The sequence below is a fragment of the Silene latifolia genome, chromosome 10, assembly GCF_048544455.1.
Source record: "Silene latifolia isolate original U9 population chromosome 10, ASM4854445v1, whole genome shotgun sequence".
Taxonomy (NCBI): Eukaryota; Viridiplantae; Streptophyta; class Magnoliopsida; order Caryophyllales; family Caryophyllaceae; genus Silene; species Silene latifolia.
The window spans coordinates 155550161-155622249 of record NC_133535.1 but is presented as its reverse complement, the minus strand read 5'-3'; the positions used below and the strand labels follow the sequence as shown (position 1 = coordinate 155622249).

The 72089-nt window shown below is 35.2% G+C and overlaps 7 protein-coding genes across 7 annotated transcripts; 1 reads left to right on the top strand and 6 right to left on the bottom strand.

The window, feature by feature from the left end:
- Nucleotides 1–3261: 3261 nt before the first annotated feature.
- LOC141608692 (receptor-like protein EIX2) lies at nt 3262–4905 on the bottom strand. The gene has a single exon (XM_074428035.1). It carries the CDS (start codon nt 4903–4905, stop codon nt 3262–3264), a length of 1644 nt encoding a protein of 547 aa, XP_074284136.1.
- Nucleotides 4906–25148: 20243 nt separating this feature from the next.
- Nucleotides 25149–28455, bottom strand: LOC141606493 (receptor-like protein EIX2). Its single transcript, XM_074425640.1, has 2 exons — nt 27865–28455; nt 25149–27023 (listed from the first exon to the last, which is right to left on the bottom strand). Exons 1-2 carry the CDS (start codon nt 28178–28180, stop codon nt 25246–25248), a joined length of 2094 nt encoding a protein of 697 aa, XP_074281741.1. The 5' UTR covers nt 28181–28455; the 3' UTR covers nt 25149–25245.
- An 8770-nt stretch (nt 28456–37225) lies between these two features.
- Nucleotides 37226–38389, top strand: LOC141608690 (uncharacterized). Its single transcript, XM_074428034.1, has 2 exons — nt 37226–37906; nt 38042–38389. The coding sequence occupies exons 1-2, from the start codon at nt 37226–37228 to the stop codon at nt 38387–38389; spliced, it is 1029 nt and encodes a 342-aa protein (XP_074284135.1).
- Nucleotides 38390–46983: 8594 nt separating this feature from the next.
- On the bottom strand, nt 46984–47715 carry LOC141608689 (NDR1/HIN1-like protein 13). The gene has a single exon (XM_074428033.1). It carries the CDS (start codon nt 47713–47715, stop codon nt 46984–46986), a length of 732 nt encoding a protein of 243 aa, XP_074284134.1.
- A 6958-nt stretch (nt 47716–54673) lies between these two features.
- On the bottom strand, nt 54674–57875 carry LOC141606491 (receptor-like protein EIX2). Its single transcript, XM_074425639.1, has 2 exons — nt 57280–57875; nt 54674–56571 (listed from the first exon to the last, which is right to left on the bottom strand). Exons 1-2 carry the CDS (start codon nt 57593–57595, stop codon nt 54839–54841), a joined length of 2049 nt encoding a protein of 682 aa, XP_074281740.1. The 5' UTR covers nt 57596–57875; the 3' UTR covers nt 54674–54838.
- Nucleotides 57876–66601: 8726 nt separating this feature from the next.
- On the bottom strand, nt 66602–67846 carry LOC141608688 (receptor-like protein EIX2). The gene is made up of 2 exons (XM_074428032.1): nt 67204–67846; nt 66602–67098 (listed from the first exon to the last, which is right to left on the bottom strand). The coding sequence occupies exons 1-2, from the start codon at nt 67844–67846 to the stop codon at nt 66602–66604; spliced, it is 1140 nt and encodes a 379-aa protein (XP_074284133.1).
- A 1227-nt stretch (nt 67847–69073) lies between these two features.
- Nucleotides 69074–71773, bottom strand: LOC141608687 (receptor-like protein EIX2). The gene has a single exon (XM_074428031.1). It carries the CDS (start codon nt 71771–71773, stop codon nt 69074–69076), a length of 2700 nt encoding a protein of 899 aa, XP_074284132.1.
- Between the last annotated feature and the right edge of the window lie 316 nt (nt 71774–72089).

Genomic DNA, 72089 nt, shown 5'->3' with positions numbered 1-72089 from the left:
TGAAAGACTCGTAAACATACACAATTCAAGTCCACGGCTTAAGAATTACGTCGAAAGACAAAGACTTAAACAGCTCTTTCATAGACAAGTCTTCAATTCCTTGCCACTAAGAGCCTAAATACTAAAATCTAAATGTGAATTGTTTTTTTTTCCTCCAACTGGCCAAAGAATCAAGCGTTTTCGCCACCTTTATCAGTCATTGGAGGATCATGAGTACATAACTTAAATTTTCACGTAATTGCAACATGATAAAATCAGAATACCTCTGTATTAATTTTGTTGATGGGTTCTTTAGTTTATAAAGTTACTAATATTTGATTATTGAGATTTACAGTTACTTTTAGCAAATAATAAAACCCTAATTTGTCTTATTTTTTATCCAGTTTCCGATCATTGGTGGCTTGTATTGACGTCATTATTATTGTTCCTTCATTTTCGTAGATACAAATTATCTCCCTTTTTCCATGATCCAGTAATTAGGTGTTAGATGTATCATTTTAGTGGATTGTTATGTGAATGTTTAAGCTTTCTGGGGCTGTCTTTGATTTTTAAATGAAATGTGGGTTCTTTTGCATTAATTTGGGAAATTTAGTATATAATGTTGTGTATGGGGGTCAGTTTTAGGTGAAAAAGTTTCAAATTTGTTATGCTTCAGTTAATGTGATTGATTAATTGTGAGGTTTGACATGTGAATCAACAATATCTGGTGACTTGTTTTGTATTTGCCATTTTCCATTTTTGATAATTGCAAGGAGAGAGCTAGGGGAAGACTTGATTTAGTTGTTTAGTGGCTTCGTTTGAATTTTTCCTTATCAGTTTATCGTCTTATTATTGATAAGATCCTCACTCAAACTAGATTTCTTAGTAAAGTTTATGCCTTTTTGTTTTCCTTAAGTTATTTTTCTCGAGATCTTATTCAACTCTTCAAAGACTACACTAAGTTTACTGATTTGATAGAATTCGGTTTTGAACTGGTTATTATGGGTAATTTTCAATACTCTTGACAAATGATAAACCACAATATTTTTCTATAGCCTATGCTATATTCAAATAAAACGGCAATTGTCTCGACACCTAGTGATGGCAGATACATTATGAACAAATAGTAAACTAGCTAGTGCAAAGCTGTTGTACACAAGTAGTTTGATGAAATATGTCTACTATATTATCCATAGATAGATAGTTTGAGTGTCTGATTATTAGTAACGGATGAACTGCCTTGGGTACTCCATGGGTTCTATTGTTTTTGAATGTCAAAAATTAATTTTGATGTAAAAGTTTTCAATTATGTTGGTTGCTTATAGCTGAGTGTTTGAATTTTATCATACCACATTTCGCCTTTGAGATGGTTTCTAAGAACATATTTTCATATGATGCTCACTTTGCAAACCTGAATTTTCTTTGATTCACATGACTTCAATTTAGATCATACTTTTTCACTGATTTATTCAAGCTTAACTTTTCAAGGCAAAACTCTTATTTTGTATTTTACCCTATGGGCTGTTTGACATGCTGGCCATCATAATTTTCGCTTTCAAAAACAAGTTGGTTTGTCTTCTTTTATGGCAATTTGTTATTATAATTTGACATTCATCCTCTAAATTTGAGCACATCAAATTTTTTAATGTCTGAGTTTTGTACTGAATATATTCTTCGAATATTTTGTGTACTTTAAACGTACATTTCTTTGGGGTTGCTATCGGATCTGCTAATCAAATTTCAATGTTTGTGATGATTATTGAGCTTAATCTTAAGTATAACCTGAATTCTTCATCTAGACCAACCTTTACTTATTCACACAATCTCAAATAAGATCGTTGTATAACATGCAACGGCCTTATCACATGTTCTGAATCTCATTTTATTCTTTTATTGTCAGTACAGCTCTAGAATTATCAAAGGTATGAAATCATGGCTTGGCATTAAGACGGCAAGAGCAGAATCCTTGACATGACTACAAAATTGCAGGAGAACAAAAGTGCAGCTTAAGTACATTAGAGCCATTTCTAGTGCAAGTGTATACTATGTATGGCAGCAAAGAAATAGAGCTAGGATGGAGGATGTCATTTATAGCCCAAATATTATTCTACAGCAAACTAAGGAGGAGATTCAGCTAAGATGCAACCAGTTGATTAAGCCCCCTTTAAAAGGAAAAGATGCAAGATGTGTTGAGCGTATTAGCATGAATTAGAGACATTGTGGATGTGGAACTAATCTTTGACAATATTAGTTTTGGAAAGATAGGAGTCTCTTCCTATTTTCCATGAGATACAATCCTTGTATATTCATTCTTTATCAATACATCACTTACATTCTAGCAAAAAAGAAAAAAGAAACCCATCCTTTTTACCAAAATGAATTCACTAGAGCTCGAAAGAAAACACGAACGATAATGAGACGTGCACTGCATTTTTTATGTGATTAACGTCTCAGAGGTAGGAAAGCAAATAATTATTGTCGTCAGCCAACTAAACATGGGCAACGAAAATGTTGACGCACATTATTCCCTCTTTCAACAACGATTTATCAATTTGTTGCCTTAAAAATGATTAAGGGCCACAAAATCACTCGACGCCCATAGTAGCCTTATTGGCAACAAGCATAGTTCGTTGCACAAAATATATATTGGGCGACGATACTAACTCGTTGCACAAAGTTTCCAATGGGCAATGAAATTCATTGTCGTTGCACATATGGGAAAGGGCGTCGAGCCTTGGGCGACGAAGACACGCCAAAATTATTTTCGTTGCACAAGCGTATGGGCGACGAAATCAGCCCCATTTTGTCGCTCAAAACAGTTTTTCTTGTAGTGATGTCATGTTTTCAATGAGAATTTGTGATTTCGAAAACGTATTCTAAAGCCAATTAATAGATTACACCACTAGTTGTAATATAATTGGTGGTTTAGAATCCGAGCTTTGTATTGGAGATTTCGAGTTTTGTTTTAAAGAATAATCTGAGCTATACGGTAAAGTTTTTGAATTCACACACTTAATAATAAAACAAAAAAAATACTTTTACAAAGTCCAGAAAAATTATATACACATAAGCTCGGATAAATGTATAGTAATTGTATAATGCTTATTATACACAACTGGAGGTATAGTAGTATACTAGTATTTGTGTTCTAAAGCTAACACACTCGTAGTGTTTTTCATTATTAATCGCATTATTCATTATTTGACGAAAAATATCGTCAAACGTAAAATATAAGAATAATTCCTGACACCTAGCTATGATTTTCATAACTTATTCAGGACATCATGTCTTTAATGTTGTCAACCCAAGGAGCCGGAAATAGGAATGTCTCCAGGATGTTTTGATAATTAAAGTGCCACAAACTCCCCAAAATCCTACGATAAACCCAAGCACCACACTTATGTACAGTCCAAGGAAAAAACCAAAGTCGACATCCTTGTCTTGCACACCAATATTATCTCCACTGGGTACATTGGAGGGCGCTCGATCTTTCGAACAACTTGAGAGTGGCGCGCCACAAAGCCCCGGGTTTCCTGCATACGATGACACATCAAAGCTCTGCAACTGAGTGCTAACAGGAATTTCCCCGGATAAGTTATTGTTCCACACATTGACAATTCCAAGAGTAGTCACTTTGGCGAGGCTTGTAGGAATTTTTCCAGTAAGATGGTTATTTGACAGATCAAGAAGCTCCAAAGCCGTAAGGTTTCCAATTTCAAATGGAATGTTACCGCTCAATTTGTTGTTTGATAAGTCGAGTGATTCTAATCCATTAAGAATTGATATTCCATCTGGAATTTCACCTCTCAACTCATTATCTGAAAGATCAATATATTTAACCAACTTAATTGTTTCTTTGAATCTCTGCTCTTCTCTTTTCCATGAAACAATGACAGTTTCACTTTTCCCTTCAGCTCTGTAATCATAGCCAAGATATAGTGCATCTTTGAAATCAAACCCTAGATTTTTTATCCTCTCCATCGCCTTAAAAGTACCTATGCAATTGGGGATTACACCTGAGAGATGATTAATTGCAAGGTCTAATATTTGGAGATGGCGGAATTGGCAGACGCTCTCAGGTATCTCCCCAATAAAATGGTTTTCCCGAAGAATAAGAGCGCCTAGACTTTGAAAAGCATTACCAATCCATGGAGGTATGTTCCCACTAAATAAATTGTATCCTAGATTTAGGATCCTCAAGGATGTCAAACTCTCAAATGCAATTGGGAATGGTTCTGAAAGGCTATTGTTATATAGGTGTAAGTACCGAAGTTTCATTAGCGTACCTACAGAATTTGGTATTTTGTCGGAAAATATATTATTCTCTAAGTGTAAGCTTCTTAGTGAAATAAAATTCTTCCAACAATCTGGAAGCTGCCCGTAAAATAAGTTATTTGACAAGTCAAGCTCTTCTAAAATACTTGCAGTTTTGGGACACAAGATATAAGAGCAATTAGAAAACTGATTATCATTAAGGTATAAATAGCTTGTGTTCGTAAAGCCTAATGATACAACACCTTCAAACAAATTTGAACTCAAGTCTATTGCAAAAGCATTTGATATATTTGGAAGATTTGGGAGAATTCCGTAAAACTGATTATAAGACATATTCAAGTATTGTGTATTGGATGACAATGAGTTCCAGAAGGAAACGGAAATGTTGTCATAAATGCCTGTGTTTGAAACATCAAGGTGTGAGAAATTTGTTTGCAACTGAAGCCACTTTGGAAATAGTGGGCCTAACTTGCAGGATCGTAACTGGATTACATCTAGCTTAAAGGGAGGAATCCAATCCTCCTCAATGCTTATCACCAATCGCAAGTTATCTGACAAGCTTAGATGACGTAAGCTCACAAGGCTTGAAAAAAGAGTACGATTAAGAGTGCCTTCTAAAGTATTGGAAGAAACATCCAATACCTCGAGCATGGTAAGTTGTCTTATACCTAGACTAATCTCACCTTGAAGTTGGTTACCGCTAAGGTATAATTCCCTCAAAGAGGGTAATGAGCTGATATCATCGGGAATTCCACCCCAAAAACGATTAAAACTCAAATCAAGTATTGATAGTGTTTTGTTATTACACTTAACTAAAGAATGAATAACATTACTTAGCTCATCAGTGAAGTTATTATTCCCCAAGTTGAGTAGTTCCAAGTTGCATAACTTAGTAACGATTTCTAATACACTCCCTTGAAATGCATTATGAGAAAGGGAGAGATACGAAAGAGAGTGAAAATTCCCAAACTCGCTTGGGATGGGGAGTTCAAAGGCATTATAGGCTAGATCAAGATGTACTAGTTGGGTAGTGATTTTAGGCAAGTTGAACAACCATTGAATTATAATTGAACCGTGAAGAGTTAAGAACGATAAACACCTAAGAGGGGGAGGGGGTGAATTAGGTGTACCTTTTAAAAAATTTCTCGTTTACTTGGTTAATGACTAACTTAAGTAAGATCTATTAGGTACGAGTTTGAGAAACTTAATGGATTGTAAGTTCACAAACGGTACAGCAGGTCTATGCAACAGTATGAGAGACTGTTGCACAGCACTGAGAGCGAGATTAACGTGTAAAAGAAGAATGATAAGAGAACGTGAAAGTAAATAAACAAACAAGACGATGCTTTAAAAATTGGTTCAGCTCCTACTCCGGAGCCTACATCCAACCGTTATTTTATTGCTTGTTTAGAAATTTACTCAAACTTAACTAAACCATTACAATGAAAACAACTCGCCAACCTACTCCGGTTGCAATTGCTTAAAGCTACTCCTCTTCAAGACTTTCTCTTGCTCAAAGCTACTCCGCTTCAAGACTTAAAGTTCTATCTCAACGGTTTACAGAGTCAGAATCTCAGTGGTTCACTTAAGAAAATGGAGATTACAATTAAGACCTAAACACGAGAATCATTGAACATATTCTTTATGCAATGATTAAGCGTTTAACCGATACTTGGAGATTTTACAGCTTTGAAAAACAATTGAAGACTTTTGAAAAACAGAAAACGGTTTTGCAAATGATTGAAGAACAAAGCTTTAAATGCTGAAAAGATTTGCAAAGTGTTTACAATGAATGCTCTTTCAAAGTCTTGCAATAAATGAAAAATGAAGTGGCTATTTATAGAGAAAGGTAGTGTGTAAGCGGAATGCACAATATAAGAAATGCTCACCATTATTCAAATTAATAAGCCGAATGAATATTAGCGCACTCTACGCCCTTTCAACTCACGTAGTTGTGCTTATGAGGTAAAGCATGACTCGTGAGGCAAGTAGGGTCTTGCAAGAAAATGCAATGCAACCATTCATTTATGAACATGAAACTTTTTAAAAATTGGAAGCATCTTTCAAAAGGTGACTCGCCTTCCTCATCTAAGCGGTCAAGTCCACAATTTAGACAAGAATTTGAAAATGAGAAATACCGTCTCAAAGTAATAACAAGATGCTAATTCCCTAGATCAAGCTCAAGCCAAACAATGTGACATAAAAAAGATTGCCGAAGAAACAAGTTCTAAGGCGGGAAAGGGGGAGAAACTAGCCAAATTCTCCAAATTCTATATGACACTACGCAAGATTCAACCATAAAACCAAGCCGCCGACCATGGAGAGACCTAAATACCAACTTTCTCACGGTTTTCACTCGTTGCTCATGAGAATTTCGGGTGATAATTGTGCAAAATTTAAACACCACTCTCCTACTACGACTCGCGAAAATGCGCCCGCAATCTAATGTGGTATCTCATCCTATAATCGCGTTAGAAATGCAAAAATAGAAAATGTACAAGCAAGATGCACCAAAACATCAACATTATTGCCGTCCAATTGTCCATGAAAGTGACATTTAAGTCTTGGTCTTTGAATAAGAATTTGTGTATTTAAATTGTGGTTTTTAATTGTTGGCGTACAATTCTTGTTAATGCAGTCCACAATGGCGTGCGCACTAAGTCCAGGCCAATTTTTTGGTCACCAAAATTTTGAGAAACGGTACCTTATTAAATTATTATTTGTGTTTTTAATGACGCTTATTGTCATTCGTTGTGGCCTAAAGTTGTCTTTTTTACTTTTTGTACTCCGTCCGGCCTTACCTACCTTATTCATTTTATTTTTAACCGTAATTTGTACCTGTGTTCGTGTTTCGTAGGCTTTTTACGTAGATCACATCATAATGTGGGTCCAAATGTTAGCAATCAAAGAGCAATTTGAAAACTAATGTCATTAATCGTAGTATATACATACTCTGTCTCTAGTTTTGAAAAATCAGAACTAATACATCAACTACAAAATGAAACCATTCTATATCCTTCTCCTCATTGTACTTTCATGGCTTGTACTGTCCCCTTGTTCATGTCACCCTATCCTCGGTCGTAACCGTAGTAATAACATCCAATGTATTGACACTGAGAGGGATGCCCTCCTCCAATTCAAACTTGGCATCACAACCGATGATTGTGGACTGCTCACTACATGGGAACCCCATACTGACTGCTGCCAATGGACCGGGGTCGTCTGTAGTAACTTGACCGGTCACGTCATCAGTATCCGTTTACCAGGTGCTAATCCCAACTCTCCGTGTCTAGAAGGTGAAGTGAGTCCTTCCCTAGGCGAGTTAAAGCATTTGAAATATCTGAACCTAAGCTATAATTATCTTTATGGAGATATACCTCATCAACTAGGTAATCTTTCTAAGTTAACAACTTTGGATCTACAATTTGCTTATATGGGTGTTCCCGGGCAAACTTTGTCTTGGATTTCCCGTCTAACTTTGTTGAGATATCTTGATTTGAGTTATGTGAATCTTAGTTCAGTTACGAATTGGATGACGATTGTTAACAGTTTACCTTCATTACGTATTCTTCGTATGAATTCGTGTCAACTTCCTACGAAAACTCTAACGCCAATTTTATACATTAATTCCTCTACTAATTTCCATACGATCAGCCTTTCTCGTAATAATTTCAATGGAAGTTCAATATTACACTGGTTGTTCAACTTTCCCAAAATCACTAACCAACTCGTATATCTTGATCTTTCCGAGAATGTATTTGACGTCCCTATCCCAAGCGAGTTTGAGAAATTTCAATTGCTTTCATATCTCTCCCTTCGAGAAAATGCGTTTCAGGGGAGTGTATTCAAAATCATTAGTAAGTTATGTTACTTGGAACAACTCGACTTGAGTTTTAATAACTTCACTGATGAACTAAGTAATGTCATCGATTCTTTAATTAATTGCAATAACAATGGACTAATAACATTGGATTTGAGGATGAATGGTTTTTGGGGTGCAGTTCCCGATGGTATAGGACAATTTACTATGCTTGAGAGTTTGTATGTTTCTTCCAACTCTTTGGAAGGTACTCTTACTCATATGCACTTTCTAAATCTCCTACATTTACGCGAACTAGACTTGTCAGATAACCCGAAATTGGTGGTAAACATTTATGAGAATTGGATTCCTCCATTTCAACTAGATGTTATCAGTTTGAGATCCTGCAAGTTAAGCCCTCGGTTTCCAAAGTGGCTTCAGGTACAAAAAAATTTCTCGTACTTTGATGTTTCAAATTTGGGCATTTCTGACAGCATTCCTGTTTCTTTCTGGAACTCACTGCCATCTAATCTTCAATACTTGAATATGTCTAATAATCAGTTTTACGGAATTCTCCCAAATCTGCCAAATATATCAAATGCTTTTGCAATAGACTTGAGTTCAAATCTCTTTGAAGGTGTCGTACCATCGGCCTTTGCAAACACAAGCTATTTATATCTAAACGATAATAGGTTTTCGAACTGTTCTCATATCTTGTGTCCCAAAACTGAGAGTATTTTAAATAAACTAGACTTGTCAAATAATTTATTTTATGGGGAGCTTCCAGATTGTTGGATGAATTTTAGTCAACTAACAAGCCTACACTTAGAAAATAATGAATTATCGGGACATATTCCGAACTCCATTGGTACCTTGCTCAATCTTCAGACCCTACACCTGCATAACAATAGCTTTTCGGGACCATTTCCGGCTGCATTTGAGAGCTGTACATCCTTGGTGATCCTAAATCTAGGATACAATTTATTTAGTGGGAATATACCTCCATGGATAGGTAATGCGTTTCAAAGTCTAGGTGCTTTTATTCTTCGGAAAAACAATTTTAATGGAGAGATACCTGAAAGCATTTGTCGCCTCAACAAGCTCCAAATATTAGACCTTGCCATTAATCACATCTCAGGAGTAATACCCAATTGCATTCGGAATTTTACAGCGATGGAAGGGATAAAAAATCTAGGGCTGCAGTTTGCACCTGATATACTATTTCTCGACACTGTTCCCGGAGTTATAACTAAAAGTGAAACTGCGATTATTTCTTGGAAAGGAGAGGAGCAGAGATTCAAAGAAACGATTAAGTTTGTTAAATATATTGATCTTTCAGGTAACGAGTTGAGTGGAGAAATTCCCGATGGAATATCGGGACTTACTGCACTAGGAGCTCTAGACTTGTCCGGAAACAACTTGAGTGGTTACATTCCTTTTGAAATCGGAAACCTGGCAGCTTTAGAACTTCTTGATTTGTCAAACAACCACCTTAGTGGAAAAATCCCAATAAGTCTAGCCAAAGTAACTACTCTTGATGTCATGGATGTGTCCAACAACAACCTGTCCGGGGAAATTCCAGTTAGCACTCAATTGCAGAGCTTTGATGCGTCATTGTATGTAGGAAACCCGGGACTTTGTGGAGCACCACTTCCAAGTTGTTCGAACAATCAAAAGCCCTCGAATGTACCCAACATCGATAATACTAGTATTAAAGGCAAGGATGAGGACTTCAATTTTTTCCTTGGACTTTACATAAGTGTGGCCCTTGGATTTATTGTTGGGTTTTGGGGAGTTTGTGGTACTTTAGTTATAAAGACATCTTGGACCCCAATGACCCAAACACCAACTCCTCAAACGATGACATCCTCTTCAACGCCATAGCGGACCCCAATGACCCAAACACCACCCTCATTTTCAAAGACCAATATCTTCAATTATACTCCACACTCCCCGCTAACCGGTCCCACATATATGGGCTTGGTGAGCACACCAAGCCCACATTTCAATTAACCCCTAACCAAGTTCTCACTATGTGGAATGCCGATATTCCTAGTGCTAATAAGGACCTTAACTTGTACGGTTCACACCCGTTTTATATGGACGTGAGATCAGGTCCAATAAACGGGACGACCCATGGAGTATTGTTGCTGAATAGCAATGGGATGGATGTTGAGTATACGGGTGATCGAATTACGTATAAGGTGATTGGTGGGATTATCGATCTTTATATCTTTGGTGGGCCCACGCCCGTGAAGGTTATGGATCAGTATACCAAGCTTATCGGTCGCCCTGCATCCATGCCATATTGGTCTTTTGGTAACCTTTTTTGCTCTTTCTTATTCTTCTTTGGACAATATTTAAACTCGAAAATAAACAGCTTTGGCTTATTAGAAAAATAATCCAAAATGACCTGAATAATTATCACTAGATTAAAACTTTTTTCTTATTTTATTTAATTGTCTATCATTTGATGTATGATACTTTAATTTTTAGGTTTTCATCAATGTCGATATGGATATAAGAATGTGACCGAGCTTCAGTACGTCGTAGACAACTACGCAAAATCGAAAATCCCATTGGACGTAATGTGGACCGATATTGATTACATGGATGCCTATAAAGACTTCACTTTGGATCCTGTTAACTTCCCTCTTGACAAGATGCAACAATTTGTTAATAATCTTCACAACAACGGCCAACGATACGTGCCCATTGTCGATCCTGGTAATTAAGTTGTCACATGCTTCAGTTTTTCAAACCTGGCTCGTTTGATAGGTCTAATCATGATTTAATTCATCTTTATAGGTATCAGTACAAACAGTTCATATGATTCGTTCAGCAGGGGAATAAAAGATGACATCTTTATTAAAAACCACAATGGTTCGGAATACTTGGGTTCTGTTTGGCCAGGACCGGTTTATTTCCCTGATTTCCTAAACCCGGCAGCTCAAAATTACTGGACCGATGAAATAAAGCGATTTCGAGACGATCTCAAGTTCGATGGACTATGGATCGACATGAATGAAGCAGCAAACTTTATAACTTCACAAGCTCTACCAAACTCCACTCTCGATGACCCGCCTTATAAAATCAATGACGGCGGAGGTCGTCAGCCGATATTAAGCAGGACTATTCCGGGATCCGCTTTGCATTACGGTAATGTGACCGAATACAATGTACATAACTTGTTTGGACACCTTGAAGCTCGAGCTACTCATGAAGCTCTTGTTAATGTTACAAATAAAAGACCGTTTGTGCTTTCGAGGTCGACATTTGTGGGGTCAGGGAAGTATGCAGCACATTGGACAGGGGATAATGCAGCAAGATGGGATGATCTTGCGTATTCGATTCCGTCAATGTTGAATTCTGGTCTTTTTGGGTTGCCTATGGTTGGTGCTGATATTTGTGGTTTTATGGATAATACTAATGAAGAGCTTTGTCGTCGATGGATCCAGGTAAAATCTGTTCAATCTCGATTTTATTTGAAATTAGACTAATCAAAACTAGAGTGAAACAAATAAAATCGTGAAAATGACTCGAAACCCAAATTGATCGGATACGATGGTAGTTGACCTGGACTACTTGACTTGTAGGTGGACCTTGTAAACGGGTTAATTGGGTCGGGTTTGGAACGGGACAATTCGGGCTTGGTTTATTCGGGTTTACAATAGTTCGGGTCGGGTTGGGTTGGGTTATTTTTGGGTTCGGATCATTTTCGGATGTGTTGTTATCACATTATTTGGGGGGAAATATAGCAAATCACCCCCATAAGTTTGATATTATGTGCAATCAAACCTAGACCTGGCAAACAGATCGGGTCGTGTCGGGTTCGTGTTCATGTCACATGTAAACGGGTCACAAACCCTTCAACCCAAACCCAACCCGTTTAAATCTCGTGTCGTGTTCGTGTCGACCCACTTACATAAATGGGTCATCAAGCCTCAACCCTAACCCGCTAATATCGTGTCGGGTTCGGGTCGTGTTTTCGTGTCATGTCAATATTTGGAAAGTTTTAAGTATATTTATGTGATGAAAGATAAAAAAAATTAGGATTAAGTTGTTAAACAGGTCATTCGTGTCGTGTTCGTGTTTAGAGAGCTCAACCCAAACCCGACCCAATTAAATATCGTGTCGTGTTCGTGTCGACCCACTTACATAAATGGGTCATTGAGCCTCAACCCAAACCCGTTAATTTCGTGTCGGGTTCGTGTCGTGTTTTCGTGTCGTGTCATTATTTGCCAGCTCTAATCAAACCCCTAAATGTAGCAAATCAACCTCATAAGTTTCTCTTAATGTGCAATTAACCACATATCTTGTTTTTAAAAATAAAATTTGTTAATTAAATATTTTACTATTATTGAAAATTAAAATTATTGATTAAATTTTAAACCTAAAATTCTTGCTTATTAAAAAACATGTTCAAATTTTTTTTTTTTTATTTTGGCGAAAAATGTTCGTGATATGAGAATTATTAATGATGTTACAATGAAAAGTTACATGACCGAATTTTTGTTTATACTAAAATTGGTTCACATTTTCCGTTGAATATGTAAATATTATATTTAATTATTTAAGAAATATATTTATAATAGTTTTTACAATAGCAAAAAATATGTTTAAGTTAAAAACTAGTATAGAGCCCGTGAAAATGCACGGTATTTTAGATTGTTGTGTGTAGAGAACTTAATAATTAGAGCTAATAATAATATACTCCCTCCCATCCACTCTTTTGTTCCTCTTTGAAGTGGGCACGGAGATTAAGGGTGGAGAGTATAATATTGATAAAAATATGAGTGGGGTTTGGTAATTGGAGAGATGTATGAATAATTAGGATTTTTTTTTTTTTTTGAAAGGAGACCCGAAGTCTCTACTGCATTAATAATAAATCCGAAACAACCGCATCGTTCGCGATCAAAGGCAAACCCTCTGACCACAAATACTTGCCAACTACTCTAAAAAACGGATGCGCTAACGCATGAGCCACTCCATTGTTCAAGCGACTCGTAAAAGACCAAATAACAGAATTGAAAGAGGAACATAAAGAACGAATGTCATCTAAAACTAAATCAAAAATACTTCTGCCCGAACTAGATTTCCGCAAAGCTTCAATAACTTGTAGACAATCGCTTTCGACGATAATGTTCTCGTGGCCTCTTCGCCGTGCTTCCTTAATCCCTTCCAGAACCGCCACCGCCTCCGCAATGTGACTCTCCCACAGCTGCTCCAACACATGCGTCGCTCCCCAAAGCACCCGGCCCCTTCCATCTCGGCACACCATACCCAGATTCACACCCGCCCCTTCTTGAACACCTGCATCCGCGTTAACTTTCACATACCCTTCGGTAGGTGCCACCCAACCTCCCCGATGGTTCTCCCTCCTCCCACCTCCTTCTTCATCCCTTGTACCACGCCACACATATCCCCCACCTTCTATCTCCTCCATGACTCCTCTTACCCGCTTCACCACACTGTCTGGGTCGACCTCCCGAGCCTCAAAAATAACCTTGTTGCGATGCTCCCACAAAGCCCAACAACCCACCATAAACCAACCGCATTCCCTCCCTCCAAACTCCTTCCACTTCGCCTCAATCGAATCCCGCACACTCCCCTCCCCCGCATCCATCTCTTCCCCTGCCAAGCCGAGTCCCTCCCAAACCCTTTGAGCCACCCCGCAGTCTCGGAAAACATGTAAGCTTGACTCAAAACAAGAATTGCAAAAAGAACAGAAAGAAGACTCACCTCGAACTCGAGTGGCGATGTTTGCTCTTGTTGCTAAAGCTTCGCTGCACAGTTGCCAAAAGAAAAGCTTCACTCGAGGCCACACCGGGATTTTCCAGAGCCTAGTCCACAACCATTTCTCCCTCTCCCAATTCGACGCTCCCCCCGCTTCCAAGAAAGCACTTCCTCCCGCTAGCAGTCGATAGGCCGACCTCACTGAGAACACTCCGTCCTTTTCCGCGCACCAAAACCACTCGTCATTAATAGCATTCTCACTAAGACGGATATTCTTAATCCGAGCTCCTTCGAACCCCAAGAAAATATCGTCAATCAGCTGCCCATTCCAAGCCTTACCACCGTCAATAAGCAGGTCCGCGACCCTCATATCCGCGTGCCCCGTGGGTTGAGGTGTAATAACCCTTCCCATTTGATTCGACACCACCCATGCATCACCCCATACCCGAGTAGATAACCCATCTCCTATCCGCCTTCGCAGACCCAAGCCGAGCACCCCTTTAGCCTCCCATATACCCCGCCAAGTGTAGCTAGGGTGATTGCCAATGTTTGACGACAAGAACTCACCATTCGGGTAATATATAGCCTTCATAACACGAGCCCATAAGCTCTCCGTCTCCGTCATGAGTCTCCACGCCTGTTTACTCAACAAAGCAAGGTTAAACAGCTTGAAATCACGGAAGCCCATCCCTCCCATTCCCTTGGGCTGACAGAGCTTTTTCCACGAAACCCACGAGATACCCCTCTTTCCTTCCTCATGTCCCCACCAAAATCTCGACATCATACCTCATAACATAGGTAGGGAGTGAATTGGCAACAGCCTTTAAAAGAACCTCATTACCAGCCCTAGACAAAATCTTCCCACGCCAACCTTCCAACCTTTTGCTCAGTTTGTCTCGCAGAATGTTAGTAAGCACCTTCTTAGAACGTCCCACCACCGTAGGAAGCCCCAAATATCGCTCCTGCTCTTCGACCTCAATAATACCCAACCTTGTCGCTAAATTACTCCTCTTCGTTAGGGGCACCCCCTTGCTAAAAGAAACGGTAGTCTTATCAAGATTTACCAGCTGACCAGAGGCATATTCATACCTTCTCAAAATATCACACACAGCTGCAACTTCCTCCTCTGTGGCTCTAGTAAAGAAAATACTATCGTCTGCAAAGAGTAAATGGGAAATTTCGGGTGCCCCATTCGAAATCCTGACCCCGTGGAGAACTCCATCAGCTACAGCTTTACGCATCAAACTCGACAAAACTTCCGCACAAAGAATGAACAGATAAGGGGATAGAGGGTCGCCCTGTCGTAATCCCCTAGTTGGTCGAAAGGTACGGGATGGGTTCCCATTTACCAAAACCGAGAAGGAGACCGAGGTCACACAAGCCATAACCCGATCAATCCAATTTCTGTCCAAACCCATAACGCAATGGACCCTATGAAGGAACCGCCACTCAACCCTGTCATATGCTTTTGCCATATCCAATTTGATCGCCATATTTCCTTCCACCTGTCGCGAGCTCTTCATAGCATGAAACACCTCAAAAGCTATAAGAACGTTGTCCGATATTGTTCTCCCAGGCGTAAAAGCCCCTTGGTTCTCCGAGACGATGTCCCCCAAGAACTGCTTCATACGATTCGCAAGGACCTTCGAGACAAGCTTGTATACAACGTTGCAAAGGCTAATCGGTCGAAAGTCTCGAATTTTATCCGGGGCCTTCTTCTTTGGGATGAGAACAATGTTTGTTTTATTAATATCTCTCGGAGACCGTTCACCTCGAAGGATAGCAAGGACAGCTCGAACCACTTCCGGCCCAACCAAACCCCAATAAGTTTGATAGAAAAGGCCATTCATCCCATCCGGACCCGGCGCCTTTAAGGGGTGCATTTGATTCAAGGCTTCAAGCACCTCTTCCTCCCTGTATTCTCTTCGCAGGCCTTCGTTCATTACCTCAGAGACACGACCCCCAATTCCCGTCAAGACATCATCGAAGTTGGTGGGATTCGAAGAAGTAAAGAGAGCTTGAAAGTATTCCATCGCCACATTGGTAACAGCCTCTGTACCCACTCTTTCGGCCCCTTCATCATCAATTAGCTTTGCAATATAATTTTTCCTTTTCCGTTCTCCTGCTCGAGTGTGAAAAAACTTGGTATTTCGGTCCCCATCTTTAAGCCACAGCGCTCTTGACCTTTGTCTCCAATATTGTTCTTCCTAGCGACGAAGAGTGGAAATTTTCGCCACCAGTTGTCTTCTTCGCTGCACATTTTCCTCAGAACGATCCCCTTCATTAAAACGTGCCAGCTGCTTCCTCTTCTTCTCTATCTCTTTGCCTATTTTGTTTATATTGATCTTCTGCCACCCTCTTAACTCCCGCGCACATTCATCAAGGACCGCCACCAAGTCACCTCTTCCCCTCGCCACCCCTCTCTCCACGGCATCCTCACTCCCATCCTCTCCAACCCAAATTTGTTCAAAACGAAACGGTCGCACTCTAGCCGCCTCCAACTCCTTCGCATTTAGACAAAGCTTGATCGGGGCATGGTCCGACCACTCACGGTCCATGTAGAAAAGACGAGCGTGAGGGTAGAAATCAAGCCACTGAGATGTGCAAAGAGCTCTATCTAGCATACATTGTCTATTAGCTTCTCCTGCTTGTCCGTTATCAAAAGAAAAGTTATACCCAACCCACGGAACATCTCGCAACTGACAATCATCCACAGCTGATCGGAAATTATTCATCTGCCATTGCGATCGACTACCCCCTTTCATCTCAGTAGAAAACAGGATCTCGTTGTAATCACCAATACACACCCACGGCAACGTCGACTGCCCCTCAAGCAGCCGAAGCAGCTCCCAAGATAAGTGACGGTCTGAGACCGCCGACCATCCATAAAACCCCGTAAGCCTCCACTCCTTCCCGTCATAACAGATTGTAAAATCCATATGGTGAACTGAAGCAGACATGAACCGACAATCAATATCCTTTTGCCACAACATAGCAAGACCCCCTGACCTCCCCATACTATCCACCTCCATCCCGAAGTATCCCTCCAGTCTCTCCCTCACCCTCCTCATCTCACGACCACAGAGTTTGGTCTCACAAAGAAACACTATGGTCGGGGCCTCCCTTCGTACCAGGGCACGAAGGGCACTAACCGTGTCGGGGTTGCCCAAGCCCCGACAGTTGATGCTTAGGATATTCATTGGGCCTGGCGGGGTTGACCACCGTCAACCTCCGCCTCAGGTATCATGACGCCCCCGTCAGCACCGTGTTTTAACCTCTTTTGTCCACTCCCACAACTGCTATCCTCCCTTCCCCTTTTCCCCGAATCATTTACATTCATTTTCGGATCAAGGGTATATCGTGCCCCCTTATTCTCGATGACTTGCCTCGCCATTCTTGTCCATTTCCCCCCCTGACCTCCTGCTGGACCCCCCTGCACTCCTCTCAACTCCCCTTCCTGCAACGTCATCTCCCCCTCACTCTCCACCCTTTTGTCGACTTCCATAATATGTTGTAATTGCACCTCAGAGTCTCCATTATTTTGTGCTTCCTCCCGCCCTCCTATCAGCTGCTTGTGCGTCACCCCTGATCCTACACCCACTTCACGATCAAGAGCCACGCCACCCTCCCCCCTCTGCGTCTGTCCCCCAATCCTACTCGCCTGACTTGCAGTAACTCCTCCCTCCTCTACCCCATTTATAACCTTCCCCCCCCCCCCCCCCACGATTCTCCTCCACGATGCTTACACTTTTCTTCATGCGCAGATTAATGGCAATAGCTTTTAATTTTTCGATCATAGTAGATATAGCCTCCTCAGACTCTTGAGCTTTAGCAGCTTCGAAGCTCGAGTTCAGATTTCGGGCAGCCTTCCCTGGTCCATCCTTCACGGTTTTAACAACTTTCCACGGTGATGCTCGTAACCAATCCCCAAACTTAAGTTCATCTTCCTCGTACGGGCCGTCTTCACAATCTTTCTCCCCGTGTCCTATGATTCCACACCCGTAACAATACGTGGGGAGACGTTCATACTTGACATTAAAATTCACTGTTCGATCTCCCTTCATACGAATAGGAATATACGCTTTTAGGGGTCGTCGAACATCAAACAGCACACGAACCCTAATAGCCCTCTCCAGTTCTACATTTGGACCATACTCCACGCTAATAAACGATCCCAAAGAATCCCCTAGGCGCCTAGCATTCGTCTCACTGGTTCTCCCCGCAATTGGCAAATCATAAATTCTTGCCCAAATCGGGAAATGAAAAAGCGGTACATCAGTAAGCTTACCCGTACAATTTGGCTCCGCAAAACACCATAAGAACTTGTCAAAGTGCCACGGTTGCCCTTCAAAAACCCTAGCCTTATCTCGATCAGAGTCGAAGCGAAAGATAAAGGTTTTCTCCTTCGCGTCAACCACATTCCCCATAATAGGTTTCGTCGGATTCCATAGATTTATCATAGTCTCGATGGCGGCTTTGACATTGATTGATCTTGATGCCCATAATTTCCCAACCAACAACGAAGAAGGCTTCCCCTCCGTTTCATTAATCCCCTCCTCCCATTCAAACGAAATCTCCTCCTCCCCCATAGGCTCTTTCCCATCTCGGTGTTGGCCAAATGTGACGCTCATCTTTGACACCTGCACAAACAAAACAAAGAAACAAAGAAAGAAAACAAACAAAACACAAGCCCTATCTCACGAAGTTGTGAGATGAAGCCTCGAGCAAGAGGATGAAAGACGAAGATTGATAAGACGGAGCCCTAGAGATTTCGTGAGAAAACCCTAGGAGAAAATTTTAAGGGGAATGGTCGAGGGGACATAATGTTGTTGTTGATTTTGATTTTGGAGTTGTATGAATAATTAGGATTAAATATTAATAAAGGAGATGGGTGGAGTTTGGTTTAGAGGTGGCAAACAATGACACGACACGAAAACACGACACGAACCCGACACGAAATTAACGAGTTTGGGTTGAGACTTAATGACCCATTTATGTAAGTGGGTCGACACGAACACGACACGATATTTATTTGGGTTGGGTTAGGGTTGACCTCTCTAAACACGAACCCGACACGAATGACCTGTTTACGAAATTAATCCTAATTTTTCTTGATCCTCTATCACATAAATATACTTAAACTTTCAAAATATGGACGTGACACGAAAACACGACACGAACTAGACACGAAATTAACGGGTTAGGGTTGAGGCCTTATGACCCATTTATGTAAGTGGGTCGACACGAACACGACACGAGATTTAATTGGGTCGGGTGTGGGTTGGAGGGATTGTGACCCGTTTACATGTGACACGAACCCGAACCCGACACGGCCCGATCTGTTTGCCAGGTCTAGTTTGGTTATTGGAGAGAGGTAGGAATAATTAGAATTAAATATTAATAAAGGATATGGTGGGGTTTGATGAGTGGAGAGAGGTAGGAGTATAATATTAATACAAACTTTCTTAAAATGGAAAGGGGAAGAAAACCTGAATAATCCGTTTTAGGAAATAGGGAAGAAAAGAGTGGATAGGAGGGAGTATAAATGAACTTTTAATTTTATTTTTAATTATATACAATTATTAATGTGTAAAAACACTAAGAATTAAAATAAAACGAATTTTACATTTTTACTCGCAATAAGTTTATGATTAAAAAAATAAGATTGTTAGTTTAATTACAAAAAAATTATGCTTATTTTTACGCATTTGAAGCATATAACTATTTTTGTAATTTTTGTTACAATATACAGAGTAACAATTTAAATAGAGTAAAAAATTTTAAGAATAGAGAAGTGAAAAGCACACATTGACTTTAATAATATGAGTAAAATGTGCATACGTTTTAAATATAATATTTACAACATTTAAGATACATATATTGTACTAATGAGATAATAATGAATAAAATACATTTAGCCCAACTATAAAAGCTACCGTGTTTGATAAGATACTATGATACATAAAAGCCATATATTAGGTCCAGAGGCGAAGCACAGGCATGGCTGGCCGGGCCGCGGCCCCGGCGGACTTTGAAAAAATATTTATACTTCAAGATAAATTGAAATTAAAAAAAAAATTATCCTTAATCTTCTCCATATTATTCATCGTTGCATATCAAGGAAAGTAATGTTAAATTTGTAAACAAAAAAATTGCAAAATAACTACTATAATTAAAAAATTGATATTCTTAAATTATGCAAGCACTTGAAGCATAAAACTTATGTCATAGTAAAAAAAAACCAGAGAACCACAATTAGAACCAAAAAAACGTATAGTCTCCATTGCTGATTTGCTCATTTGCCATAGAAACTTTGGACTTTAGAGATCAAATAAGGTAATTTCTCTTCTAATCTATTTTCCCTTCTAGATTAGCAAATTAGTACTCTTTTATTGATTGCTAATTCATCTTAAAGGGCCAATTATAAAATAAACAATTAGGCTGGGATTTGGGAATAATATGAATTTCAATTGCATAAAAATGGAGTAGTGAGGATATGCTTTTTGTTGATGAGATTACTATTAGGTTGAGTGGTTAGCTTTGTCGTTGCCGAAATGGATAGAAGTGAAGAGCAGACTTTGGGTTTTGTTAAGCAATGAGTTTTTTTGTTGGAGGGGAGCTATTTGGGTTCTTAAATTTCTCTGTAATTTGAGTTTTTTTTTTCTATTATTTGCATATTTTTATAATTTTATTGTTACTAATGAACATTTGATACAAATTTTGTGCTTATTATCCTAAAATAAACGAATTAATATTTGTTTATCTAACGCCTCAATGTTAAGTTAATATGATGTTTTAAATGTTTAGTGAACCTAAAAGTATTTCGGCCCTGGCTAAAATTTGGTCTTAACTTCGTCCCTGATTAGGTTCAATACATATCTAGATAAAGTTAGGCCCAATTTCTAGCTAAAAACATTTAGGCGGGAAATTTTCAGTTTTTTTATTCTTTTATTATAAGGGGGATGGTAAAAAAACTTGATTTGTGCTTAATCGCACCTTTTTAGAAAGTTGTGGGACTAATTTGTTATAAGTGAAACTTAAGGGCTTATTTACACGTAGTTCATAAGTTATGGGGGGTAATTTGCTACATGCCCGGATACAGCGATCAATATGTGATAATAAACATTCAGGTCGGGCCAATTTGGGTACATGTCAGGGCCGGGTCATTGAGGTCGAGTTAGTTTAGTCAGGTCTACTTCTAATGTACAGTATATGTTTCTTATATGCAGGTAGGAGCATTTTACCCATTTGCTAGAAACCATGCCAACAAAGGAAGCACCTACCACGAGCTCTATGTATGGGACTCGGTAGCCGAGTCAGCACGGAAAGTCTTAGGACTTCGATACAGACTCCTCCCATACTTGTACACATTAATGTATGAGTCTCATTTAACAGGAACTCCCATTGCTAGACCTCTCTTCTTTTCGTTTCCAGAGGATGTCGAAACTTATGGTATTAGCTCACAGTTTCTCCTTGGCAATGGCGTCATGGTTTCCCCTGTTTTACAAGCCGGTGCTGAATCTGTCACTGCGTACTTCCCGCAAGGAAACTGGTTCGATCTGTTTAACTACACGAATTCCGTGACAGGTTCTACTGGTGCTAATGTTACTCTGAGTGCACCTGCTGATCATATCAATGTTCACATCCTTGAAGGTACGAGTTTGCAAGTCTGGTCAATTTTTGTACGGAGTATCTCATTTTGGGTCACAAGACTCAATTAATGTATGAGTAAATTATCAATAACTTCATTTTAAAATACACTTTTTAAAACTTACTCCCTTTAAAAAAAGTTTAAAAATTACACTCAGAATATTGTAAAAATTTTAAAATTGCTACCAAACCCCTATATTTGCATTTTTATGACAAAAATACCCCTTAACTTTATAAAAAATTTCATATAAATTTCATATTACTACCCAACTCCATTACAACTATGCTCACCATTCAACCACCCAAGGACTCGACGACTAACCACCACAATCCTCCGTCAAACTTCACCACCGTACTCGTCATATAAGAAATAAAATAAGAGGTATTTTTGTCAAAAAAATGTAAAAGTAGGGGTTTGGGAGCAATTTTTAAATTTTTGCAATGTTATGGGTGTAATTTTTAAACTTTTTTTTTAAAAGGGAGTAAATTTTAAAAAATGTATTTTAAAAGGGAGTTATAGATAATTTACTCTTAATGTATTATACAACTGGTTGTATAATTCAATGTAATTGAGCTTTGTTATAAAGTTGTCGAGCTTTATTAACAAAATTATCGAGCTATGGTTCAAAGTTATTATTGAGTTTAACAGAATAATTATTAAACTCAACAATTTCGTAAAATAACTCAATAACTTGTAAAATAGCTCAACAACATTGTGTAAGAGCTTGATAACTTTGAGACGGTTGTACAATGCTATTATACATCTGGTTGTAAATTACTATTTGTGCACAAGACTCACAAGACTATGTAAAATGCTAGGCCGAGTTTGCAAGTCTGGTCAATTTTTTACATGTCTAATTAATATCGTATTGCATGAGTTCACTTGTGGATGTACCGGTCAAACGGGTCTCGGGCGGGTCGGGTCAGGTCTCGGTTCGGGTCAGAATACGGATCAGTTTATATGGGTCACGAGTCGGGTTAAGGTTAGAAAAGGGTCAGGAAATAGTTTATAACGCCTTTTTTTAACGATTTTTTTAATCAATTTTTTTTAATAAATGTAAAACATATTTAAAAGTAATATTTTAATCATATTTAATGTTTACATTAATTATATTGACATAATTATTAAAATAAAGTTTTTTTAATAATTATTTTATTATTAAATATTATAAAAATAAAATAATTTTTTTATTTTGTTTGTGTTTTTAAGTAATAAAAAAATACTTCTATAAACTATTTTTACAAATAAATATATAAATATATAAATATTAATATTTTAATAAAATTCTTAATTTAGCTTTGACCCAACAGTTCGACCCGTTTGGGTTGGGTCTCTTTCCTAAAATAACGGGTCATTTCGGGTTCAAGTGAAACGGGTCGTCGCGTCTAAATTTTTGACAGGTCTAATTAATCTCGTATTACATGAGTTCACTTGTGAAGGTATACGTCTTATGTGTTATCTTGTGCTTGTGTTAGGTAACATTTTGGCAATGCAAGGCGAAGCGATGACAACACGAGCTGCACGAAACACGTCATTCAACCTCTTGGTGGTGATGAGCAATAGCAGTGCTATCACCGGAGAGGTTTTTATGGACAACGGGGTAGAAATACATATAGCGGGGGCAATCGGTACATGGACATTGGTGAAATTTCGGGCAGAGTTAGGGTCAAGCAATGTGACAATTACATCAAATGTAACTCATGGAGGATATGCAAAGAGCCAGAACTATGTCATTGACAAAATTACCATTTTAGGTCTCACTAAGGAAGTTAAGAGCTCGTCGTCCATAGTCCGACATGGGTTTAGGACCGTAAATTTCAATGATATGGAAATAAAAGCTAGTTCTGATAATCAAGGGATGTTTGTAGTGTCAGAAATTACAAATCTGAAGTTGTCTATGTGGGATAATTTCAAGTTGGAATTGAAAGTTGAATGAGAATTCATGATTTTAGTTGAAAAACGTTTTGTATGTCACTCATTTTACATGTTCTTTCTTCTCTCAGTTGAAATGTTGAATGAGTACACAATAGCCTTAGCGGGGCAAGGATCTTCTCCATTTCAGCACAAAATTGTTATACTATCACGCCCCCTGCATTTCTATTGTTACACATGGTACAGTCACTGGGTGATCGCTTTATTTGTACGATCCTCTTCAATACAGATTTAAAATACACGTTACATATTATACAATAATGAAATATCAGGTTTCTTCCAACTTCGGCTTATTCACATGATCCTGTCTTTAATTCTGTAAGAGCCAAAAATAGGCATACCCTCAGGATGCTTTGATAACCAAAGTGCCACAAACTCCCCAAAATCCGACGATAAACCCAAGCACCACACTTATGTACAATCCGAGGAAAAAAACAAAGTCGTCATCCTTGTTTTGAGCATTAGCAATATCTCCGTTGGGTACATTCAAAGCCCCTTGATCTTTCGAACAACTTGGGAGTGGTGCACCACAAAGTCCCGAGTTTCCTCCATACGATGACGCTTCAAAGCTCTGCAATTGACAACATTAACCACATCCCCATTAAAACAAGTCAAAAGCATGAAAATTTTGGCACCTTGCAGTGAGAGTTTAAAAGCATGAAAATTTTGGCAACTTGCAGAGTTTATGAAAAGATAAAACTAGAATTAAATCAAAAGTACAACACTCACTAATTGAAAAGCAAATGATTTGATAAAAAGATAGACTGGAATTTGGTAAACTTGCACTGGGCCACTATGACGTTTACAAATCATGACGTCTCTGATACAATTCATTGTAATTACTTACTCCGTATTAAACATGTGACACAGGTACTGAATCAGACGGATACAAATCACACATGTTAGAGATGATTAGACAATATTAGACAACTACTATCAAACATTATTGCCAATCAAAATTTTAGAAGAGGGTAAAAAATTATTTAACAATAAACCCTAATAGGCTAATACAATCCTTTTCTGATACCACATGTAAGATAAATTAATAGGATCATTGTATATGGTACATATCTTTAGCGGAAGCTATTATCGGATCGTCTCGAGTGCACAATAATAATAAGATGATTAGTATACTAGGATCTTCTCCTCCCTCTTCTAGGTTTCCTTATGATGACAATCAATGGGGCATGTCAACCCAATAACCTATTTATATAAGTTAGAGGTATTCTAAACATGAAGAGAGACCTAGGCATAATAGAACTGTATTTGGGCCCCCCAATCAGGCTACCGACGGTATAATAAACAGGCCCTACACTTATCAGCACCATCATACTATATACTTAACCGTACTGACTAAGACAGACCTAGGCCCAATGGATCATATAACTGTAGTGAGCTTTACCGGTCACATTCAACCCGTTTTAATAAATAAGAAAACCGACTAATGAAAGTCCAAATCCAACACTTTATTGATGGCTCTTTCGGAACAAAATATGTTCTATTTACGTATTTGTAAATTGTAACGAGCTCCCTTAAGCTAACGAAAACTGAATCGTAGTAAACAATCAAACATTCGAAGCAAGATGCGAGCACATAACTCGAACTCTTGCGCAAGTTTAAGAAAATGTATAATTAACAAAAGTATGTAGCTCATGAGAAATTTAGAAAACCATATACATACATGTTGTTTTTCTCGTCATACCTCTCTGCAGCCGAACAGTGCATTTACTCATCGGAATTGTGGTGCTTATGCATGTTACAGTCACTAGGTGCGTAAGTGTGGAAATATTACTCGCTTTATTTAAAATACGGGGTACACAATTACATATCATACAATAATGAAACAACTTTGGCTATAATTTCTTTAACTTATTCACATGATCTTGTCTTTGATGTTGTCAAGGAACCGGAAATAGGCATACCTCCAGGATGTTTTGATAACTAAAGTGCCACAAACTCCCCAAAACCCGACAATAAGCCCAAGCACCACACTTATGTACAACCCAAGGAAAAAATCAAAGTCGTCATCCTTGTTTTGCACACTAGTAATATCTCCCTTGGGTACATTGGAAGGCGCTTGATCTTTTGAACAACTTGGGAGTGGCGCACCACAAAGCCCCGCGTTTCCTGCATACGATGACGCATCAAAGCTCTGTAACTGAGTGCTAACTGGAATTTCTCCGAACAAGTTGTTGTTTGACACATTCATGACATCGAGAGTAGTTACTTTGGCTAGGCTTATTGGAATTTCTCCGCTGAGATGGTTGTTTGACAAATCAAGAAACTCTAATGCTGTCAAGTTTCCGATTTCTAGTGGAATGTAACCACTCAAGTTGTTTTTTGATAAGTCCAGGGCACCTAGTGCAGTAAGACTCGATATTCCATTTGGAATTTCCCCGCTCAACTCGTTACTTGAAAGATCGATATATTTAACATATATAATCGTTTCTTTGAAGCTCTGCTCCTCCCTTTTCCATGAAACAATTACAGTTTCACTTTTTCTAGGTTCAATTTCAACACCACTAATAAAAGGGGTATGTAGATATATTCCATCAAGATAATAAGAACCCCACTCGGCGTTTTTTATCCCTTTCAACAATGTAAAATTACCAATGCAATAGGGGAGTACACCTGAGAGGTGATTAATTGCAAGGTCTAATATTTGGAGATTGTTGAGTTGGCAGATACTTTCAGGTATCTCTCCAATAAAATGGTTTTTCCGGAGGATAAGAGCACCTAGTCTTTGAAAAGAATTACCAATCCATGATGGTATGTTCCCACTAAATGAATTGAATCCTAGATTTAGGAATTTCAAGGATGTCAAACTCTCAAATGCGATCGGGAATGGTCCTGAAAAGTTATTGTTATACAGGTACAAGTATTCTAGTATTGACAGGGTACTGAATGATTTGGGCATACTTCCGGAAAATCTATTATTTTCCAAGTGTAGGCTCATTAATTGATAAAAATTCATCCAACAATCCGGAAGCTCTCCGAAAAACAAGTTATTAGATAAGTCAAGATCTATTAACCTACTTTCAGTTTTGGGACATAAGAGATTAGAGCAGTTAGAAAACCTATTATCATTAAGGAATAAATAGGCTGCGCTTGCAAAACTTGATGGTACAACACCTTCAAACAGATTTGAACTCAAGTCTATTAGTGGATAATGATATGAAAAGAAAGGTTTATGCTTTTGTGGCAGATTTGGGAGCATTCCGTAAAGCTGATTATTAGACATATTCAAGTACATAAGATTGGTGGATAATGTGTTCCAAAAGGAAATATGAATGCTGTCAGAAATGCCCGTATTTGAAACATCAAAGTACGAGAAATTTGTTTGCAATAGAAGCCACTTTGGAAATCGTGGGCCTAACTTGCAGGATCGCAAATGGATTACATCTAGCTTAAATGGAGGAATCTGATCCTCCTCAATGCTTATCACCAATCCCGGGTTATCTTGCAAGATAAGTTCACGTAAATGTACGAGGCTTAAGAAAAAAGTATGAGTAAGAGTATCTTCTAAAGAATTGGAAGACACATCCAATGTCTCAAGCATGGTAAGTTGTCCAACACCTAAACTAAGCTGACCTTTAAGCAGGTTATCACCAAGGTATAACTCCCTCAAAGAGGATAATGAGCCGATGTCATCTGGAATTCCACCAAAAAAACGATTATAGTTCAAATCAAGTACTAACAGGGATTTGTTATTACACTTAACTAAAGAATGAACAACATTACTTAGCTCATCAGTGAAATTATTATCCCTAAGGTTGAGGTTTTCCAAGTTGCATAACTTACCAATGATTTTGGAAACACTCCCCTGAAACCAATTTCCAGAAAGAGAGAGATATGACAGGTTATGAAAATTCTCAAATTCGCTTGGGATGGGAACTTCAAAATAATTACCGGAAAGGTCAAGATGTACAAGTTGGGTAGTGATTCTAGGCAACTTGAACAACCACTCGAATATTGAACTGTTATAGAAATAATTACGAGAAAGGCTGATTGTATGGAGAGTGGTTGAGGAATTAACATATGATAGTGATAATGGAATTCTCGTTGGAAGTTGACAGTCATCCATACGAAGAACACGCAATGAATGTAAATTATTAACAATTGGAATCCAATAAACTCAAATCAAGATATCAAACTTAGATGAGATTTGAATTTCATAATTAATATAAACTCAAATCAAGATATCTCAACAAACTTAGATGAGAAATGTGTTTGGTTCAATTTTGGGGTATGGGGTTAGAAAATAATCAAAGCTAAAAACAAAAACAATATTTTTAATAATAATTTTTTACTATTAAATCCTGAATTTCAAATAAATATATAAAATATTTTTTTTACAATTGTTTTTCATAACTAATAAAAGCATAAGATAGATCCAAAGTTGTTAACTTAGAGAGATTACCCAACTGATGAGGTATTTTTCCAGAAAAGTAATTACCACTCAGGTTAAGATGTTCCAAATGTTTTAACTCACCTAGGGAAGGACTCACTTTACCTTCCAGCCAACCGACATCACAACCTACTAAACTGAGATTAACGACATGACTGGTTTGATCACTACAGACGACCCCAGTCCATCGGCAACAATCTGTGTGGCTCCCCCAAGAAGTAAGCAGCCCACTTGTATCATTTGTGATGCCGTGTTTGAATTGGAGGAGGGCATCCCTCTCTGTATCGATACATTGGATGTGATTAGTATGGTTACGACCGAGGTCATCAGCGTGACATATAAAAGGGGAAAGTACAAGCCATGAAAGTACAATGAGTATAAGGTATAGGAATGGTTTCATTTTGTGGTGCAAGAATGAATTAGTTTTGAGTTATCAAGCTGTTAGTCTGGGTCAAGGGTATATATATATATATACATACAAAAAACTACTGTCCTTCGGTTCTGACACTTCCAATTACTTCAAAAATTACACCAAGCAAAGACGTGTGAACGAGGGGTAGAGTAAGGATTAAGCCGTAAAGTAGTGTCTTGTTCAATCAGCGTCGAAGACCAAGACGTAAGACAATTCAAGTCCTGTACAACACTTTCATAGACAATTCTTCATGGTTTAATTAATTTGCATTAAGATAAACATTCTCCATGGGAATCGATATATTATTGAAATTTCATGAATATCAAATATTGAAATTTCTTCATGAATATCAAATATTGAAATTTCTTCATGAATATCAAATATTGAAATAAATTGATTGATTGAATTGGGGATAAATGATTTTGGAATTTGGGATTTTAGGGTTTGGAAAAATTTGAGACTTTAGGAAAATTGATTGAATTGGGAAATTAAATGAGGGCAATCTTAGTATTTAGCGCAAATCGTCTTTTAATAAGATGGAAAATAAGAAAAATAATGATCGGGGTAAAAATAGTGAACGGGGAATATATATTGAAGTTCGGGTTTATTTAAAAAACTGTAAATACCTGGTGGTAATTTGTAAAAATAGGCAAATTCGTAGTGGTTATTTGTAATTTTTCCTAAACGTTTTTCAAAATATTAAATTTGTACTAATTCCGTTCCATTTTTATTGTCATACTAGTTGGAAAGCCCGTGCGATGCACGGGGCTCCCATTAGGATTATCTGTAAAAATATATTCTTAAGTTAATAAAAATGTTCTATTATGTTGTCATTGATGAAAAAAATTCGTGATTGGTATAGATGATAATTGATGAATTATTAGTGTTTTTAGCATAAAAGTTTTGCCATCAATTAGTATAACATCAAGTGACATAGTTATAGTATGTCGCTAGTTTTTTCATTGTTCTGTGCACAACCGGTTTTTAATTAAATACAAAACGCTTTCTCTATAAACATGGTGGAGCTCATTAATATGAACCTTTAATAACGGAGACATATCTTTATGAGTTTTGCAAATTATTTTATAACTACGTAAAATGAATGATGTTACAAAAAAAAAAGCGGTATCAAAATTATATATATTTAGTGCGTTGAGAGAAAATGTTAGATCTCTTACGACATATTTTTACCTTGACTATTTACAATTAAGAGTATTTGCTCTTTATAGACATCTCGCAATATCTCTGATTCTATTACATAGATCGCACGAGCACCTAGTAGTATTATCGTGACAATATCGTTAGTAGTTTGTCATTTTTTAAAATAGTTGGGTTACCAAGTTAATATAATGGCAGTCTCACTCTTACCCTGTGGATATCCATCCACCCGAAATTAAATGGGTGGGATATGGATGACGAATTTTTTTCGAATTTAGGGTAGGATATGGATATGGGTGAATTTAGGGTGGGATATGGATTATCGTCTCTCACCCGCTTAACCACCCTGTGGATATCCGAAATTAATATTTATAATTAATTTTTTATTAAGTTAATAATTATTTTGGTCATTAATGATTTCCTTCAAAAGTATATTTTTTTATCGAAATTTTACTTAATTTTAATATCATCTTGTTATTTAGGAAAAGTAAAACTTGTATTTATGTGGATATTGTTATTTTCACTAATCAAAGTAACTTACTTTTGTTAGTTTAATCAATAATATAATGCGTTGGTGGTTTCTTTGTAGTTGGAGTGACGTATTTGTATGGTCACTTGCTTTGCAAAGACACTTTGTTGTTGAATATATATTGGGTTGCTATTTTCTAACACATATTGTTACTTGAATTATGTATGCCTTTTAATTTTATCGCTACAATTTTTTTACGATATATTATCTTAATATTTTATAAGCTGTAAAAATATCCAACGGATACCCGCTTCACCCGGTGGATATGGATATGGATTGATGAAAAAATATTAAATGGATGAGGGTGGGATATGGATGACCATAAATTAAATGGATATGGATATGGCTCCACCCCATCCATATCCCACCCATTGCCATCCCTAAATTAATAATGTCAGTTAGTAGTATATATTTTATGGCACCGCTAAAAACGTTATTTTACGTTACCATGGTCTGGTAATAGAAAACGATTAAATTTAACAAAAGTCAAACTATACTAAAAATGGAAGCAAACAAAATTTTGGGGGTTGATTTAAATGATGACAGATTAATTTTCAGTTCCTATAACAAAAACGCAACGAAAGCGTTGTGGCATTTGGTATTTAACTATATCAGTTGTATACTAACATTCAGAGATATATTTCGATTATAGAGTTACCATTCTTATTGACTTAGCACCATCTATTTTTTACCGAAATAATCTTTGACTACTTGTCCCTAAAAACTTCATGCAAAATATATAATACGACATCTTAATTTAGTAAATTATGAAAACTTCTTTGTAAACAATGTCCTTCTTGTGGCCTTGATACATTTGGTCTCTATCATCGATGTAGAACCTTAATCTCTCGGATGACGTTGTTCTTGAAACTACATAAAGCTGGCCATTAATAAAAATTGGTTTTGACAGGTAAATTTAAACATGATTTAGTGACTCTCCCTAACTCTTGTTTATTGTTATAGCACATCATTAGAGCCGACAAACAATGACCCGACACGAAAATACGACAAGAATCCGACACGAAATTAACGGGTTTTGGTTGACATTTAACGACCCATTTATGTAGTTGGTCGACACGAACACGACACGTGATTTAATTGGGCTAGGTTTGGGTTGAGCACTCTACACACAAACCCGACACAAATAACCTATTTATAAATTAATCCCAAGTTTTCTTGATCCTCACATAAATATACTTACACTTTCCAAATATGACAGGACACGAAAATACGACACGAAATTAACGGGTCAGGGTTGAGGTTTGATGACCTATTAATGTAACTGGATCAACACGACACGAGATTTAATTGGGTAGAGTTTGGGTTGAAGAGTTAGTTACCCATTTAAATGTGACACCTGAACTCGACACGACCTGATCTATTTGTCACGTCTACATAGCATGACCTGAACGTATATTGTCTCTGCTTAAGAACGAAAAGAATCTTTGTTTGTTTCTGAGTAAGTCATTACTATCCCAGAGTACAGTACCTTTTGCCGATTTTGGAACCCGTAAGTATCTTCCCTTCTACTATGAATTTTCCAAGGTGGCTAATAATAAGACAGGTCCCGTTAGATAATCTTCTTACGGAGTTAATGCTCCTCTACAACGTAACCGACATACCACACTTAGTAGAGCATATTATTATGAGTTATATTAAAAAAATTCATCATGTATACTCTCTCCTCTTCTTAAACTATTCCACCTTGCTTCTTAGAGGTCAAACTTTTATAACTTTGACCATTAATATGTCGAAAATCATGATCAAACTTCCGCAATAACGATTGTGTAGAAGCAATACGGAAGATCATTGCGAAGAAGATTAAATACATTTAGTGTGAAATTCCTAAGAGGATGAATCTTACTCCCAAAGTCTACACCAACTAAAATACCCGACCAAATCTCGCATAATGAAAACAAAAACGACGCCTAAAAGTAAGGATGCCAAATGGGGGATAAGACATGACGAATGTAGGCCTTCTCATACCCGTATTTAATAGAAAAATTCCATGCCCTACTTGTCGCAAGTAAAAATTTTCAAAACCATAACTGCTTCAACTTTGGGAGATCTTAAAATAGTGTCGTTCCATTTAAATGTCATATACTTGTCTATTCTATAACTTTCTCAAATAATTCTGATATTATTTTACCCATATATAACACCCATGGTCGGCAGGATTTAAAATTCAGTTTGAGTCTAAAACTTTATTTATATTCGCTACATCCAAGACAAATGCGGTATAGTTGGACACTTGTGATGTGTTTCCTTTTTGATCAAATTAATTTGCTTTTTTCTTATTGTAGAGCTAATAATAATTTTTATTCTTTGAACTAACTACTTATTTATTTCATTTTCCTCATGATTTTGGAGTATATATATGTACCTTGTGTTACAATGCCTAATTGCTAATATTTATTCTGAACCAATAGCTATAATGGAGATTATAAAATTAAAAATAGAACTTGAGATCAACTACTAACAATAGGGTCAAAAATAAGTAAACATTGGCAAAAAAAACATCAAGAAGTAATTAATTAGATTTCAGCGTAATTAGTAGTTTGACCAAGCAATCTACTATTTTTTTGTGTTTGGTAAACGGCGTATTCTGATAGCATATTGTTCGGAATCTACTGTTTTTGAATATGCTGCTATTAGCAGCATATTGCATTAGCATATTCAATTTATTCATGAAACCATACTAATTATCCTGAAATCTGCTAATTACCAAACACTCTTTTCTAATTCTACTAATTTGTCTGATAGTCAAACCTGCTACTAAAATCTGCTAACCGTGTTCTGCTAACGTTATCCGCTATCATGAATCTGCTTCTGCTGTTTGCCAAACAGGGGCTTAGGCTTTATTTCAAAGAAATTAGTTTTTGAGCAAAATTTCATTTATCTTAATTTTTTTTGTAAATATTTGATAGATAAATTATTTGCCAAAATAAGAGTAGCATGTGAGAAATAAGTTACCTGTTTTTTTATTCATTCAATTTATTATATTAAATATAGAGAACTTATTATGTCCTTTTATATCATTTTACCAAAAAAAATAGCTACTTTCGATTAGTTTGCCAAACATTTTTGGCTTAATCAATTAAATTATCACGTCTTAGTTTTCAATTACCTTTTAAGCTACATTTTTAGGTTTCAGTTAACTTTTCAGTTAGTATGAGAAATGAAATTTAAGATATAGTAGAGTTAATTATATTTTATTCCCTTTTGAAATCCACATTTTAAAATTTACTTCCTTTTGAATTTTTTTGCTAAAATTACTCCCTTAAGTTTCATTTTTTCCCTAAAATTGCTTCAAAACTTCAATTTAAGTGACTTATTTTCTTTGTTTTTGAACTCTCCCTCCTTGTCTACATAGTTATACCTTAAATTGAATTTTTGAAGTAATTTTAGGAAAAAATGCAACTTGGGAGTAATTTTAGCGAAAAATTTCAAAAGGGAGTAATTTTAAAAATGTGAATTTTAAAAGGGAGTAAAATCTAATTAACTCGATATATATGAAAAATGTTTATATTATAATTAAAAGACCATATAATTAGTTACATTGTGTATTTTGAGTATCACCTATTTATATTAGAATAATCTTATTAAATAATTTTAATCTACTTATATTAGGATAACTTTATTAAAATATTAACAAATCTACTTTTATTAGGATAATTTTATTAATTTTTTTTTCGAAATCTACTCTTGTTTGGAATTCTAAAAAAGTTGGACTCTCTAATATCACTTGAAAAGTTCCTGCTTTATATATATGTATTGACTCTCCATTTTTCCATTTGCAAATTTCGGTATGGAATTTTGGAAAAAAGAGGACAATAAAATGGAAAGAAGGGAGTAATTATTTTCTCTAGTATCTTTCTTTGAAAGGCCGTTAAATCAAAATAAAGGCCGCTTTAGAGGAAAGTCGTATAATAATTCCCTTAATATCAATATTGAAATTTCTCCATTTTTTGGGTAGGTTTCATAAACGTCACTGCTAAAGAAACAATATGTGTGTTGTTTTGTTCATTTTTCTTCTTCATTTTTTTTGGTGGAGTCCATAAATTTCTTCCAACTGGCCAAAGACTCAAGCATTTTGGTCATATTAGTCAGTGGAGTATATTTCCTCGGACGCACCCTCAAGGCCAATACCTCTATTCTTTGATGTAAAACTAATTGGAATTCTTATGTTTGTTTTGACTAATAAAATATCAGCGGAACATAACGTGTTTTTGTTTGATTTTGTATGATAAATGCACGGAAATAAAAGAGATTATGATTTAGTTGTGAAAATCTCGCAAGATTCTCAACTAAAACTAGAGTTAAACTCGCCATTTCGCAGGACGCCTTGATTAACTCGGATAAACGTGATAGCTCTCAACCCTCGCAAGGACGTCGGACACTCAAGAAAACACTCAACCTTGCAAGGAAGAATTTGTATTATTTCACTTTCGCAAGAATGAAATAACGATCCTAAAGCTCGCAAGCTAAAAGAACAAACACAAGCATAAGCTCGAAATCTCTCTATTATTGAATGTCTAAAATCGAATATAACCACCTCTAATTATACTATTACAACTCCACATCCTAAATTAACTAATTAAGAGATATTAACTAAAAAAATAAAATTAACAGCTTTAACGAGTTTTAGGAAATTAGCAAGCTTTCCTAATTTTATTCAAAATTAAATAAAATAAGCTAAAACAAACTTTACACCATCACGACTTTGAAATCCGTGTTACCCGCACGCCAAGTAATCACATTGGCACGTGTAGAAATAAGGGGGAGTTTGTTACGGAGGCATATGTGGGCTGCATTAATAAGACTTTTACACTTAAATGATTCAAGACCACGAAAGACGACGACTTGGACTATTCATGTCCACGCCTAACTAGGGATGGCAATGTTAAACCCGATTCACTTACTTATTGGATCACCGATCCATATCTAAACCCAATCATATTCAAAATTTTAAAATCCTTACTCGATCCATTATACTTTTTTCAAATTCATACCCACCCAAAATCCATAACCGATCCACCATATAATCCCAAATCCAATTCAAAACTTGATTTATACTATATAAAAAATTTATCTAATATGAAAAAAACTCGATATTTCGAGCTTAATAAAGCCTAAATTTTGAAAAATATTTGATAGGATCGGGTTCGGGTATGAATGGATCGGGTTTGGATATGGTTTGGGTTTTCCAATGGTGAATTTGGATATGGGTTTTTAAGTAGTGGATTGTTTATGGATTTTTAAAAGGTGAATTTGGATCGAATTTTTTTGATTCGGGGTTCAGTTCGATTTGGACCACAATTACCATCCCTGCATCTAACAAGTGTGCGTTGAAATCTACATGATTGTGGATGTAACTATGTTATTTGCAGCACACTCTGTTCCTTTAAACTAATCAAAACTGAACCGTAGGTAATTTGCAGCACCCTCTGCCGCTGTACAGTGCATTTACTCATTGGAATTCCTGGTGTTACACATGGTACAGTCACTCGATGAGTGTTGAAATACTACTCGCTTTATTTGTACCGTCCTCTTCAATATAGATTTAAAATAGAGTAAATTATCAATTACACCCACGTCAAATACACATTTTTACATTTACTCCCACGTCAAATTTTTTTATTAAATTACACCCAAGTTAATAGCTCAGTTTACAAATTGCACCCAATATCGGAATCCGGCCAAATTTCCGTCAATTTTCAAATTTTCTGGGTAAAATATTAAAATTTGGACGACTTTGCCCTCCTTCATTCCTTTATTAAGTTGATAGTGTTTCCTCCTCCTGCATTGCCTCTTCATCCTTCTCAAACAACAATGTATTCCAGAATGGGCTACAGTTATGCAGCATAATCGATCAAAAAAAATGGCAGATTAGGTCACAAAAAAGAGTATACCATACCAGATGGGCTTGAATCAATTGAACACATGGGAAACTCAGCAAAAATCAGTATACTTCAGGTTAATCAGATGACATAAAGGATCGAAGAAAAGCCAGGGTTGAAGTAGACACGCACTATATTCAATTATTAGGAATTTGCAAATTTGAAATAGTGCATACCAACTGTTTGACGAAATTCCTGTGAGAAAATCATGGAGGTTGGGGAAAATGTAGCAAAGAAGCAAAGGGGTATAGTTGATAGAATTTCAGAGCTTCCGGATTTTATACTGCATACTATTCTCTCAATGCTTGATACTAAAGAGGCGGGTCGCGCTAGCGTATTGTCTAAGAAGTGGTATGGTGCTTGGTCGTCCATTCCGGTACTTTAAGTATGAGTTTGAGGACGATACACGTGCACTAACCCGGCCATTCGGGTTCCCAAGCTGGCTCCAGGACAACTCCTTCTACCAAACCAAAGGGCATGGAATTGAAGAAAAAGAGGTCATTTCGGGTTCGGGTCACCGGGTCTAAATTTTCAAGTCTTGACCCTGAAAACGGGTCGGGTTGGGTTAGAATTTGACAGGTCTACTTGTGAAGGTATACGTCTTACATGTTATCTTGTGCTTGTATTAGGCAACATTTTGGCAATGCAAGGCGAAGCGATGACTACCCGAGCTGCACGAAACACGTCATTCAACCTCCTGGTGGTAATGAGCAATAGCAGTGCTAGTACCGGGGAAGTTTTCATGGACAATGGAGTAGAGATACATATAGCAGGGGCAATCGGAACTTGGACATGGGTGAAATTTGGGGCAGAGTTAGGGTCAAGCAATGTGACAATTACATCAAATGTAACTCATGGAGGATATGCAAAGAGACAGAACTATGTCATTGACAAAATTACCATTTTAGGTCTCACTAAGGGAGTTAAGAGCTCGTCGTCCATAGTCCGACATGGGTCTAGGATCGTAAATTTCAATGATATGGAAATAAAAGCTAGTTCTGATAATGAAGGGATGTTTGTAGTGTCAGAAATTACAAATCTGAAGTTGTCTATGTGGAATAATTTCAAGTTGGAATTGAAATTTGAATGAGAATTCATGATTTTAGTTGAATTTTTTTTTTTGTATGTCACTCATTTTACATGTTCTTTTTCTCAGTTGAAATGTTGAATGAGTACACAATAGTGGAGTAAGGCGAGCGGGGCAAGGAGCTTCTCCATTTCAGCACAAAATTGTTATATCACGCCCCGTTGTTACACATGGTACAGTCACTGGGTGATCGCTTTATTTGTACGATCCTCTTCAATACAGATTTTAAATACACGGTTACATATCATACAATAATGAAATATGAGGTTTCTTCCAACTTTGGCTATAATCTTCGGCCTCCCAAATTCGTTAAACAGCAAAAAGTGAATTATATAAGGGAGTAATAATCAATTTACCTTATGGATTGGAGGGATAAATGGATTCACGGTTGTTCACTTGCTCAGCTAACTAATTTGAGTAATGCTGATGTTGTGTCCAAACCCCGACTCCAAGTTTCGACTTTGCAAGATTCAGATGGTACCTGGAATTCTGATATGATTGTTCAAATATGTGGGAATGAGGCTTTACCGTTCATTCTATCTATTGCTACTCCTTCTGTGGACGATGCTGATGAGCTTTATTGGAAATTAACGGGAAATGGCCAGTATTCTAGTAACAGTGCTTATGCATTTGCTTTCTCCTACCTTTGGAATTCAAGAGCTACAATTAAGGACATGTTTCGATTCTCTATCCAATCGAAAGACTTCTGCAAAAAGGAGTTATGGTCTTTACCAATTAATAATAAGTGGAAGATATTCTTATGGAAGATCTTCTCTAATTCCTTACCTTGTGGTGAAGAAGCTTTGAAGCGAGATCTCTCTTGGAATTTTCAGTGCTTGACTTGCAATTCGGACCCACCGTCTACTGAATCTTTGTGCCATATTTTTCGAGATTGTCCTTTTGCAGCACGAATCTGGTTTGCTTCTCCACTAGGCATTCGAAGTTGTTCTGGAGACACAATTCCTATTCAGCAATGGATCATTAATTGGCCTCGATTTTTCAAGAAAAATGATAATTTTGCGTCAACCATCTCAGCTTTCGTCAGCAGCTTATGGCATTAGTGGTGTTTACGGAATCAAATACGTTTCCATGACTCTCCTGCTAATTTGGATGGCACTCTACGTTTAATCAATACTGACGCCATTAATAATTCATGGGCTAATACTCAGTTGCAGGGCAAATCATCTTCTCAATCTTTGGTTGATCCTGAGGAGTGTCATGGGGCGTCAACTATTATCAATCACTACCCATATATGTTGATGGGATCTAAGTTATGTATGTCCCTTTCAATCCGTATCAAGTGTGACGCAACTTGGAAATCAAACTATAAAGCTACAGGGGGTTGGTATTTTCAAGATCACTCGGGTTCTATCTTTCACTTCGATAACTCTTCCTTTTGGGCGAAGTCTGCTCTCCAAGCTGAAGCAATGGCACTTAAAGCGGCTATTATGGATGCTACATCACAGGGTTTTCGTCATATAGACATAGCTTCTAACTGCTTGAATCTGTGGTCCTACAGGTGAATGGGTTTGCTGACCCTAGACAAGAAGCAAAAGCAACCATTCGTTGTATTTCGACACTTGTATTGTCCTGTTACTGTTTTTCTCTTAGTCACTGTCCTAGAAACCTAAATAGGATTGTCCATGCTATAGCTAAGTCTGTATCATAGTTGGTAATCTTTTCACTCTGACAAAAAAAAAAAAAATTCAATTTACCTTGAAATAATTACAAGAAAGGCTGATTGTATTGCGCGGAGGGGGGGGGGATCGCTCCACTAACGGATGAAATTTTCGAAGTTTTTAGTTAAATTTTCCGAAATTTTTTCGAGGGTACCTTATGAAATTAGTCGTTCGCCCCTCCTAAGTTCAAATCCTGGCTCCACCACTAGCTGAGGAATTAACATATGAAATTGACGAAGGAGTTTCCGTAGAAAGTTGACAAATATCCATAGAAAGAACACGCAATGAAGGTAAACTGTAAACAAGTGTTATCCAATTCGTGACTGCTCTAAGATTCGCACCACTCAAATCAAGATATCTGAACAAAGTTAGACGAGAAATCCACAACAAACTTTGTATCGGAACACCAACATAAGCATAAGATAGATCCAAAGTTGTTAAAATAGAAAGATTACCCAACTGATGAGGTATTTCTCCATAAAAGTTATTACCGCTAAAATTCAGACGTTCCAAATGCTTTAACTCACCGAGGGAAGGACTAACTTTACCTTCAAGACATGAAACGGAATCAGAAGGTACTAATTCGAGCTTGAAGACATGATTGGTCAAGTTACTACAGACGACCCCAGTCCATCGGCAGCAGTCGGTATTGGGTTCCCAGGAAGTGAGCAGTCCACAATAATCGGCTGTGACTCCATGCTTGAATTGGAGGAGGGCATCCCTCTCACTGTTAATACATTGGATGTTATTTGTAATATTACGACCGAGGGTAGGGTGACATGTACAAAGGGACAGTAAAAGCCATGAAAGTAGAATGAGGGCAAGCTCATAGAATGGTTTCATTTTGTGGTTGATGTACACGTTTTGATTTATCAGCTGCTAGTCTGGAGCAAGGCTATATAACTACATATAAATTGAAAGTTACATAGACAGGTAAGTAGGGACAGTATGCTCATGCAATAATACCAATATGTATAGTCAGTATTACTACTACAATATGCTCACACAATATTATCAATACATCATTGTGTTGATTCAATATAGATTGTATATGGTAATTGTTAGGAAACTAAATTACACGAACCAGAATTGACAATAGTTAACGCACCGAATCCACTCCGCTTTTCTAATAAAATACTCCCTTTTTAGTGCTCAGGTGAAACCGAATTTTCATCGAGACAAAACGGTGCCCTCTGATTTCTGTGTAGAAAATTATATTGTTGCTTTAATGTAGAAGAAAGTTTGTTTTAATGTATAATTTCCTTCTCATCCTTTATCTATTTATATAGAAAAAGAAACGGGATAAGGGATCGATAAGGGAATGCATTTACGAAGAGTTGTAACCGTCCGTAAATTCGGATTAAAATTAATTAAATTCGCGTAATTTTAATTACCCCCGTCATAGTTATTGAACGAAAACTATACCGAATCCCGTAAATAATTATGCAAGATACACTCCGGACTTCCCGTACTTGCATAATATTATTTAGAATTTACCCATCGACGAACCAACCTTAATTACGCCAAATAAACCGGTAATTATTCTTAAATAACCAAAAGTAATGCTTGTGTAGAATTGTTAAGGTTGAATGCGGATCTACGAAAGCCTACGTACGTAAGCACGAGAGTAATGTCCTTTTTTATTTCGGTAACAAAAAATTAAAAATTTATTTATAGCTTCTACTCTTTCTATTTTCACCTTTGTAAAGTTTTCTTTAAATTATTTCAAAATCCACATTGTCTACACATTTTCGTTTAATTCTCAGCAAAAACCTGTTTTACCAAGAAATTAGGTTTGTGACCCGTGAAATTCACGGGTTTATCTATTTTAGTTTTGATATTTTTATCGTGTTGTTAATATTTGTTCGAGTAATTAGTTGTTGGTCCATTTAAAAATATACAGTATTGAAATACATAGAAATTAGTTAGTTAATAACTTATTTCTTTGACAACTTTGGTTTATTTTTTAAAATCAAATCCTGCAAGTGACAATGTGGTAACTACTAATTTTGAGAAACTTAACAACGGAGCAATGACAAAGACGACTCAATATAAATATATATATATATATATATATATGTGTGTGTGTGTGTGTGTGTGTGTGTGTGTGTGTGTGTGTGTGTGTGTTTTACTCCGCAATATAATAAAGTGAGTTTTTAATATTAAAAGTTGAAACCATCCATATATAATAAATTCCGTATGGAAAAATGTTCAATGGTGCTTTATAAGGTTGTAAACTCAATACCTCAGTATAGTCATCTCCAAATTATTTCAGACCTCTCCATCAACCCTCCCATAGAAATATCTTTGAAGTCTTATCACCACGTGCATGTTTCAAATATTATTTAGATCCGAAAAACATTTATTATATCGATAGAAAAATATTAGATACGATTCAACAGTATGGTCGGTATCTACTCCATGTCTCCATGTATTATGAATTAAATTCTCATTTCAATTGCTCAATAATCTTAAAAACTATATTACCTAAATTAGAATTCCAAAAGGTTCATAAAATTTTTGAGGTTCCTTATTGCTATTTCAAGAATTTGATCCATCTCTTGTTATACTTATGTCCACGATCCTATATAAAAATAAAAATAGTATTAAATACTATAAAATAATCTATTCCGGTTTTGAAAAAAAAGAACACATAAACATAAAATATATGGATTAGAATTTAGAAACCATACTATTTAATATTTATCTGAAGGTTCACTTACGCTTCCTTTTAGTACGCTTTCTTTTAGTACATGCCTTGATAATAGTTCATATGAAATAAAAAAAAAAATATGTTAGAGATGATTATACTCATGAATACAAAAATACAAATTCAAATAGGTTGATCGGGAAAGCATAATAGTAAATTGCACAACAATATACGCTTAATAACAAATATAAAGAAATATTATAAGATCTCCATTTTGAGATCAACGATTATCTTATAATGGTTAAAAAAGCATAAACCACTTAAAAAAGTAAAGTAAATTTTATAGAAAAACAATCAAAAGGTGGGAGTTGGAGAAAACTTAAATTGGAAGAAGAATTGACATAATTAAAATGATTAATTATTGTCATGATGGTTCAAAAAGTAAATTGTGAAATTTTAAAGATTTTTCATTCAATTATTTGTACTTATTTATTTACCATTAATTATGAGAGTAGTTTTTTTTTCTTAGGAAATTATGAGAGTAAGTTCTATGTATTATTCCTGTTTTGACAAAAAAACACATAAAATTAAAACCATACGATACGAAGTAGAATTTAGTCATCATACTATTTAATATTTAGCCGAAGGTTCATTTTCGCTTCATTTTATTACATGCCTTGGTAACAGTTCATATAAAATGAAAAAGAAAAATATATGTTAAAGATGATATACTCGTGAATAAAAAAAATACAAATTCAAATAGGTTAATCAGGAAAGTATAATAGTAAAATTACACCACAATATACGTTTAATAACAAATTAAAAGAAATATTATAAGACTTCTATTTTGAGATCAACAATCATCCATTACTTATCTGTTTCTATCTTACGTTTTTTTTACCTTTAATTTTACCTCAGTTTCGTGCCTTTTGTATTTCTTCCCTCTTCAGATTACCCACGTGATGGCTTGGCTTATCTGCATTCACATACGTTTCATGGTGCTTTAAAGTTATATAAAAAATACATTGAACAAAAGATAAAACATCAACCTGGCAAAAACTTGACAACCGAATCAAAACATTGTCACATATAAGTCACTTAAATTAAACTAACTGGAAAACATGAATTCAAATATAAAGCAAACGATTCATAAAACCAACAACATAACAAATTAAAATATACTTTATTGGACACTTTAACAACAATAATGAACAACAACAATAATGAACAACAACAACAACAACAACAATACTCAACAATAATACTCGATAATAATACTCAATATATCAAATAAATAAATTTAACCATAAAATATAATCCACAACTTAGAAACTCATGACAAATGAGCATATTTTAAATAAATAAAGTGAATAGAAATTATTATGGTACTGTAGGCTTTATAGTCATTACACAACCATAAATTACTATTTTTTAATTTAATTTTTAATTTAATTTTTGGTATTATTAAATTAGATAATTGATTTGGGGGACCTTAACAGGTTTTATTAAAAAAAATTTAAAAACAATGAATTAACTAGGAAAATGTTAATAATGGTGAGTGTTTAGTAATATAAAGAGGTTTAATTAATTCCTTAACATGTTTTATTACAAAAATTTCAATTAAAATTTCAATTTTAATATTAATTTATGAAATTTATTAACACGTTTTATTACAAAAAAATCAATTAAAATGTCAATATTAATTATAAATTATGAAATTTGATGTAAATTTGTAAGGGTTATATAAATTTTGGAAGACTAATTTAAAAATAATGATAATATCCTTTCATATTATAGATATAAATGAATTAAATTATTTTATAGATAAACGATTTAAATTAATATCAATTGATAATCCATGTCACATTAATTCGCCATGTCACATTAAAAATATACAACATGACATTTAAATATGCCACGTCACATTAAATTTTAATCTAGGTAGATTTTTGGATCCTACGTGGCTTTGTCTAGGTGGCGTTTATTTTTCATTTTAGGGTATCCTTTTAATTATATTTTATAGATAAGTGATTTAAATTAATGCAATATAATAATAAGTTGATAATCCATCTCATATTAGCTTGGCAAGTCACATTGTTATTGTGTACGTGACTTTTTTTCATCCTATGTGACATTGTCTACGTGACATTTTTTTTAGCCTTTTAATAATATTTTATAGATAAGAATGTGATTTTAATGTGAGATTAAAATACGGAGTACAAATTTAAGTAAAAATGTTTCACAAATAATAAAATAAATATGAATCATAAAATGAATATGGCTATGACGAAAAATGTTGCGAAAATAAAAAAGTAACTTTGGCCACGACTAACGATGAAAGCGTCAAAGAAAATACAAAGGGTAATACCAAAGTTAGGACCCGAAGTAGCTGGCCAACATATACATACATGTGGGTTACATAAACATCTTCCCTGGCGACGACTTGGACTATCCAAGTCAACGTCTACCGACTTTGACTATTCAAGTCCACAACTTTCACTCTCACAAAGATAATTTCTCATAGTCAGTGTTAAAAAACTACTCCCTCTATTTTTTTATATATGACTTTCTCACATTTCGAGACACTCTCTTCTCTCTTCAATATCTCTTAAAATATAAAACTAAATATTATGATATGTATACTCATATGAAAGAGTTTTTCGTGAGGAATTTAATGGTACCATTTTTATATTTTTTGAACAAATATATTTTTGTAAATATTAAAGTCAAAGGCTTACCTCGTAAATGCAAAACGTCATATATAAAAAAATGGAGGGAGTACATGTGTAGCTTTGTAATTTGTGTCGAAACTTTACTTTTCAGGCCTTGATGGCTCTTTCGGAACAAAATAGGTTCTGTATACGTATTTGTACGTTGTAACGAGCTGGCCGATCAATCAATCATTTCACGGTAATACATTCACATTCTGATCTTACTGCTTTAACTTTCTTTATTCTAGATAAATTGATCTCATGTAATTGATTCAGAATATAGTACAAACTAGTATTGGTGCCCGGCTTCGTCCGGGCTACCTCTACTTATCATTAATTTTTTTTTTTCATTAAATAAAATTAAAGTTGCATAACCCTTAAATTTATCATTAATATATTTTTCTATGACATATCATAAAATTACGATGAAATTAATTTTGAGATAAATTCACTACTCCCGCTATTAATATTTTACTCTTATTAATGAAACAATACTGTCACTACTGCCGCATTAATATTGATAATTTCACTACTCCCGCCGTAATTATTATTACTTTCACTATTGTCGCATTAATATTGATTATTTCACTACTCTTGTTGTTTCTACCACTTTCACTAATCTCGCTGATAATATTGTTATTTTTACTATTCAAATGTGTGATTACAATCATATAACCATATCCAATGTTACTACAATTCTTTTCTTTACGGACGAAATTACTTTTACTACTTAGGCATGCAATTTTAAGAGGATTGTTTATTTATATAAATATATTACATATATGCATTAAATAAAATCGAAAGAATTATGCAATATTATATATTATGAAATCTAACTTGAATTATTTATAACCTACTTATATAATATTTTTGTATGTTGAATAATTAACATCTCTATACATCTAATCAATACTATATATTAATTCCAGAAACCAAGGGAATTCAATGTAATTAAAGGAAGTTATACAAATTAATTATACTATATAGTGTTAAATCACTAGCACCGTGTGATGGACCCGATTAAGGGATCTCAATGCAAATATTATATAGTTTGGGTTAAAATTAAATTATATAGAAGCTTGGTAATTTTCCTAAACATTTGTAAGAGACTAAAACATGGTCAATTTCCTTAAAATAAAATAATTAATTAAGATGGTTATTTTCCTTCAAATAAAATAATTAATTAAGATGATCAATTTCAAGGAGACTAAAAGAAAGAAGATGCCGGTTAATCAATACATATATATAAAGCAGAAACTTTTCGAGCGATATTAGAGAGTCCAACTTTTTTAGAATTCCTATATATAAAATAATTTTTATATAAAATTATTATCATTATATCCTAATAAGTGTAGATCTAGCCTTTTTCTCTTAATAATTTATGAGAAAATTATCCTAATTAAAGTGGATCTAATAATTTATGAGAAAATAATCCTACTAGAAGTAGATCAATTATTTATGAGAAAAATAATACTAATAGAAGTGGATCTAACAATTTATTTATTATTCTTTACTAAAATAATAATAGGAAAATAACTTTGTAAAGACTATTTATTTTAGAAATATTTATAACGCAAAAAAGTTCATATAAAAAACGTACAAAAGTATTAAAATTGCATATTTTATAAACATACAATTAGTAATTGTGAGAAAAAAACAAAAGAGATCCTAATTTTTTACAAATATAAAATATTCTCCAAAATCTAAGTTGTTCGACTTTAACTACTTAGTGAAACTCGTGTAGTAATAAAGATAATTTTATTTTATAACTTTTTTGAATATTTAAAAGATTTACAAAATATTCGAGTTGTTAATTATAACCAAACCCCTAATTATCTTCCAAAAACCATAAGAAAAAGCTGTATTTTAAAAAAAATATTCCAGAAAAAGTAACATGTCATAATAGGAAAAAAAAAGTAAGGAATGACATTTACTTAGCATTTGGCTTTAACAATGGCGGCGGGAGGAGAAATTTTTTTTATAATGATAATATTAGAATTAAACAACTTCAACGGTGGCATGAGATAGTTTTAATTCTAAAAATATGATTATATTACCAATAATATTCACATAAGATTTAAAAAAAATTGAGCTATCATTTAAAAATATTAAATAAGTCTCATATCGATTTTGTCAAGCCAAAAATTTAAATACAAATGAACAAAATCAAGAATTATAATTTTATACGGGACTAATAATCCAAGAACCAGCTAACTATGATTTTTTGAATGAATCAGTGTACGATAAATATATAGAAAAATTGTGCGGACTATATATAATCTGCTATTATATCACCGAATTTTTTTTCAAACTGGTTTCAAATTCATATCAAATCCATAATAGACTTTAATAATGTATTGAACTGCCAAATATACAAAATTATTCGGTTACATCAAGTTTTACTTTCTTAATTCCAATTCATCTATGTGTTTTTATTCACTTCATTATTTACCGCATGTTGTAATTTCTTCAATAAAGAAAAGAATTGTAGTAACATTGGATATAGTTATATGATAGTAATCACTCATTTGAATAGTAAAAGTAACAATATTATCAATGAGATTAGTGAAAGTGGTATAAACAACAACGGGAGTAGTGAAATAATCAATATTAATGTGGCAATAGTGAAAGTAACAATAATTACGGCGGGAGTAGTAAAATTATCAATATTAACGCGGCAGTAGTGACAGTAACAATAACTACGGCGGGAGTAGTGAAAGTAACAATGATTACGGCCAAGTAATGAAATGTTATTACTTTTGTTTCATTAATAAAAGTAAAATATTAATAGCGGGAGTAGTGAATTTGTCTCAAAATTTATTTAATCGTAATTTTAGGATATGCCATAGAAAAATATATTAATGATAAATTTATGAGTTATGCAACTTTAAGTAGTTTTATTTAATGAAAAAAAAATTTAATGGTAAGTAGAGGTAGCCCGGGCGAAGCCGGGCACCAATACTCCTTTAAGCCTACAAATCAACTACAAAAAAGAAACTCTAAATCTAACTTCTATATACATGTTCAAAACACTAAAAAAAAAGAAGCATGGAGCAGAAAACAACAATTCTCATAAGTCATAACCCAAAAGAAAATGTATAATCTGTGGAAATGATTTTTGGTTTCTTGTCAGGTCTTAAGTCATCAACAGTCATACGACAATCAACACGAAATATGAATTGTCTCAAAGGAACGTTATCCAACACAAATGTAACAGGGACCTTAACTTGAACAAGTAATGGAATATTACCCATGTGTTCTCTATCTATAAAATCACTATATACATTTGACCCAACGTCTGTTTTTCCTGTTAATGAGATCTTAATTGATGTTATATTAAGATGTTCTTGATGAAATTCGGGCATTTTTCCACTAGACACTATTTTACCTTCGAATGAAATTGTGATCGAGTTATCAGAGCCATATATGAAACCGATTTTAGTATTCGGGTTCTCGGCATGGATTGTCACTTGAAATTCTGTCTTGAGTGACATATCTGGCTGAAAATTAAATGTTGTAACACTGAAGTCTTCGATTTTGTAATATGGAATTCGTGGCTGGTAGAACGTAAATACAAGAAAGAGAGATGCAAGTAATATAAATATTAACATGAACATGAGGAAATAGATGCAACAAATGCACCGAATGCAACAGTCGAACCCTGATCGACGTCTTTGGTATTGAGGGATGGCACAATGTTGGTGGTAATAAGGTTGTTGTGGATGGTAATATGGTTGTGGGGGTACGCCATATGGGTTTTGTGCCATTGCATAGTTTGGTGGTGGTGCCATATGTTGCCCTGAATACATTATTGCGTGAACAATTCTTGACTTTCTTTATATGTAAAAGTCCTTTTGTTTTTTTTACAAAATTTTAATTTTGCATTTTTTCAAAGAATTTGTCGATTATGTGGAAATATTGAATTGAAAAATGAAAAAGAAGAAGTTTGATCATTATTATTCTAACATTCAAGTTTTAGTTTGCCAAAATGATTGGGTAATAAGGTGAAAAAAAATTGAGGCAAATCAACCAGCCTTTTTGAAAGGCTATGCAAAAAATGTGCTTGACTTATACGAAAAACTATATTCTTGGTGATGATGTATCTTTTTAGATTCTTATTCACATTTTTCGGAAAAGTGCTATTTATTCTAAACATCAATACTATATATTAATTCCAGAAATCAAGGGACGTCAATGTAATTAAAGAAATCTATACAAATTAATTATACTATATAGTTTTAAATCGATAGCACCGTGTGATAGACCTGATAAAGGGACCTCAATGTAAATATTATATATAGTTTTGTTAAAAGTATAATATAAAGATGCCTTGATGAAGAATATTTATGAAAATTACATTAAATTAAAGTAATTAAATTTAGAAAACACAAGAATATAATGATTTTCCTTAAAATTAACAAGCCCCACTTATGTAACTAATTAGTATCATCATAGAATTATAGTATAGTATTGATTAAATGTAGTAAAAGTAATACTAGCAGCAACGAGATTAATAAAATTAACGGTATTAATGTGGGAGTAGTGACAGTTATAGTAATGATAGTGAAAGTAACTACGAATGTAGTGAAAGTAACTACGAATGTAGTGAAAGTAATAGTGGTAACAATGAGAAAAAGTATGAACAATTAAATAACCAATCGACTCAAGAAAATATTTTATTTATTTAAATATAGGCCGGATAAAATTAACGGGAATAATGAATTTAACAGAAAAAATAGAGGAATTAGTAAAAGAAACAACAGTAACCACGGGAGTAGTGAACATAATGATATTAAGAAAGAATGTCGTGAAAGTAATAATATTAATAGCGGGGTAGTGTGTCTCATAATTTGAAAATAAAATTTACATTTCATCATAATTACAAGATATGCCGTAGAAAAATATATTACAAATAGTAAACGTGTGGGTTAGACAACTCCAACATAGTTTATTTCATTGAAAATAAAATTTAACGGTAAATAGGGGTAGTCCGGGCGAAGCCGGGCACCAAACCTAGTAAACTATAAAGTTTAATAAATTTGCATATATTTTAAATTTAATATATAATTTTATGATGATAATAAATAATACCATAAGTTTACATGTTTATACTAATTAATTATTTTATTTTAAGGAAATTATCATCTTCTAGTTTTCTATAAATATTTAGGAAAATTACCAAGCATCTTCTTTCCTTTAGTCTCTTACAAATGTTTAGGAAAATTACCAAGCTTCTATATAATTTAATTTTAACCCAAACTATATAATATTTGTATTGAGATCCCTTTATCAGGTCCATCACACGGTGCTAGTGATTTAAAACTATATAGTATAATTAATTTGTATAACTTTCTTTAATTACATTAAAGTCCCTGGTTTCTGGATTTAATATATAGTATTGATTATCGTCCAGTTTTATTTCTTAATTGTACTTCGTAGTAAAGTAATTGATGATGAATGTGATTGATTTCTAGATAATTGATGTCAAATTATTGTTCAATCAAGTCGTCAAAAAAAAAAACCGCCCCATCTTTGAGGGTGTGCGGCCCGTGCGCTTGCACGGGATCCCTAAAAATTTGGCCCAAAGCGGCCTTGAGGAGTCCGGTAGAAAAGAAAGGCTGATACAACAAATATTTGTTAGTATATACTCCGTATGTTATTATGGGTTTCAACGTGGTGTAATGGTGGGAATTTTTGCAATAACTTCTTAATGTAGGTGTGTAACATTTTAAGTTCGATTACGGTTGTTGCCAAATTTTTTTAAATTGTATTTTTTGGGTTTGTCCAAGTTTATTGCATACACAATCAAAATGCGAAGCTTAAATTTTTGTACTTTTTCCAAGTTTAAAGTATAAAATTACTCATTGAAATCTCTCCCTAGTTGCAAATTTTTTATTAACTTAGATCTAAAATTGTAATAAAATAGTATTGTATAGGGCCCAATTTAAAATTTTACACAGGGCCCCGAAATCTAAGAGAGACCCTGTTCCTTAAGCTAATGAAAACTGAATTGTAGTAAATAATCAAAAGTATGTAGCTCATGAGAAATTTAGAAAACCATATACATACATGTTTTTGTCGGCATACCTTTCTGTCGCTGAACAATGCATTTACTCATCGGAATTCCTGTTCTTACACATGGTAGAGTCACTGTGTGCGTAAGTGTGGAAATATTACTCGCTTTATTTAAAATACGGAGTACACAATTACATATCATACAATAATGAAACAACTTTAGCTATAATTTCTTTAACTTATTCACATGATCTTGTCTTTGATGTTGTCAAGGAACCGGAAATAGGCATACCTCCAGGATGTTTTGATAACTAAAGTGCCACAAACTCCCCAAAACCCGACAATAAGCCCAAGCACCACACTTATGTACAGCCCAAGGAAAAAATCAAAGTCGTCATCCTTGTTTTGCACACTAGTAATATCTACCTTGGGTACATCGGAAGGCACTTGATCTTTTGAACAACTTGGGAGTGGTGCGCCACAAAGCCCCGCGTTTCCTGCATACGATGATGCATCAAAGCTCTGCAGTTGAGTGCTAACTGGAATTTCCCTGGACAGGTTGTTGTTCGACACATTCATAACATCGAGAGTAGTTACTTTGGCTAGGCTTATTGGAATTTCTCCGCTGAGATTGTTGTTTGACAAATCAAGAAACTCTAAAGCTGTCAGGTTTCTGATTTCTAGTGGAATGTAACCACTCAAGTTGTTTTTTGATAAGTCCAGGGCACCTAGTGCAGTAAGACTCGATATTCCATTTGGAATTTCCCCGCTGAACTCGTTACTTGAAAGATCGATATATTTAACATATATAATCGTTTCTTTGAATCTCTGCTCCTTCCTTTTCCATGAAACAGTTACAGTTTCACTACTTCTAAATTCATCAAGATAAGAACCCAACTTGAGGTCTTTTGTCCTTTTCAACAATGTAAAATTACCAATGCAATAGGGGAGTACCCCTGAGAGGTTATTAATTGCGAGGTCTAATATTTGGAGATTGTTGAGTTGACATATACTTTCAGGTATCTCTCCAATAAAATGGTTTTTTCGGAGGATAAGAGCGCCTAGGTATTGAAAAGAATTACCAATCCATAATGGTATGTTCCCACTAAATGAATTGATTCCTAGATTTAGGAATTTCAAGGATGTCAAACTCTCAAATGTGATCGGGAATGGCCCTGAAAAGCTATTGTTATACAGGTACAAGTATTCTAGTGCTGTCAGGGTACTGATGGATTTTGGCATACTTCCGGAAAATCTATTATTTTCCAAGTGTAGGCTTCTTAGATAACTTAAATTCATCCAACAATCTGGAAGCTCTCCGGAAAACAAGTTATAGGATAAGTCAAGGTCTATTAACATACTTTTAGTTTTGGGACATAAGAGATTAGAGCAGTTAGAAAACCTATTATCATTAAGGAATAAATAGGTTGCGTTTGCAAAACTTGATGGTACAACACCTTCAAACAGATTTGAACTCAAGTCTATTAGTGTTAAAATACCTGAAAAGAAAGGTTTATGCCTTTCACTCTCACAAAGATAATTTCTGATAGTTGTGATACAAAACTACATGTGTAGCTTTGTAATTTGTGTCGAAACTTTACTTTTCAGGCCTTGATGGCTCTTTCGGAACAAAATATGTTCTGTTTAGGTATTTGTACGTTGTAACGAACTCTGTTCCTTGAGCTAATGAAAACTGAATTGTAGTAAACAATCAAACATTCGAACGCAAGATGCGAGCACATAACTCGGACTCTTGCGCAAGTTTAAGAAAATATATATAATTAACAAAAGTATGTAGCTCATGAGAAATTTAAAAAACCATATACATACATGTTGCTTTTCTCGTCATACCTCTCCGATACGGTTTTTAAAACCGTATACCCGATACGGTTTTATTAAAAACCGTATCGGGTATACGGCTTTAGAATCGCAAAAATCACTATACGGATCCGATACGGTTTAACCGTATATACGGTTTTCAGGTACCCGGAAAAACCGTGTATACGGAATCCGTATATACGGATACGGTTTGGGGACAAATGCGCAATTAAACATTGTAGTTACTCAAGAGCTAATAGTTAATTAATTACCTCTAAAATGACTACCTTTGATGAGGAGCTAATTTTTATTTATTGAGATATATTACTAAAATAAGTCATAAAAAAACATTAGGAGTGGAAGTTGAAAGAGGAACTTTGCGTTTTTTTTATACAAAAATTTCAAACCGTGTCGAAAACAGTATATACGGTTTTGGTTTTGCCCGACCCGGATACGATACGGTTTTATGAAAACCGTATCGTATATACGGATTTTCGTATCTTATATACGGAAATCCGTATAACTCAAACCGTATACCGTATCGTATTCGTATTATAAAATTGTATCGTATAGTTTTGCTCACCCGTTACTCTCTGCAGCCGAACAGTGCATTTACTTATCGGAATTCCGGTGCTTACACATAACACATGGTACAGTCACTAGGTGCGTAAGTGTGGAAATACTTATTTAAAATACGGAGTACACAATTACATATCATACAATAATGAAACAACTTTAGCTATAATTTCTTTAACTTATTCACATGATCTTGTCTTTGATGTTGTCAAGGAATCGGAAATAGGCATACCTCCAGGATGTTTTGATAACTAAAGTGCCACAAACTCCCCAAAACCCGACAATAAACCCAAGCACCACACTTATGTACAGTCCAAGGAAAAAACCAAAGTCGTCATGCTTGTTTTGCACACTAGTAATATCTCCCTTGGGTACATTGGAAGGCGCTTGATCTTTTGAACAACTTGGGAGTGGCGCGCCACAAAGCCCCACGTTTCTCGCATACGATGAGGCATCAAAGCTCGCAATTGAGTGCTAACGGAATTTCCCGGACAAAGGTTGTTGTTCGACACATTCATGACATCGAGAGTAGTTACTTTGGCTAGGCTTATTGGAATTTCTCCATTTGCCGAGATGGTTGTTCGACAAATCAAGAAACTCTAAAGTCTGTCATGTTTCCGATTTCTAGTGGAATGTAACCACTCAAGTTGTTTTTTGATAAGTCCAGGGCACCTAGTGCAAAGAAGACTCGATATTCCATTTGGAATTTCCCCATTTGAACTCGTTACTTGAAAGATCGATATATTTAACATATATAATCGTTTCTTTGAATCTCTGCTCCTTCCTTTTCCATGAAACAGTTACAGTTTCACTACTTCTAGGTTCATCAAGATGAGAACCCAACTTGAGGTCTTTTGTCCTTTTCAACAATGTAAAATTACCAATGCAATAGGGGAGTACCCCTGAGAGGTTATTAATTGCGAGGTCTAATATTTGGAGATTGTTGAGTTGACATATACTTTCAGGTATCTCTCCAATAAAATGGTTTTTTCGGAGGATAAGAGCGCCTAGGTATTGAAAAGAATTACCAATCCATAATGGTATGTTCCCACTAAATGAATTGATTCCTAGATTTAGGAATTTCAAGGATGTCAAACTCTCAAATGTGATCGGGAATGGCCCTGAAAAGCTATTGTTATACAGGTACAAGTATTCTAGTGCTGTCAGGGTACTGATGGATTTTGGCATACTTCCGGAAAATCTATTATTTTCCAAGTGTAGGCTTCTTAGATAACTTAAATTCATCCAACAATCTGGAAGCTCTCCGGAAAACAAGTTATAGGATAAGTCAAGGTCTATTAACATACTTTTAGTTTTGGGACATAAGAGATTAGAGCAGTTAGAAAACCTATTATCATTAAGGAATAAATAGGTTGCGTTTGCAAAACTTGATGGTACAACACCTTCAAACAGATTTGAACTCAAGTCTATTAGTGTTAAAATACCTGAAAAGAAAGGTTTATGCCTTTCACTCTCACAAAGATAATTTCTGATAGTTGTGATACAAAACTACATGTGTAGCTTTGTAATTTGTGTCGAAACTTTACTTTTCAGGCCTTGATGGCTCTTTCGGAACAAAATATGTTCTGTTTAGGTATTTGTACGTTGTAACGAACTCTGTTCCTTGAGCTAATGAAAACTGAATTGTAGTAAACAATCAAACATTCGAACGCAAGATGCGAGCACATAACTCGGACTCTTGCGCAAGTTTAAGAAAATATATATAATTAACAAAAGTATGTAGCTCATGAGAAATTTAAAAAACCATATACATACATGTTGCTTTTCTCGTCATACCTCTCCGATTCGGTTTTTAAAACCGTATACCCGATACGGTTTTATTAAAAACCGTATCGGGTATACGGCTTTAGAATCGCAAAAATCACTATACGGATCCGATACGGTTTAACCGTATATACGGTTTTCAGGTACCCGGAAAAACCGTGTATACGGAATCCGTATATACGGATACGGTTTGGGGACAAATGCGCAATTAAACATTGTAGTTACTCAAGAGCTAATAGTTAATTAATTACCTCTAAAATGACTACCTTTGATGAGGAGCTAATTTTTATTTATTGAGATATATTACTAAAATAAGTCATAAAAAAACATTAGGAGTGGAAGTTGAAAGAGGAACTTTGCGTTTTTTTTATACAAAAATTTCAAACCGTGTCGAAAACAGTATATACGGTTTTGGTTTTGCCCGACCCGGATACGATACGGTTTTATGAAAACCGTATCGTATATACGGATTTTCGTATCTTATATACGGAAATCCGTATAACTCAAACCGTATACCGTATCGTATTCGTATTATAAAATTGTATCGTATAGTTTTGCTCACCCGTTACTCTCTGCAGCCGAACAGTGCATTTACTTATCGGAATTCCGGTGCTTACACATAACACATGGTACAGTCACTAGGTGCGTAAGTGTGGAAATACTTATTTAAAATACGGAGTACACAATTACATATCATACAATAATGAAACAACTTTAGCTATAATTTCTTTAACTTATTCACATGATCTTGTCTTTGATGTTGTCAAGGAATCGGAAATAGGCATACCTCCAGGATGTTTTGATAACTAAAGTGCCACAAACTCCCCAAAACCCGACAATAAACCCAAGCACCACACTTATGTACAGTCCAAGGAAAAAACCAAAGTCGTCATGCTTGTTTTGCACACTAGTAATATCTCCCTTGGGTACATTGGAAGGCGCTTGATCTTTTGAACAACTTGGGAGTGGCGCGCCACAAAGCCCCACGTTTCCTGCATACGATGAGGCATCAAAGCTCTGCAATTGAGTGCTAACTGGAATTTCCCCGGACAGGTTGTTGTTCGACACATTCATGACATCGAGAGTAGTTACTTTGGCTAGGCTTATTGGAATTTCTCCGCTGAGATGGTTGTTCGACAAATCAAGAAACTCTAAAGCTGTCATGTTTCCGATTTCTAGTGGAATGTAACCACTCAAGTTGTTTTTTGATAAGTCCAGGGCACCTAGTGCAGTAAGACTCGATATTCCATTTGGAATTTCCCCGCTGAACTCGTTACTTGAAAGATCGATATATTTAACATATATAATCGTTTCTTTGAATCTCTGCTCCTTCCTTTTCCATGAAACAGTTACAGTTTCACTACTTCTAGGTTCATCAAGATGAGAACCCAACTTGAGGTCTTTTGTCCTTTTCAACAATGTAAAATTACCAATGCAATAGGGGAGTACCCCTGAGAGGTTATTAATTGCGAGGTCTAATATTTGGAGATTGTTGAGTTGACATATACTTTCAGGTATCTCTTCAATAAAATGGTTTTTCCGGAGGATAAGAGCTCCTAGGCTTTGAAAAGAATTACCGATCCATGATGGTATGTTCCCACTAAATGAATTGAATCCTAGATTTAGGAATTTCAAGAATGTCAAACTCTCAAATGCGATCGGGAATGGCCCTGAAAAGCTATTGTTATACAGGTACAAGTAATCTAGTCCTGACAGGGTACTGATGGATTTTGGCATACTTCCGGAAAATCTATTATTTTCCAAGTGTAGGCTGCTTAATTGATAAAAATTCATCCAACAATCCGGAAGCTCTCCGAAAAACAAGTTATTGGATAAGTCAAGATCTATTAACCTACTTTCAGTTTTGGGACATAAGAGATTAGAGCAGTTAGAAAACCTATTATCATTAAGGAATAAATAGGCTGCGCTTGCAAAACTTGATGGTACAACACCTTCAAACAGATTTGAACTCAAGTCTATTAGTGGATAAGGATATGAAAAGAAAGGTTTATGCTTTTGTGGCAGATTTGGGAGCATTCCGTAAAGCTGATTATTAGACATATTCAAGTGGATAAGATTGGTGGGCAATGTGTTCCAAAAGGAAATATGAATACTGTCAGAAATGCCCGTATTTGAAACATCAAAGTACGAGAAATTTGTTTGCAATAGAAGCCACTTTGGAAATCGTGGGCCTAACTTGCAGGATCGCAAATGGATTACATCTAGCTTAAATGGAGGAATCTGATCCTCCTCAATGCTTATCACCAATCCCGGGTTATCTTGCAAGATAAGTTCACGTAAATGTACGAGGCTTAAGAAAAAAGTATGAGTAAGAGTATCTTCTAAAGAATTGGAAGACACATCCAATGTCTCAAGCATGGTAAGTTGTCCAACACCTAAACTAAGCTGACCTTTAAGCAGGTTATCACCAAGGTATAACTCCCTCAAAGAGGATAATGAGCCGATGTCATCTGGAATTCCACCAAAAAAACGATTATAGTTCAAATCAAGTACTAACAGGGATTTGTTATTACACTTAACTAAAGAATGAACAACATTACTTAGCTCATCAGTGAAATTATTATCCCTAAGGTTGAGGTTTTCCAAGTTGCATAACTTACCAATGATTTTGGAAACACTCCCCTGAAACCAATTTCCAGAAAGAGAGAGATATGACAGGTTATGAAAATTCTCAAATTCGCTTGGGATGGGAACTTCAAAATAATTACCGGAAAGGTCAAGATGTACAAGTTGGGTAGTGATTCTAGGCAACTTGAACAACCACTCGAATATTGAACTGTTATAGAAATAATTACGAGAAAGGCTGATTGTATGGAGAGTGGTTGAGGAATTAACATATGATAGTGATAATGGAATTCTCGTTGGAAGTTGACAGTCATCCATACGAAGAACACGCAATGAATGTAAATTATTAACAATTGGAATCCAATTCGTGACATCACTGAGATTTGCTAAACTCAAATCAAGATATCTCAACAAACTTAGATGAGAAATCCACGACAAACTTTGCACCTGAATTTCATAATTAATATCATAACTAATAAAAGCATAAGATAGATCCAAAGTTGTTAACTTAGAGAGATTACCCAACTGATGAGGTATTTTTCCAGAAAAGTAATTACCACTCAGGTTAAGATGTTCCAAATGTTTTAACTCACCTAGGGAAGGACTCACTTTACCTTCCAGCCAACCGACATCACAACCTACTAAACTGAGATTAACGACATGACTGGTTTGATCACTACAGACGACCCCAGTCCATCGGCAACAATCTGTGTGGCTCCCCCAAGAAGTAAGCAGCCCACTTGTATCATTTGTGATGCCGTGTTTGAATTGGAGGAGGGCATCCCTCTCTGTATCGATACATTGGATGTGATTAGTATGGTTACGACCGAGGTCATCAGCGTGACATATAAAAGGGGAAAGTACAAGCCATGAAAGTACAATGAGTATAAGGTATAGGAATGGTTTCATTTTGTGGTGCAAGAATGAATTAGTTTTGAGTTATCAAGCTGTTAGTCTGGGTCAAGGGTATATATATATATATACATACAAAAAACTACTGTCCTTCGGTTCTGACACTTCCAATTACTTCAAAAATTACACCAAGCAAAGACGTGTGAACGAGGGGTAGAGTAAGGATTAAGCCGTAAAGTAGTGTCTTGTTCAATCAGCGTCGAAGACCAAGACGTAAGACAATTCAAGTCCTGTACAACACTTTCATAGACAATTCTTCATGGTTTAATTAATTTGCATTAAGATAAACATTCTCCATGGGAATCGATATATTATTGAAATTTCATGAATATCAAATATTGAAATTTCTTCATGAATATCAAATATTGAAATTTCTTCATGAATATCAAATATTGAAATAAATTGATTGATTGAATTGGGGATAAATGATTTTGGAATTTGGGATTTTAGGGTTTGGAAAAATTTGAGACTTTAGGAAAATTGATTGAATTGGGAAATTAAATGAGGGCAATCTTAGTATTTAGCGCAAATCGTCTTTTAATAAGATGGAAAATAAGAAAAATAATGATCGGGGTAAAAATAGTGAACGGGGAATATATATTGAAGTTCGGGTTTATTTAAAAAACTGTAAATACCTGGTGGTAATTTGTAAAAATAGGCAAATTCGTAGTGGTTATTTGTAATTTTTCCTAAACGTTTTTCAAAATATTAAATTTGTACTAATTCCGTTCCATTTTTATTGTCATACTAGTTGGAAAGCCCGTGCGATGCACGGGGCTCCCATTAGGATTATCTGTAAAAATATATTCTTAAGTTAATAAAAATGTTCTATTATGTTGTCATTGATGAAAAAAATTCGTGATTGGTATAGATGATAATTGATGAATTATTAGTGTTTTTAGCATAAAAGTTTTGCCATCAATTAGTATAACATCAAGTGACATAGTTATAGTATGTCGCTAGTTTTTTCATTGTTACAGGCACAACCGGTTTTTAATTAAATACAAAACGCTTTCTCTATAAACATGGTGGAGCTCATTAATATGAACCTTTAATAACGGAGACATATCTTTATGAGTTTTGCAAATTATTTTATAACTACGTAAAACTGAATGATGTTACAAAAAAACAGCAGGTATCAAAATTATATATATTTAGTGCGTTGAGAGAAAATGTTAGATCTCTTACGACATATTTTTACCTTGACTATTTACAATTAAGAGTATTTGCTCTTTATAGACATCTCGCAATATCTCTGATTCTATTACATAGACTGCACGAGCACCTAGTAGTATTATCTGTGACAATATCAGTTAGTAGTTTGTCATTTTTTAAAATAGTTGGGTTACCAAGTTAATATAATGGCAGTCTCACTCTTACCCTGTGGATATCCATCCACCCGAAATTAAATGGGTGGGATATGGATGACGAATTTTTTTCGAATTTAGGGTAGGATATGGATATGGGTGAATTTAGGGTGGGATATGGATTATCGTCTCTCACCCGCTTAACCACCCTGTGGATATCCGAAATTAATATTTATAATTAATTTTTTATTAAGTTAATAATTATTTTGGTCATTAATGATTTCCCTTCAAAAGTATATTTTTTTTATCAGAAATTTTACTTAATTTTAATATCATACTGTTATTTAGGAAAAGTAAAACTTGTATTTATGTGGATATTGTTATTTTCACTAATCAAAGTAACTTACTTTTGTTAGTTTAATCAATAATATAATGCGTTGGTGGTTTCTTTGTAGTTGGAGTGACGTATTTGTATGGTCACTTGCTTTGCAAAGACACTTTGTTGTTGAATATATATTGGGTTGCTATTTTCTAACACATATTGTTACTTGAATTATGTATGCCTTTTAATTTTATCGCTACAATTTTTTTACGATATATTATCTTAATATTTTATAAGCTGTAAAAATATCCAACGGATACCCGCTTCACCCGGTGGATATGGATATGGATTGATGAAAAAATATTAAATGGATGAGGGTGGGATATGGATGACCATAAATTAAATGGATATGGATATGGCTCCACCCCATCCATATCCCACCCATTGCCATCCCTAAATTAATAATGTCAGTTAGTAGTATATATTTTATGGCACCGCTAAAAACGTTATTTTACGTTACCATGGTCTGGTAATAGAAAACGATTAAATTTAACAAAAGTCAAACTATACTAAAAATGGAAGCAAACAAAATTTTGGGGGTTGATTTAAATGATGACAGATTAATTTTCAGTTCCTATAACAAAAACGCAACGAAAGCGTTGTGGCATTTGGTATTTAACTATATCAGTTGTATACTAACATTCAGAGATATAGTTCGATTATAGAGTTACCATTCTTATTGACTTAGCACCATCTATTTTTTACCGAAATAATCTTTGACTACTTGTCCCTAAAAACTTCATGCAAAATATATAATACGACATCTTAATTTAGTAAATTATGAAAACTTCTTTGTAAACAATGTCCTTCTTGTGGCCTTGATACATTTGGTCTCTATCATCGATGTAGAACCTTAATCTCTCGGATGACGTTGTTCTTGAAACTACATAAAGTTGGCCATTAATAAAAATTGGTTTTGACAGTAAATTTAAACATGATTTAGTGACTCTCCCTAACTCTTGTTTATTGTTATAGCACATCATTAGAGCCGACAAACAATGACCCGACACGAAAATACGACAAGAATCCGACACGAAATTAACGGGTTTTGGTTGACATTTAACGACCCATTTATGTAGTTGGTCGACACGAACACGACACGTGATTTAATTGGGCTAGGTTTGGGTTGAGCACTCTACACACAAACCCGACACAAATAACCTATTTATAAATTAATCCCAAGTTTTCTTGATCCTCACATAAATATACTTACACTTTCCAAATATGACAGGACACGAAAATACGACACGAAATTAACGGGTCAGGGTTGAGGTTTGATGACCTATTAATGTAACTGGATCAACACGACACGAGATTTAATTGGGTAGAGTTTGGGTTGAAGAGTTAGTTACCCATTTAAATGTGACACCTGAACTCGACACGACCTGATCTATTTGTCACGTCTACATAGCATGACCTGAACGTATATTGTCTCTGCTTAAGAACGAAAAGAATCTTTGTTTGTTTCTGAGTAAGTCATTACTATCCCAGAGTACAGTACCTTTTGCCGATTTTGGAACCCGTAAGTATCTTCCCTTCTACTATGAATTTTCCAAGGTGGCTAATAATAAGACAGGTCCCGTTAGATAATCTTCTTACGGAGTTAATGCTCCTCTACAACGTAACCGACATACCACACTTAGTAGAGCATATTATTATGAGTTATATTAAAAAAATTCATCATGTATACTCTCTCCTCTTCTTAAACTATTCCACCTTGCTTCTTAGAGGTCAAACTTTTATAACTTTGACCATTAATATGTCGAAAATCATGATCAAACTTCCGCAATAACGATTGTGTAGAAGCAATACGGAAGATCATTGCGAAGAAGATTAAATACATTTAGTGTGAAATTCCTAAGAGGATGAATCTTACTCCCAAAGTCTACACCAACTAAAATACCCGACCAAATCTCGCATAATGAAAACAAAAACGACGCCTAAAAGTAAGGATGCCAAATGGGGGATAAGACATGACGAATGTAGGCCTTCTCATACCCGTATTTAATAGAAAAATTCCATGCCCTACTTGTCGCAAGTAAAAATTTTCAAAACCATAACTGCTTCAACTTTGGGAGATCTTAAAATAGTGTCGTTCCATTTAAATGTCATATACTTGTCTATTCTATAACTTTCTCAAATAATTCTGATATTATTTTACCCATATATAACACCCATGGTCGGCAGGATTTAAAATTCAGTTTGAGTCTAAAACTTTATTTATATTCGCTACATCCAAGACAAATGCGGTATAGTTGGACACTTGTGATGTGTTTCCTTTTTGATCAAATTAATTTGCTTTTTTCTTATTGTAGAGCTAATAATAATTTTTATTCTTTGAACTAACTACTTATTTATTCTGTTCCTCATGATTTTGGAGTATATATATGTACCTTGTGTTACAATGCCTAATTGCTAATATTTATTCTGAACCAATAGCTATAATGGAGATTATAAAATTAAAAATAGAACTTGAGATCAACTACTAACAATAGGGTCAAAAATAAGTAAACATTGGCAAAAAAAACATCAAGAAGTAATTAATTAGATTTCAGCGTAATTAGTAGTTTGACCAAGCAATCTACTATTTTTTTGTGTTTGGTAAACGGCGTATTCTGATAGCATATTGTTCGGAATCTACTGTTTTTGAATATGCTGCTATTAGCAGCATATTGCATTAGCATATTCAATTTATTCATGAAACCATACTAATTATCCTGAAATCTGCTAATTACCAAACACTCTTTTCTAATTCTACTAATTTGTCTGATAGTCAAACCTGCTACTAAAATCTGCTAACCGTGTTCTGCTAACGTTATCCGCTATCATGAATCTGCTTCTGCTGTTTGCCAAACAGGGGCTTAGGCTTTATTTCAAAGAAATTAGTTTTTGAGCAAAATTTCATTTATCTTAATTTTTTTTGTAAATATTTGATAGATAAATTATTTGCCAAAATAAGAGTAGCATGTGAGAAATAAGTTACCTGTTTTTTTATTCATTCAATTTATTATATTAAATATAGAGAACTTATTATGTCCTTTTATATCATTTTACCAAAAAAAATAGCTACTTTCGATTAGTTTGCCAAACATTTTTGGCTTAATCAATTAAATTATCACGTCTTAGTTTTCAATTACCTTTTAAGCTACATTTTTAGGTTTCAGTTAACTTTTCAGTTAGTATGAGAAATGAAATTTAAGATATAGTAGAGTTAATTATATTTTATTCCCTTTTGAAATCCACATTTTAAAATTTACTTCCTTTTGAATTTTTTTGCTAAAATTACTCCCTTAAGTTTCATTTTTTCCCTAAAATTGCTTCAAAACTTCAATTTAAGTGACTTATTTTCTTTGTTTTTGAACTCTCCCTCCTTGTCTACATAGTTATACCTTAAATTGAATTTTTGAAGTAATTTTAGGAAAAAATGCAACTTGGGAGTAATTTTAGCGAAAAATTTCAAAAGGGAGTAATTTTAAAAATGTGAATTTTAAAAGGGAGTAAAATCTAATTAACTCGATATATATGAAAAATGTTTATATTATAATTAAAAGACCATATAATTAGTTACATTGTGTATTTTGAGTATCACCTATTTATATTAGAATAATCTTATTAAATAATTTTAATCTACTTATATTAGGATAACTTTATTAAAATATTAACAAATCTACTTTTATTAGGATAATTTTATTAATTTTTTTTTCGAAATCTACTCTTGTTTGGAATTCTAAAAAAGTTGGACTCTCTAATATCACTTGAAAAGTTCCTGCTTTATATATATGTATTGACTCTCCATTTTTCCATTTGCAAATTTCGGTATGGAATTTTGGAAAAAAGAGGACAATAAAATGGAAAGAAGGGAGTAATTATTTTCTCTAGTATCTTTGCTGAAAGGCCGTTAAATCAAAATAAAGGCCGCTTTAGAGGAAAGTCGTATAATAATTCCCTTAATATCAATATTGAAATTTCTCCATTTTTTGGGTAGGTTTCATAAACGTCACTGCTAAAGAAACAATATGTGTGTTGTTTTGTTCATTTTTCTTCTTCATTTTTTTTGGTGGAGTCCATAAATTTCTTCCAACTGGCCAAAGACTCAAGCATTTTGGTCATATTAGTCAGTGGAGTATATTTCCTCGGACGCACCCTCAAGGCCAATACCTCTATTCTTTGATGTAAAACTAATTGGAATTCTTATGTTTGTTTTGACTAATAAAATATCAGCGGAACATAACGTGTTTTTGTTTGATTTTGTATGATAAATGCACGGAAATAAAAGAGATTATGATTTAGTTGTGAAAATCTCGCAAGATTCTCAACTAAAACTAGAGTTAAACTCGCCATTTCGCAGGACGCCTTGATTAACTCGGATAAACGTGATAGCTCTCAACCCTCGCAAGGACGTCGGACACTCAAGAAAACACTCAACCTTGCAAGGAAGAATTTGTATTATTTCACTTTCGCAAGAATGAAATAACGATCCTAAAGCTCGCAAGCTAAAAGAACAAACACAAGCATAAGCTCGAAATCTCTCTATTATTGAATGTCGAAAACTGAATATAACCACCTCTAATTATACTATTACAACTCCACATCCTAAATTAACTAATTAAGAGATATTAACTAAAAAAATAAAATTAACAGCTTTAACGAGTTTTAGGAAATTAGCAAGCTTTCCTAATTTTATTCAAAATTAAATAAAATAAGCTAAAACAAACTTTACACCATCACGACTTTGAAATCCGTGTTACCCGCACGCCAAGTAATCACATTGGCACGTGTAGAAATAAGGGGGAGTTTGTTACGGAGGCATATGTGGGCTGCATTAATAAGACTTTTACACTTAAATGATTCAAGACCACGAAAGACGACGACTTGGACTATTCATGTCCACGCCTAACTAGGGATGGCAATGTTAAACCCGATTCACTTACTTATTGGATCACCGATCCATATCTAAACCCAATCATATTCAAAATTTTAAAATCCTTACTCGATCCATTATACTTTTTTCAAATTCATACCCACCCAAAATCCATAACCGATCCACCATATAATCCCAAATCCAATTCAAAACTTGATTTATACTATATAAAAAATTTATCTAATATGAAAAAAACTCGATATTTCGAGCTTAATAAAGCCTAAATTTTGAAAAATATTTGATAGGATCGGGTTCGGGTATGAATGGATCGGGTTTGGATATGGTTTGGGTTTTCCAATGGTGAATTTGGATATGGGTTTTTAAGTAGTGGATTGTTTATGGATTTTTAAAAGGTGAATTTGGATCGAATTTTTTTGATTCGGGGTTGATTCGATTTGGACCACAATTACCATCCCTGCATCTAACAAGTGTGCGTTGAAATCTACATGATTGTGGATGTAACTATGTTATTTGCAGCACACTCTGTTCCTTTAAACTAATCAAAACTGAACCGTAGGTAATTTGCAGCACCCTCTGCCGCTGTACAGTGCATTTACTCATTGGAATTCCTGGTGTTACACATGGTACAGTCACTCGATGAGTGTTGAAATACTACTCGCTTTATTTGTACCGTCCTCTTCAATATAGATTTAAAATAGAGTAAATTATCAATTACACCCACGTCAAATACACATTTTTACATTTACTCCCACGTCAAATTTTTTTATTAAATTACACCCAAGTTAATAGCTCAGTTTACAAATTGCACCCAATATCGGAATCCGGCCAAATTTCCGTCAATTTTCAAATTTTCTGGGTAAAATATTAAAATTTGGACGACTTTGCCCTCCTTCATTCCTTTATTAAGTTGATAGTGTTTCCTCCCGCATTGCCTCTTCATCCTTCTCAAACAACAATGTATTCCGAATGGGCTACGATTAAGATAATCGATCAAAAAAAATGGCGATTAGGTCACAAAAAGAGTATACCATACCGGATGGGCTTGAATCAATTGAACACATGGGAAACTCAAGAAAAATCAAGTATACTTGGGTTAATCGGATGACATAAAGGATCGAAGAAAAGCCGGGGTTGAAGTAGACACGCACTATATTCAATTATTAGGAATTTGCAAATTTGAAATAGTGCATACCAACTGTTTGTGAAATTCTGTGAGAAAATCATGGAGGTTGGGGAAAATGTAGCAAAGAAGCAAAGGGGTATAGTTGATAGAATTTCAGAGCTTCCGGATTTTATACTGCATACTATTCTCTCAATGCTTGATACTAAAGAGGCGGGTCGCGCTAGCGTATTGTCTAAGAAGTGGTATGGTGCTTGGTCGTCCATTCCGGTACTTTAAGTATGAGTTTGAGGACGATACACGTGCACTAACCCGGCCATTCGGGTTCCCAAGCTGGCTCCAGGACAACTCCTTCTACCAAACCAAAGGGCATGGAATTGAAGAAAAAGAGACTTCTTCAATTAGGTGAGATTGACAGAAGGAACAAGAGAAATTAGGTGGGTGTAATCGAGATATTAGGTGAGTATAATCATTAGAGTGTAATCATTAAAGGGCATGGAATTGAAGAAAAAGAGACTTGAGATTGACAGAAGGAACAAGAGAAATTGGTTCTTCATCTTCTTCAATTGCAAATATTTGGGGAAAATTGAGGGAAAATTAGGTGAGAAGATGAAATAAGGGAAGTAACTCAAAAGTCACAAAAATCAGACTAATAGACTCAGGGGCAAAATTGTCATTTCATAATTTTTTCCGCCGGAAAATGGGGTTGGGTGCAATTTATAACCTGAGCTATTAATTTGGGTGTAATTTAAAAAAAAAATTTGACGTGGGAGTTAATGTAAAAATGTGCATTTGACGTGGGTGTAATTGATAATTTACTCTTTAAAATACACGGTTTCATATTATACAATAATAAAATATGAGGTTTCTTCAAACTTTGGCTATAATTTCCTTTAACTTATTCACATGATCCTGTCTTTGATTCTGTCAAGGAGCCGATAATAGGCATGCCTCCAAGATGTTTTGATAATTAAAGTGCACAAACTCCCCAAAATCCAACGATAAACCCAAGCACCACACTTATGTACAGTCCAAGGAAAAAACCAAAGTCACCATCCTTGTTTTGCACGCTAGTAATATCTCCGTTGGGTACATTGGAGGGCGCTCGATCTTTCGAACAACTTGGCAGTGGCGCGCCACAAAGTCTCGGGTTTCCTGCATATGATGACGCATCAAAGCTCTGCAGCTGAGTGCTAACTGGAATTTCCCCAGATAAGTTATTGTTCGATACATCCACAACATCAAGAGTAGTTACTTTCGCTAGGCTTATAGGAATTTTTCCAGTAAGATGGTTATTTGACAGATTAAAAAGCTATAAAGCCGTAAGGTTTCCAATTTCGAATGGAATATTACCACTCAATTTGTTTTTCGATAAGTCCAGTGATTCTAATCCACTGAGAATTGATATTCCATCTGGAATTTCCCCGCTCAACTCGTTACGTGAAAGATCAATATATTTAACAAACTTAATCGTTTCTTTGAATCTCTGCTCCACTCGTTTCCATGAAACAACCACAGTATCAGTTTTTGTTTCAGGCTCGTAATGTTCATTCAAAGCAAGTACACCACTGTCAAAATACATCCCTAGATTTTTTATCCCTTTCATCATAGCCATTAAATTACCAATGCAATTGGGAATTACACCTAAAATGCGATTAATTGCAAGGTCTAATATTTGGAGATTTTTGAATTGGCAAATACTTTCAGGTATCGCTCCAATAAAATGGTTTTTACGAAGAATAAGAGCACCTAAACTTCGAGAAGCATTACCAATCCTTGGAGGTATGTACCCACTTAATAAATTGTATCCTAGATTTAGGATGACCAGGGAGGTTAAACTCTCAAATGCCGCCGGGAATAGTCCTCAAAAGCTATTGTTATATAGGTGCAAGTACCGAAGTGTCAACAGTGTACCAATGGAATTTGGTATTTTTCCGGAAAACCGATTATTTTCTAAGTGTAGGCTTGTTAGTTGAGTAAAATTCATCCAACAATCTGGAAGCTCCCCAAAACATAAGTTATTTGGCAAGTCAAGTATTTCTAAAATACTTTCAGCTTTGGGGCATAAGAAATAGGAGCAGTTAGAAAACCTATTATCATTCAGGTATAAAAAGCTGGTGTTTAGTGCAAGTCCCGATGGGACAACACCTTCAAAGTGATTTGAACTCAAGTCTATTTCAAAAGCATACGATATATCTAGCAAATTTGGAAGCGTTCCGTAAAATTGATTATAGGACATATTCAAATATAGAAGATTGGATGACAATGAGTTCCAGAAGGAAACGGGAATGCTATCAAAAATGCTTGTATTTGAAATATCAAAGTATGAGAAATTTGTTTGTAATTGAATCCACTTTGGAAATCGCGGGCCTAGCTCATAGGATCCGAGTAGGATTATGTCTAGGTTAAATGGAGGAATCCAATCCTCCTCAATGCTTATCACCAATCTCGAGTTATCTGACAAGACAAGTCCACGTAAGTTTATGAAGCTTGAGAAAAAAGTACGAGAAAGAGTTCCTTCTAAGGAATTGTAAGAAACATCCAATATCTCAAGCATGATAAGTTGTCTTATGCCAAGAGTAATCTCAAAGCTGGTTACGGGCAAGGTATAATTCCCTCAAAGAAGATAATGAGCCGATATCGTTGGGAATTTCACCCCAAAAATGATTAAAACTCAAATCCAGTGCTAACAATGCTTTATTATTACACTTGAGCAAAGAGTGGATAACATTAATTAGCTCATCAGTGAAGTTATTATTCCCCAAGTGGAGTTGTTCCAAGTTGCATAACTTGCTTATGATTTTGGATACACTCCCTTGAAATGCATTATTATAAAGGGAGAGATACGAAAGGGAGTTACACTTTGTATGGGTCGTAATAAATTATACACGGCAACATTTTCTTCTTGCCGGAGTTAAAGATTATTATATAGCCGTTGTAAATATTTGAAGTGCCTTTGCATTATTCTTTCCGTAAATATCTAGTAACATATCTTATAAATATTAAATAGTTGTAGAATTCATTTGTACAAATCACGAAATAAAACCGTTTACACTTATTCTATTCTAAGAATTCTAATATGATATCAGAGCCAAGGTTTAGTCCGGGCCCCTGGGTTGTGAGGCGAAAAACCACGGACTAAGTTCCCGTCCGACGAAAAACTGGTTCATTCTTTAGCAGGTCCGAAAAACTGGGCCATTCTTTATAGCAGGTCCGAAAAACTGTTGTTGATAATGTTGTTGTACTGCTTTTTAGGCCTACATGTGTGTGGCTGTAACTATGTGTGTGGCTGTAACTATGTAATTAAGACATAAAAAATCTGAATAGTTTAGTGTTAAAAATCTACAAATCTACATGTGTGTGGCTGTAACTATGTAATTTGTGTCGAAACTCCACTTTTCAGGCCTTAATGGTTCTTTCCGAACAAAATTATGATCTGTAGCAAGCTCTGAACCGTAGGCAACTATCAAACATTCGAACCCCAGATGCGAGCACATAACTCGAACTCTTACGCAAGTTGATGACAATATATACTCGTAATTAACAAAGTTGCTCATGATAAATTTAGAAAACCATAAACATGTTCCTTTTGTCGTCATACCTCTCTGCCCGCTCAATGGTGCATTTACTCATCGGAATTCTTGCTGTTACACATGGTACAGTCACTGGGTGAGTGTAAAAATATGACTCGCTTTATTTAAAATACACGGTTACATATCATACAACAATAATGAAATACTATATGAGGTTTCTTCCAACTTTTGCTATAATTTCCTAAACTTATTCACATAATCCTGTTTTTGATGTTGTCAAGGAACCGGAAATAGGCATACCTCCAAGATGTTTTGATAACTAAAGTTCCACAAACTCCCCAAAACCCGACGATAAACCCAAGCACCACACTTATGTACAATCCGAGGAAAAAACCAAAGTCATCATCCTTGTTTTGCACCGTAGTAATATCTCCGTTGGGTACATTAGACGGCGCTCGATCTTTCGAACAACTTTGGAGTGGCGCTCCACAAAGTCCCGAGTTTCCTGCATACGATGACGCATCAAAGCTTTGCAACTGAGTGCTAACTGGAATTTCCCCAGACAGGTGGTTGTTGGACACATCCATAACATCAAGAGTAGTTACTTTGGCGAGGCTTCTTGGGATTTTTCCAGTAAGATGGTTGTTTGACAGATTAAGAACCTCTAACGCTGTAAGGTTTCCAATTTCAAAAGGAATGTTACCACTCAATTTGTTTCCTGACAAGTCTAGAGCTCCTAGTGCAGTAAGTCTCGATATTCCATCCGGAATTTCTCCGCTCAGCTCATTATTTGAAAGAGCAATGTATTTAACAAACCTAATCGTTTCTTTGAATCTCTGCTCCTCTCCTTTCCATGAAACGATCGCCGTTTCACTATTAGTTACAACATTGGACAGAGTATTAAGGTATAGTACATCAGGCTCAAAATGCAGCCCTAGATTATTTATACCCGTCATCATTGTAATATTCCCAATGCAATTAGGTATTACTCCTGAGAAGTGATTAATTGCAAGATCTAATATTTGGAGCATGTAGAGTTGGCAGATACTTTCAGGTATCTCTCCAATAAAATTGTTTTTCCGAAGAATGAGAGCACCTAGACCGTCAAAAGCATTACCAATCCATGGAGGTATGCTCCCACTAAATAAATTGTATCCAAGATTAAGAATCATCAAGGATGTACAACTCTCAAATACAGCCGGAAATGGTCCCGAAAAGCTATTGTTATACAGGTGTAGGGTCTGAAGATTGAGCAAGGTGCCAATGGAGTTTGGAATATGTCCCGATAATTGATTATTTTCTAAGTGTAAGTTTTTTAGTTGTCTAAAATTCATCCAACAATCTGGAAGCTCCCCAGAAAATAAGTTATTTGACAAGTCAAGCTTACGTGAAAAACTTTCAATGGGACATAAGATATTAGAGCAGCTCGAAAACCTATTACTATTAAGGTATAAATAGCTTGTTTGTTCAAACCCTGAAGGTACAACACCTTCAAAGAGATTTGAGCTCAAGTCTATTTCAAAAGCATTTGATATATTTGGCAGATTTGGGAGGATTCCGTAAAACTGATTATTAGACATATTCAAATATTGAAGATTGGATGACAGTGAGTTCCAGAAAGAAACAGGAGTGCTGCCAGAAATACCCGAAATTGAAACATCAAAGTATGAGAAATTTTTTTGTACCTGAAGCCACTTTGGAAACCGAGGGCCTAACTTGCAGGATCTCAAACCGATTACATCTAGTTGAAATGGAGGAATCCAATTTTCATAAATGTTTATCACCAATTTTGGGTTATCTGACAAGTCTAGTTCGCGTAAATGTAGGAGGTTTAAAAAGTGCACATGAGTAAGAGTACCTTCCAAAGAGTTGGAATTAACATACAAACTCTCAAGCATAGAAAATTCTCCTATACTACCGGGAACTGCACCCCAAAAACCATTCATTTGCAAATTCAATGTTATTAGTCTGTTTTTATTGCAATTATTTAAAGAATCGATGACATTACTCAGTTCATCAGTGAAGTTATTAAAACTCAAGTCGAGTTGTTCCAAGTCGCATAAGTTACTAATGATTTTTAAAACACTCCCTTGAAACGCATTTCTTGAAAGAGAGAGATATGAAAGGAATTGAAATTTCTCAAACTCACTTGGGATAGGAACGTCAAATACATTCCAGGAAAGATCAAGATATACGAGCTGGTTAGTGATTTTGGGAAAGTTGAACAACCACCGTAATATTGAGCTTTCATTGAAATTATTATGAGAAAGGCTGATCGTATGGAGATTAGTCGAGGAATTAATGTATGAAATTGGTGACGGAATCTTCGTAGGAAGTAGACACCAATCCATACGAAGAACACGCAATGAAGGTAAGTTGTTAACAATTGTTACCCAATTCGTTATTGCACTAAGATTCGCATAACTCAAATCAAGATATCTCAACAAAGTGAGACGAGATATCCATGATATTTGCCCGGGACCACCAGCATAAGCAAAATATGGAAGCGAAGTTGAAGCATAAGAAGAATATAGATCCAAAGTTGTTAACTTGGACAGATTACCTAACTGATGAGGTATTTCTCCACGAAAGTCATTATTTCTTAGGTTCAGATGTTCCAAATGCTTTAACTCGCCTAGGGAAGGACTTACTTTACCTTCTAAACACTGAGAGTTGACACGAGATGGTAAACTGACCGTGATGACATGACCGGTCAAGTTACTACAGACGACCCCAGTCCATCGGCAGCAGTTGGTATTGGCTTCCCAGGAAGTGAGCAGTCCACAATAATCGGCTGTGACTCCATGTTTAAATTGGAGGAGGGCATCCCTCTCAGTGTCAATACATTGGATGTTATTACTACGGTTATGAATGACGGAAGGGAGACATGTACAAGGGGACAGTACTAGCCATGAAAGTAGAATGAGTATAAGGTAATAGTATGGTTTCATTTTGTGATTGATGTATTAATTTGGGGTTATCAAGGTGTTTGATACAAAATAAAAGTTTTCCATAAATCATTAGGACTAGTTTATTTCCTAATTAGAGATTATTATTAGTTTATTTTATTTCCTAGTTAACAGAATAAGGCAAGACGGTTTTAGGTAAGTTTCAGATTGTGTTTTTGGTTAGCTAGGTTGGTTTCTAACTCCTATATAAGGAGGTCTAATGTATTGTTTATCATATAGATTATGATATTGAATTAAAATTAAAGCTGTTGCTTTGTTTGTGTTTGCAAGTTCTGTAAACATAGGATCGACGCGTTTC

Coding starts and splice junctions, on each gene's coding strand:
- LOC141606491 (XM_074425639.1), bottom strand. CDS start 57,595: ATGAAACCATTCCTATACCTTATACTCATTGTACTTTCATGGCTTGTA. Junction 56,572..57,279: donor TAAAGTGAGTCCTTCCCTAG/GTGAGTTAAAAC, acceptor GTGGAATTCCAG/ATGACATCGGCTCATTATCC.
- LOC141608692 (XM_074428035.1), bottom strand. CDS start 4,905: ATGCTCGAGGTATTGGATGTTTCTTCCAATACTTTAGAAGGCACTCTT.
- LOC141608687 (XM_074428031.1), bottom strand. CDS start 71,773: ATGAAACCATACTATTACCTTATACTCATTCTACTTTCATGGCTAGTA.
- LOC141606493 (XM_074425640.1), bottom strand. CDS start 28,180: ATGAAACCATTCCTATACCTTATACTCATTGTACTTTCATGGCTTGTA. Junction 27,024..27,864: donor TAAAGTGAGTCCTTCCCTAG/GTGAGTTAAAAC, acceptor GTGGAATTCCAG/ATGACATCGGCTCATTATCC.
- LOC141608690 (XM_074428034.1), top strand. CDS start 37,226: ATGGATTGGAGGGATAAATGGATTCACGGTTGTTCACTTGCTCAGCTA. Junction 37,907..38,041: donor CGTCAACCATCTCAGCTTTC/GTCAGCAGCTTA, acceptor ACTCAGTTGCAG/GGCAAATCATCTTCTCAATC.
- LOC141608689 (XM_074428033.1), bottom strand. CDS start 47,715: ATGTATTCAGGGCAACATATGGCACCACCACCAAACTATGCAATGGCA.
- LOC141608688 (XM_074428032.1), bottom strand. CDS start 67,846: ATGCTTGAGATATTGGATGTTTCTTACAATTCCTTAGAAGGAACTCTT. Junction 67,099..67,203: donor AAAAATACCAAATTCCATTG/GTACACTGTTGA, acceptor TCCTAAATCTAG/GATACAATTTATTAAGTGGG.